We start from the raw sequence: 72,089 nt of genomic DNA on the forward strand, positions 1-72,089 counted from the left end.
TAATCAAGTTATTTGGATCAACTCGAATAAAAAAATAAGTTTTTTGGTTTAACTCGAATGTGAATTACACAATTCGAGTTATCCAAAAATCCGAATAAGAAAAGGTAAAACTACGTCATTTTGATAAATGTTTAACTTTTCTAAAGTTAAAAGTCAAAACCATTAAGTTAAAAGTTAAAACTACATTGTTTTGATAAAGTTTACTAATTAAGTTAAAAGACAAAACCATTATATTATTTATGTTGTTAAATAATTTTATACTTCGTTTACTAGTTAAATAGTCGGTTCATGTAAGTGCAACATTGAGTACAAATAACAGGATTCGTTAACTCGACTCGACTATTCGAAATTTTTTGACTCGATTCGATCCGATTCAAAAAAAATTCAAATTGAGTCCAGTTGCTAAAATAGGATTTGTAAACTCGACTAACTCAAAATATTTTGACTCGATCCGACTTGAATCGATCGAATACTCACCCCTAACCTAAATACTTCAACTTGTTGATTTTATGAAATGTATGTTGAAATAGTGTTTGTTGATGGTTGTTTTGAATACCATATATTGTGTTTTGTTGTAGGAGGTTACCTATTTCTAAATTTTTTTCTTAAAACCCTTACCCAAAACCCTTGCCCACCAAGCGTTTGGTAAAATTCCGCCAAAGAGTTTTCTTTTAAGTTTTAGTGTCTCTAAGTGCCTAATTAGTTAGAGTGGCCCCTAATAAAAAGCCAAGAACCGATTCATCATCTTCTAACCCATCTAGGCTGGTAGAGTCCTCTTTTAGTTAGTGTTTTTAATCTTTAAACTCTCAATCTTATTTTAATGAAAAATTTTCTTCGAAAAAGGTTTAGGAGTCAAGAAAGATAGATGTTGGTATAATTGAATTAATAAATTTTATTTATCTATCTATTTTTCAAGAACTAGGTTGGATAGATTTTTTAAAAATTTCTTCACCGACATTTTATAACCTTGTTCGAGCATTTTATTCCAATGCTAAGCTTGAACATGAGGAGTCCAGTGATCTCATTGTTGCCATCACCTTTTTTTTTAATGAACACTCCCGTTTGCATTACTGTCGAAGAGTTTGGCAATTTGGTACACATGCCTTCTGAGGGTAATTCTAATGAAAAGGCCCCTTTTAATCAAGATCTTTTAATTTTGTCCAATTTAGCCTCTGAACTTTCCTTACACGATCGAGTATCTCATTTTATCCTAACTTGGAACTTACGTCCTATTATGAAACATGCCAAGTGTAACACCCCTAACATGTTTCCATCGCTGGAATGGGTTACGAGATATTACCGAAGCAAATACTTATTCATAAAATTTCCATGCATTTACTTCTATCATCTTCATTGCGTTAAGTTCATCTTTAATAATGCATAATTCATTATACTCCCATATACGATCCTTATTCGTACATAGCCGGAACACATAGTTAATCATTATCAAGTTCAATCAAAACTATTACATAAGTTTACATCATATAACAACCATATCATACGATTGCATGTTATGTTCAGACATAACCAGACGGCCCATTATGCTATCTCAATTTAGATACTAAGATCATATACAATAGCCACGTTGCAATTAATCACTTATATAAATGTGTCATAATCGAACCACCCCAAAAAAACATAGTCAAGATTTCTTAGCATTATCAACCCTCAAGCATATGTATAATTTTTATAGATATATATATATATATATATATATATTTATCATTCATTAATAGCATTAAACATTATAGCCAAGACAAATTATACCATGATTAAATATAACCAAATTCAAACTTAGTATTTAAGTCATATTCGCATGGCTAGAAGTATACATATCAAAGTTCAAACAAATACATATTAGCCTATACATGCCAAAATGTTCACTTAGACCAACTAAGAAGAGGGTACCAAAATGTTGCAAGCTGGTGTGATGACTTCGACGATGGTCCCGAGCACACAAAATGGATCAAAGAAATCTAAATAAAAGACAAGTAAACACACCAAATGAGTATTCAACTCAGTAAGTCATAAGCAATATAATACATTCCATTGATAAAAGATCATAAGAAAAATAATGTAAGATCTATTACTCCATCCATACCGAACTATGCCATAATTACTTAGATTATTGGTTCAATTTTAAGCCAAGTCCTTCTACCCAATCAAATATCAAAATAACCCAATTGATCTAGATCCAGTTCCTCAAAGCATGAAACAATGATGCACTAGATAAATTCATACATATACATTTCATGTCTCAAATTCGATATTTTAGTTAATAGTTCTATCACTTTATTCTTTTCCTGCACATATTATATTATCAACCAAATTCGCACACATAGTGCTAATTAAGCTCGCACACATAGTGCCATACTAAACCGCACACATAGTGCCTGAAATTTTCACTCATGCATCGACATTCAAATCTGTACACATAGTGCCATTTAATTCCGTACACATAGTGCCAATGTTAACTCATTATAATAAGGCAATTTACTTAATTCAAATAGCATATAAAATCTGCACACAAAGTGACATTTAATTCCGTACACATAGTGCCAATGTTAACTCATTATAATAAGGCAATTTACTTAATTCAAATAGCATATAAAATCTGCACACAAAGTGACATTTAATTCCGCACACATAGTGCCAATGTTAACTCATTATAATAAGGCAATTTACTTAATTCAAATAGCATATAAAATCTACACACAAAGTGACATTTAATTCCGCACACATAGTGCCAATGTTAACTCATTATAATAAGGCAATTTACTTAATTGAAATAGCATATAAAATCTGCACACAAAGTGACATGTAATTCTGCATACATAGTGCCAATGTTAACTCATTATAATATGCAACTTACTTAATTCAAATAGCATATACGGTCACATTAATAATATATATATCGCTTCAAAGGAACACCTAACAAAAGGTATTCTTTCATGATTCACTAGTATTATTTATGCACAAACTAATCAACCTTACAAAATGCTTAAGGACTTACCTTGTGTTGGGTAAAACGGTTCCAACTCGGCTACTCGATGTTTTTTGCTTTGCCCTTGCTTGATTCCCCCCCTTTAAGTTCTTGAGCTTAATCAAATAAATTAACTAGTTTAACCGTCTTGCTAGATATTTATATCAAAATATTAGTGATTTTATATCATAAGAAATACATGGTAAAATTTTATCTTTCTACCTTATGCTTTTGAGCTATTCGGCTAATAACCATATAATATCACCTTACTATCAATAATCCAATTACACATACATATATAACACATATATATTTGTATATACGGCAACCACCCTTGCTAATTTCTCACATATATAGTTTAATAATTTTCATTACATTTTACAACCGTAATTGTTCAAGACATTAAAACTTCAACAAATATTTATCTATTACCTCGAGGCCGAATGCATCGTCACTTCTCAACATAACATTATCTCAAATAGGTTTACATTCAAATATATATATAATCATGAATCAAACTCAACTTATAAGCCAACATCACGCATTTAGTCGATTATATATAATCAAAGGTAATATCACAAATGGGCATACCTATATAGCCGAATGTGCAAAAATTAAATTCAACATCACCTATGTACTTAATTAGATGGCCGAATATACAATATCAATTATAATATCATTTTTAATTCATTTACACACATAGTTTCATCTCATGAACACTTGACCGAATTTTTCCTAAATTAGCATAGCTTCACATCTATTTATAACATCATATAAATCCACATATATCTACATATCTACCCTAATTTTCTTTCACCTTTCTACTATTTCCGTTCACAACATCAAAAGCACCATACTCTTAGTATTTACCTCCTCTAACCGTATGCCATTTAGTCACCTATTTAGGTAGAAAATTAACATATGGGATATAATAAGACATTGGCTACTAACTAGATTTTCACAAAATTTAATAAAATTAACATGAGTCCTACCTTAATCAACCCCTTAGGATGGCCGAATGTCTTAGAAAATTTCCTCCTTCTTTCCCTAGCTTACGGCATTTGCAAGAGGAAAAAGATGAATACTTTCTCTCCCTTTCTTATTTTATTCATTTTTTTCCTATTAATTCCTTTATTTAATTTATTTTAACCATTAACTAATATAAAAAAAATTACAATAAAATTCAACTTAGTGGAAGAAGCATCATTGCTTGGCTGGCCACTACTTGAATTTTGGGCAATTTGACATGCAAACCCAAGCTTTCTCACCTTGTTGTTATTTGATCCTTAGAATTTACCTATGATCTTTTCTAAGTTTCTCAACTAAGTCCTTTCAAGAAAATTCACATTCCTAAGACTAAATTAAAACATTAAATTTTCATACACACACTATCACACATTAAATATATGCAATAAAAATTAAAGTAAATTTTTATGACTCGGTTTTGTGGTCCCGAAACCACATTCCGACTAGGGTCAAATTAGGACTGTCACAACTCTCCCCCACTTAAAAATTTTCGTCCCCAAAAATCTTACCAGCGAATAAATTCTGATAACGTTCTTTTATAGATTCTTCAAGCTCCCAAGTAGCTTCTTCAACCCCATGCTTAAGCCACAGTACCTTCACTAATGAGATTTTTTTATTTCGTAATTCTTTTACTTCATGTGCTAAAATGCGAACCGGTTCTTCTTCGTAACTCAAATTAGATTGAATCTCGATCTCAGATGGATTAATTATGTGCGATGGATCGAATCTATAACGTTGAAGCATCGAAACATGAAAAACATTGTGAATCGTTTCAAGCTCAGGGGGTAAAATCAATCGGTACGCGACTAGTCCATCTCGTTCGGATATTTCATACAGCCCGATGAATCTCGAACTCAATTTGCCCTTACGGCCAAATCTGAGCACCTTTTTCTAAGGTGAAACTTTAAGAAACACTTTGTCTCCAACCTGATATTCAATGTCTTTTCTTTTTAAATCCGCATACGACTTCTGACGATCCGAAGCTGCTTTCAGACTTTCACGGATCGCCTTTACTTTCTGTTCAGCATCTTTAATTAAATCAACCCCGAAGATTTTACTTTCACTAAGTTCGGTCCAAAACAACGGTGTACGGCATTTACGACCGTACAAAGCCTCGTAAGGTGCCATCGTAATGCTTGATTGAAAACTATTGTTGTAAGCGAATTCAATCAAAGGCAAATACCTTTCCCATGAACCACAAAACTCTAGGATACAACATCTCAACATATCCTCGAGTATCTGAATTATCTGTTCAGATTGACCATCAGTCTGGGGATGAAAAGCGGTGCTAAAATGCAACTTGGTACCCAATGCTTCTTGCAATTTCTTCCAAAATCGCGATGTAAATCTCGGATCTCTATCCGACACAATAGAAATAGGTACTCCATGCAATCGAACAATTTGGGAGACGTATAATTCTGCCAATTTATCGAGCGAGAAATCCGTACAGACAGGGATAAAATAAGTAGACTTCGTCAATCTATCAACAATAACCCAGATTGAGTCTTTCTTACTCTGTGTCAACGGTAAACCAGATACAAAGTCCATCGTTACTCGATCCCATTTCCATTCGGGTATCATGATCGGTTGAAGTAATCCTGAAGGTACTTGATGTTTTGCTTTCAATTGTTGACATATCAAACACCTTGAAACAAAGTCAAAAATATCTTGTTTCATACCAGGCCACCAAAATTGACGTTTCAGATTGTTGTACATTTTTGTACTCCCCGGGTGGACTGACATTCGACTACTATGAGCCTCGCTCAAAATCATCGAAATAAGTTCTGAATTTCTTGGAACACATAATCGACTCTTGAACGTCAAGCAATCATTGTCATCAATCTGAAACTCTAAGTCCACATTTGAAACACATTCAGCTCATTTAGCAACCAATTCATTGTCGACTTTCTAGGATTCAAGTATTTGATGAATCAATAATGGTTTGGCCTTTAATTCTGCTACTAGCACATTATCGGATGAAATAGACAGGTGAACATTCATCGCTTTCAAAGCAAACAGCGATTTACGACTTAAAGCATCGGCAACCACGTTAGCCTTTCCCGGGTGATAATCAATGACGAGTTCATAATCTTTCAACAACTCAAGCCAACGTCTTTGTCGCAAATTCAAATCTCTTTGAATCATCAAATATTTGAGGCTTTTGTGGTCCGAATAAATATGACACCTCACTCCAAACAAGTAGTGTCGCCATATTTTCAAGGCAAATACAATGGTCGCTAATTCAAGATCATGGGTCAGATAGTTTTTCTCATGCGACTTTATTTGCCTCGACACGTAAGCCACAACTCGACCTTCTTGCATCAACACACAACCTAGCCCAAGTAAGGATGCATCACTGTAAATAACAAACTCTTTACCAGATAAATTTGGACTAGCATCGGAGTTCGCTTAAATGTGTTTTAATCGGTCGAAACTTTTCGACATTTTTCGACCATTCAAACTCAACATCTTTTGAAGTAGTTTTCACACCGTGTAGCTATCATCGAAAAACCCTTTACAAACCGTCGTTAATAACCAGCAAGTCCCAAAAAGCTCCTAACTCAGTAACATTCCTCAGAGGCTTCCAATCGAGTATGGCCGAAATTTTGCTCGGATTAACTCTAATACCCGATGCGGATACTACATGTCCCAATAAGCTAACCTCTCTCAACCAAAACTCGCATTTACTAAATTTCGCGTATAACTGCTTGTCTCGTAAAATCTGTAATACCAATCTCAAATGCTCGGCATGTTCAGTTTCATCTCGTGAATAAATCAAGATGTCATTTATAAACACAACCACAAACCGGTCCAAATATTATCTAAAAATTCGATTAATTAAGTCCATAAATGCCGCAGGGGCATTAGTGAGCCCAAACGGCATCACCAAGAACTCGTAGTGACCGTATCTCTTTCTAAAAGCAATTTTGGGTATGTCTGAGTCTCGAGCTCACAACTGATAATAACCCGATCTCAAATCTATCTTTGAAAATACTGATGCTCCCTTTAACTGATCAAACAAATCATCAATACGTGGTAACGGATATTTATTCTTTATTGTTGCTTGATTCAATTGACGATAGTCGATGCACATTCTCATGGTTCCATCTTTCTTTTTCACGAATAATACTGGTGCACCCCAAGGTGAGAAGCTCGGTCGAGCAAAACCTCTATCCGTCAACTCTTGCAACTGAGTTTTCAATTCTTTCAATTCCGTTGGTGCCATACGATACGGAGCTATCGAAATTGGTGTGGTACCAGGTGCAAGTTCAATGCCAAATTCTACCTCTCGAATGGGTGGTAATCCTGGTAACTCCTCAGGAAAAACATCTGAATACTCACAAACCACTGGTACTGATTCAAGTTTCTTTTCTGATTCTTTGCTATCAAGTACGTACGCAAGATATGCTTCACACCCCTTTCTCACATATTTCTGAGCGATCATCGAGGATATCATTGCTAGCACTCCCTTCAAGTCAGTAGACTCAACTCGGACTATCTCATTATTTGCACACCTCAAATCAATGGTCTTTCTTTTGCAATTCACCACTGCATCATGTACGGTCAACCAATCCATACCAAGAATAACATCAAATTCATCAAACGGTAAAAGCATCAAATCGGCTGGAAAACAAGAATCTCGGATTATCAGAGGGCATTTCTTACACACTTTGTCAACAAGTACATATCGACCCAAGGGATTTGACACTCAAATTACGAACTCAGTAGACTCAACAGGTAGAGTCTTACTGGATGCTAAAGTCTCACATACATATGAATGAGTAGAGCCAGGGTCAATCGATGCAATCACATCAGTATTAAAGAGAGCGAAAGTACAAGTGATAACATCAGGAGAGGATGCCTCCTCTCGTACGCGGATGGCATAAGCTCTGGCAGGAGCACGAGTCTCAGATCGAACAGCCGTATCAGAAGTCCCTCTCTGATTACCACCCCTACATCCTGTAATTCTCGGTGGTCTACCTCTAGTCGTTGTACCACTAGGTCTCGCACCTTGCATCTTATTTTTCTCGTCAAGTTCCGTGCAATCTCAAATGAAATGATCCTTCGAACTGCATCTGTAACAGGCTCTCTTAGTAGACTTACCCCAACATTCACCTACGTGTCGTCTTCCACATTGTGGACATTCAGGTTTTTCTTGGCGATTGTTACCCACACTAGCAACTGAAATAGCTTGAGAGTCCGTTGATGGTCGCTCTCTAATAGAAATTCCTACAGTCGTCTTCGATTTATTAGTATCGTCCCCGAACTTCTTTACAGACAAGAATGAAGTTTTACCCACCGATCTTTTACGAAAGTCTCTACCTTCAAATTCAGCTTTCTTTTTCTCCTTTCCAAGTTCTTCAGCCTTGCAAGCTCGTTCAACTAGTGTTACAAATTCTTTTATCTCTAAAATACCCAACTAGTAGCTTTAAATCTTCATTCAATCCTTCTTCAAATCTTTTACACATGGCAATTTCATCAGCTACACACTCTCGAGCATATCGACTGAGTCTTACAAACTCACGTTCGTATTTGGATACTGTCAAACGGCCTTGTTTAAGCTCCAAAAATTCTTTACGCTTTTGATCAATGAACCGTTGACTAATATACTTTTTTCGAAACTTTGTCTGAAAGAAATCCCAAGTAACTCGTTCCTTCGAGACAATAGTAATCAAGGTTCTCCACCAATAGTAGGCCGAGTCTCGTAACAAAGATATGGCACACTTTAAACACTCATCAGGTGTGCAAGGCAGCTCATCAAAAACCCGGATGGTGTTATCAAGCCAAAACTTAGCCCTTTCAACATCATCAGTAGCTGTGGCTCGGAATTCCTCAGCCCTACGCTTCCTAATCAAATCCACAGGAGGTTTACTCGGCCTCACAGGATCAGTAATTGGTGGTACTATGGGCACCTGAGGCGGATTATTTAAATTCGAGAATGGTTGAGCAGCCGGGTTAGTTCAGGCATATTGTGCGACCCACTCGTTCATCATGGTAAAGAAGGCTTGTTTTGCCCCATCATCTTGATTATTCGTGGATGATTGAGGTTCAACAGGCAGTGTCCCTTGCGCAGGAGCAGTCGCTACACTTTCAACGTTATCCGCTAAGGTTCTCTTTAAATTGGGTTCCATTTACTAATCAAAACAATAATTCCAACCGTCAGAAGTCATCACACTATCAAATACTAACATTAAGGCATGTATAGCTAGACTCATACGCGCTATGGTAGTCCTAGAACCGACTAAACCGTAGCTCTGATACCAATAAAATATAACACCCCTAACCCGTAATCATCGCTGGAATGGGTTACGAGATATTACCGAAGCAAATACTTATTCGTAAAATTTCCATGCATTTACTTCTATCATCTTCATTGCGTTAAGTTCATCTTTAATAATGCATAATTCATTATACTCCCATATACGATCCTTATTCGTACATAGCCGGAACACATAGTTAATCATTATCAAGTTCAATCAAAACTATTACATAAGTTTACATCATATAACAACCATATCATACGATTGCATGTTATGTTCAGACATAACCAGACGACCCATTATGCTATCTCAATTTAGATACTAAGATCATATACAATAGCCACATTGCAATTAATCACTTATATAAATGTGTCATAATCGAACCACCCAAAAAACACATAGTCAAGATTTCTTAGCATTATCAACCCTCAAGCATATGTATAATTTTTATAGATATATATATTTATCATTCATTAATAGCATTAAACATTATAGCCAAGACAAAATATACCTTGATTAAATATAACCAAATTCAAACTTAGTATTTAAGCCATATTCGCATGGCTAGAAGTATACATATCAAAGTTCAAACAAATACATATTAGCCTATACATGCCAAAATGTTCACTTAGACCAACTAAGAAGAGGGTACCAAAATGTTGCAAGCTGGTGTGATGACTTCGACGATGGTTCCGAGCACACAAAATGGATCGAAGAAATCTAAATAAAAGACAAGTAAACACACCAAATGAGTATTCAACTCAGTAAGTCATAAGCAATATAATACATTCCATTGATAAAAGATCATAAGAAAAATAATGTAAGATCTATTACTCCATCCTTACCGAACTATACCATAATTACTTAGATTATTGGTTCAATCTTAAGCCAAGTCCTTCTACCCAATCAAATATCAAAATAACCCAATTGATCTAGATCCATTTCCTTAAAGCATGAAACAATGATGCACTAGATAAATTCATACATATACATTTCATGTCTCAAATTCGATATTTTAGTTAATAGTTCTATCACTTTATTCTTTTCTGCACATATTATATTATCAACCAAATTCGCACACATAGTGCTAATTAAGCTCGCACACATAGTGCCATACTAAACCGCACACATAGTGCCTGAAATTTTCACTCATACATCGACATTCAAATCTGCACACATAGTGCTATTTAATTCCGCACACATAGTGCTAATGTTAACTCATTATAATAAGGCAATTTACTTAATTCAAATAGCATATAAAATCTGCACACAAAGTGACATTTAATTTCGTACACATAGTGCCAATGTTAACTCATTATAATAAGGCAATTTACTTAATTCAAATAGCATATAAAATCTGCACACAAAGTGACATTTAATTCCGCACACATAGTGCCAATGTTAACTCATTATAATAAGGCAATTTACTTAATTCAAATAGCATATAAAATCTGCACACAAAGTGACATTTAATTCCCACAAACGCCGCTAAAAACCATGACCTTTAGCGGCGCTTTTTTTGCAAACGCCGCTAAAAATCATGACCTTTAGCGGCGCTTTTTCCACAAACGCCGCTAAAATCTTAAACTTTAAAAAATTATTTTATTTTAATTAAATAATATTTATTTGTTTAATTTTTAAATTTGAACTTTTAAACTATATACTTTTAAGGATAAATAAAAATATTAATTAAATTAGATTTTCCATTAAAATTTAAACTTCAAAATTAAATATAAAAATTAATGAATTTAAATTTAATACATAAACATTGATTCAATATGTAATTTAATACATAAAAAACACAACCACACACAGACACACAAAGTATTACAATATCCAAAACAAAATTCATCCTGGTGAGAATATAATGCCAAATCATCATCACCTCTCATTAATCATCATCATCTTAGTGAAGTACTTTGATCTTGATCTTGGTTAAGACTTGTTCCAGCAATAAAGAAAATTGTTAAACGGAATCTCGGTCACCTGACTGAGCAAAACAAGGAAATTAGCTAATACCATTCACTGTAATGAAAGTGAAATCAGTAAAAAGTAAACCCATAATAAAAAAACTGATGCTAGGCTAATCGTAAATGCTAATGTCGCTGTAAATAAGTGGCAGGCATAAGTCCAGTGTCATGTTGATGGACTTGTAAAGGCATCAAAAAATAAAATAAGTAGCATATATGAAAAAGACAAAAACGGTCCAAAGTATTGAAAATGCCGATCAAAAGGAAGAAGAGATAAACTTGACGATGAAACTCTAATGGAAAGACGTTAAACTTTTTGGAAAAAAAAAAGCAAAAGATGTTTAAGGGACTCATGTCAAGAACTCATGTCAAAATCAAACTGGTAATGGATAAACTCGGGACTCATCAAGATAAAAAATAAAAAAGAACCTACCCCGTGCTATTGCATCCTCTTTCCTTCTCAACTCCTGCAAAATATAAAGTTAACGTTCAGTTACTACAAGGACAAATTAATCTAAGAGCAAAATGAAGTCTATTGCTTATTCAGTTCAGCCTCTTTTGCTTTAAGTTCCTTCTCTCTTGCTTTTAGATCATATATATTTTAATCATATATAAGATAAAAACATCAAAAGAAGTCTATGATTTTAATCATTTTGTGACCAAAGAATGGATGTTGGGTAGAAAATATATAAGAAAATGCATTGAGAATCGGACAAATGTACTTCAAAGTTAACATCTAAAATTAACATCGAAAAAAAATTAACTTTTATGAATGATATAACAACATAAAAATATCTTTTATCATATAAAAAACCTCAATTATTTATGGTTTTTTTACTTATTAGTTTTAATTAATCACGAGGCTAAAAACAAGATAGTGGATGTACCTTGTGAAAAAAAACAAATTATTTCTCTTGTAATTTATATGAAAATTTAAACCATTTAAACACGAAATGCAAAGTACAAACACGCTTCCGCTCAGAGGCCCCCTGTAAACAATCAATGTGTTTCTAATTTCAACTTAACATTTGCCCTTCCTCTTTGGTTTAAAACTCAAAGTTTTTATGATTTTTTAATATTTTTCTTGTCAAATTTATTGTTAATATTATATTTGAAGTTTGTGTTTGTCTCTTTCAATAATATTACCTTCAAAATTTAAACATACATTCTCTTTTTAAAATGTAATATAGGTTATCACTTCACTCAATATTTTTCATCTATCAATTCAAGTTTTTATGACATAGGCAGAATCAAACTAGAAATCTTCTCATAAAATTAGCTACCTATAATTGTTTCAAAGCTACGACTTAGGTAAGTCGGTTTCCATATGACTAAATAGTAAACAAGAACCAATCTTAGTTAAAAAAGAAAAAAATATATAAGGGAAAAATAATAGATAACCAGATGAGAAGATTTATAACACACTTAAATACAAATAGAACTTTATGGGAAAGGTTAGAAAAAATAGCCATCAATCATTCAAAACTAAGTTATTACAAAAAAAAAGGCATCTACGTAAGCCATCTAGGACGGCTATCAAACCACCGAAACATGAAAAGAAAATGTTCAAGATCAGGAAACAAAAAGAAATAATATTAATTAGAGCATGAATGCTATATTTCTTACTTCCATTCATGCTAGTTTGATCACCAATCAACTTTAGGAGGAACGGCAACAAGTAACCATGTATAGATAAGGAACCAATAAAAAGCATGGCTAAATGTTTCAGCCAAGCCATAACTGTTCAATAAAAGTAGAACTGCAGAAAAACAAAAACATACAAAGGCATATTTAGAACTATGCAAAGAAGCATTGAGGCTTTATACAGTAACCAATGCCAGAAGTATACAACAAGAAAGAATTAAAAGCCAACAAAAGTAGCACAGAAAGAAGCTGTCAAATGCCCTCAAGCGAAAGCTTCCTAATATTTATTAGATGAGAGCTTAGGCTTACCTCTTACCTATTAAAAACAAAAATGAAAGACTACCAAGCAACAAACATAAACCTATATGAAGCTAGGATGCTATAGTAGTGGTATGAATGCTCAATGTTACCGTGTAAACAAAAAACATAATTGCTGCGCCATTACTATTGCTGGATGATTCGAAAAAGTGAATGGGGAGTGGAAAATAAAATTACAAGCTTCATACTTGATGAAAGCTTTTGATACACTAATGGTGCATCATAAATGAAGCAATAACCTTAGTGGCACCATGATTAAACAGATAATGGGTCTTTTACACTGATTTTATCCATATCTAATAACTTGTTGAGTGGTTCACTGCCAGCAAAAGTGAGTCAGCTACACAAACTCGTGTTGCTCACTGCCATTTTAAAACCTGATTGCAAGTTTTCAAGTGAGAACATAAATCAACTCATTTTGGTAGATAAACTCGTCAATAAGATTGCTCCTAACAAACAATTCATTATGAGGTAACAAGCAAAGCAAATTCAGATATGAAATTAACATTCTTCAAGCAATAGTGGTAGGATGTTTATGGGTTCTCTTCTCTGCATACAAGTTATTTCAGATTTGATATAATGCAAAATTGATGTCAAATATTCACGATGGAGAAGAGTTAAGGTTCTTCCATGATCTAATCTAAGTGGTTGGAAACCAGTAATCGAATTTACCATGTTTATAAACAAGGCAAGAAATTACATTACAATTATCATGCAAGTATTAAATTAACTTATAGATTTTGTAACCAAGTTTCATACTGGTTAACTCGTCCTGATGAGGTTTATGTCATTGATACAATCATGTTTCAGCAAGATCAGAGAAGAAAAGGCATTTTATGATTTTCTTAAAACATAAAAACAGTTAAGGCTCAAACCTGTCGTCGAAATTTCCCCCACTAAATGCAGGGAACAACAATTAGTCTTATCAATTCTAAGAAAAAGGAAATATGATCGAGAAATAAATGAAAATAATAGTTTCTGGGGAGTTTTTCCTTACTGATGTCCTTCTTGTTAGGGTTCAAAACTTGGTCATTGTAACTGAAATTTTACATAAACAACAATCAATCCAGATGATTATATAGACCAAAGTAAACAAAAAAGCAAGAAATCTTGAAACTGAACAACAACCCCTCGAAACAATAAGATGTTCCGTCAAAAGAGGCAAATGAGAACAGAGAAGAAGATGGCAAAAAGAGCAGTGCGACGGCGACGCAGAAGATGGTCAAGTCAACGGCGATGCAGCAGATGGTCGGGTCCGGCGATGCAGAGATGGGTTGGGATTTTGATTTAGGGAAAATTTGGCGTTTGGGGGAAAATTTTTAGGGGGAAAAAGTTAAGGTTGTTCAGGTATCTGAGTTAGGGATAAATTTTGGGATAAAATTGCGGCGTTTTTTTTAATGCCGCTAAATAGCACTTATTGCGGCGTTTTACCAAAACGCCACTAAAAAATTAATAAAACTGCTTTGATTAGAACAAGCCTAAAGGCACCTTTTTAAAGTGAATGATTTTTATGCTTTTTTAAAAACGCGCATTATTAGATATTTTTTTGGCGCTTATAATAAAAACGCCGCTAATGTCTTTAAAACTTAAAATTATTTAATATATAAATTAAAAATAATATAAATTAAAAAATCAGCTATATACTCAAAAAACTTTGAAATTATTTTAAATAATAGTATTTTAATTTTTTATTTAAATAAATAACTGCTTAAAATTTAACTAATATTTAAAAGAATTAGATAAAATTTGAAATCTTGAAAATTTGAAATCTTTAAAATTTGAAATTATTTAATATATAAATTAAAAAATCAGTGATATACCCAAAAAAACTTTAAAATTATTTTAAATAATAGTATTTCAAAATTTTAACATATATTTTTCACACTAATTACACTAATTTAATATATAAATTAAAAAACTAATTAATCTAAACCCTAAATCATAAACATAATCTATAAACCCTAAAAGCCTAACACTTAACCCCTAACCCCTAAGCCTTAAACCCCAACCCTTAAACCATAAACCATAATCTATAAACCTTAAAATAGTAACTCATACACTTTAAACCTTAAACCATATACCCTAAACCATAAACCCTAAACTATAATGATAATTAATTCAATATTTTAAAATTAATACTATCTCTTTTATAATTATATAAGAAAATGTTTATCATATAAATTAAAAAACACTAATTAATCTAAATCCTAAACTCCTAATCCTTAAACCATAAACCATAAGTCCTAAAACATAAACCCTGAACCTTGAACCCCTAACCCCTAGCGCCTAAACCTTAAACCCCAACCCTTAAACCACCCTTAAACCATAATCCCTAAACCCATAATCCATAAACCTTAAAATTGTAACTCATAAACATTAAACCCTTAACCATATACCATAAACCCTAAACTATAATGATAATTAATCCAATATTTTAAAATTAATATTATCTCTTTTACAATTATGTAAGAAAATATTTAACATATAAATTAAAAAACAATTAGTCATATACCAAAATCTTTAAAAATATTTTAAATAATAGTAGTTTAATTTTTTTCATTTTTGTATGCTTGTCAAAAAAACGCCGCTAAATGTGTACTTATAGCGGCGTTTCTTAAAAAAGCGCCGCTAATACTCAATCTTTAGCGGCGTTTCTAAAAAGTGACGCTAAAGCCACTAAAAGCTAAATACAAAATGACGGCGTTTTGCAAAAATTTTTTGCGGCATTTTTTGAAAAACGCCGCTAAAGATGAAGCATTAGCGGCGTTTTCTAAAAAGCGCCGCTAAAGGTGTACATATAGCAGCGTTTTTAAAAAAGCGCTGCTAATACTCGATCTTTAGTGGCATTTTTAAAAAGCACCGCTAATGCTCTTTCTTTAGCGGCGTTTTTCATTCAAACACCGCTACAAACCTGTTTTGCTGTAGTGTATGGCTTTACACAGTTAGGAATTAGCTCCCTTGGAGACTCCCCCATCATGTTTGATCAACCCATTAGTTATGGGCACTTCACCATGCCAGCTATCACTATGATGCCAACTCTAGTGAGCGAATCAAAGGAGGTAATCCGGTTGTTGATAATGACGATGATGAAGGCACGTTTGAACACGTTCCTTCACCTGAACATGCTTCTCCACTGGCTTCTTCTTCACATGTTGCTCAACCCTCTTCTGAGGTTAATAATGCTATTCTCGATGTTATTCATTCATTGAGCAATGATATTCGAGGTCTTCAGGAAGATGTTAACACTCGCCCATCAACTTTTGGAGGCACAAATGGCATCTCTCTTAGCTCACTTCCTTTCAACTCCTCCTTTTTCTCCTAGTGACGATCAGAGTAAATTAAAGTCATTAATTTCATACTCATAACATTTGCACCTAGTTTCTTTATTATTACCTATGTCTATATCAAATTTCACTTTATTGCTTTATTGGTATTTTTAGATACATTGATGTTTAGTTCTTCATCCATTCACTTTTCTATATCTATTGTGATGGACTAACCTTTTTTCTCCTTGGGCTTTATTTGTCTTTTGATTTAACATAAAAGGGGTAAAAGAAAAGGTAAATTGATTGATTATTTGTTATGCAATTGTTTATACTAACTAATGCAAATATGCAAATTTTGTGACCAATTTGCTTTAAAGTAAAAATGAATGTCACATTGTATGTCAAATTTTATTTTGGCTTTATATTCAAAATGACTTTTATTAAGGGGAGCAAATTATTTAAAACAAATTTTCCAAATGTTTTGTTTTATTAAAAAAGGAGATTGTTAAACCAAGTTTTATTTGATAAAATGTTTTGATATAACAAATTGAAGTGTTTTTAAATAAAAGTTAAAATTAACAAAATGATTTGTTTAAAATTGAAGTCTAAAGAGATGAAAATTTTGAAAATCTACTTTGAACTCTTAGAAAATTTTTGAAATAATTTTAAAATGAAGTTAAAATAGTTTTGACTAAGTAAGAAAGTGTTTTATCATTTTATCAAGTCAAAATAATTTTCAAACAAGTCAAAATTACTTTAGGCCAAAAAGTATCGATACCTTTTTGGCCCAGTATCGATATTTTATGAATTATTGATACCATTCTTAAAAGTGATACCAAAATGGCATTATATTTTTCACAAACCCAATTAAGTATCGTTAACTTTTGGTAAAGTATCGATTTTTTCTAAAATATCGATACCCCATCTTAAAAACGGTACCAAAATAGCATTTTATTTTTCACAAAACTTACTAAATATCAATACGGTATCGATAACATTTTATAAGTATCGATAAAAATTATTTTGGTATCGATAAAAAATCTCCAACATTCACTGAATTTAGCGTTTATTGCAAAAATTATCGATACCCTTTTATATAGTATCGATACTCGGTGTTACAGATGTATTAAATGCTTTGGTTTTTACATCCTCAATGGCTCTCTATTCATGACACCAACAACCTCAACGGTTGGAAATCAATTAGGATGTATAAATACCAACTTCTAAAGTTCCTATAACAATAAGAAAACACTTTCAAGCTAAAATCATCAATCAAACAACTTTTGAGCTTACTATTTCCATATTTTTCTTGTGAGCTTTACTTCTATTCTTTTGCTCAAGTGTATTTGATTATATTTGAGCTTAATTTGTAAATACTTTGATCTTGTTAGGATTATTTCTTTCTTTGCTTGTTTGTATTTCCTTGAGAGGGTTTGTGTCTTAAGATTTTGCTAGAAATCTTAAGGAAGTTATAAGGTTAAACTTTGTCCTCAAAGGTTATCAAATTAATGAATTTATGAAAATCCTTAGTTGTAAAAAGGTAAGGTAGTAGAGTAAGCAATTGGGGCTGGACTAGTCTAAATTTTCGTGTTCATCTTTCAATTTTCTTTCTAGCTTTTTGAAAAAATTTTATAAGCTAATTCACGCCCTCTCTTGGCAATTTCAGTTTAATTTATCTAGCTAACAAAGATGATAATAGAACTAAGCATAGAAATGAATTTTCTACAAAATTTAACAAAAGAACAACTTGGATAATGGAGAACTCTTGATGAAAAGTGAGAAAATATGAGAAAATGTGAAGAGAAAAACTCTTTCTTCTTTCCATGGAGGGGGACGCACAACAAGGGGAAAATATGAAAGCTTTTCATCTTTTCTGTCTTTTATTCGTTCTTTTATTACCAAAAGTTAGTCAAAGTGAACACAAAATTTAGAGGCTCATATTTTTCCATGCCTTAAAACTTTCAAATCTATGACCATAAATAAATCTCATCTCTACCCATATAAAATAACTTCAAAAATTATCATTATAATATTCATGAGTCCCATAATATTTTTTAATGGAAAATTTGTACTTCTAGTCCCTTTTCTCCTATCGTTCACTCAATTACTACCAACATGGCACTTAATACTCTAACTTCTCACGTAACATCATATTTGTCCATAATAATATTTAATCATGTTAAAAATTGCATAATCCTTTCTTGACCAAAACAAAATATTTACAATTTAATCTCTATTTTTTTCTTTTATTCAATTTTCCCAAAACTCATTTTTGTTGATAATAATATATACCCCATGTCATATCCATATCGACAAATCATTATCAAGCTATTATTTTTAATACTTTTCCAACTTTACAATTTAGTCTTTTATCCACATTTCCATATCCAAATTTTACTTCATTAATTGCCAATAATAAATCATTATAATTCTTGAAAACTTCTCTTTATTAAATTTTCTCAAAAGTTTACTTATCAGTTCTTAGAGTAGTGCCACTTATTGTATCAAAAATTTAAGATGTTATAGTAATAATATTCATCTAATTATAGTTAATTATGAGAAACAACTTAACAACAAATCACCGGTAAATTTGATTTCGATTTTGAGCCAAATAATAGTATATATGAATTAATCGTTTTAAAATGTATCATAACCTCATGTGATTCTATATCTCACACTATAATAGCAATACGTAACATATATTAGTCATTATACATTATTGTTTATGATTATGTTAGTTGAAATGTGTTCCATATCACTATACAATTTGTACTTTTAAAAGTTAAACCTCCTTCTATATTCTATAATATTATATCATAGAATATAATATATAATATATCGATTCATCTATTATAGTTAGATATTAAAATTAACTTAGCCAACCAAATCAAACCTATTATTAATTAAAATTTACAAATTTCAGTTGCTACTTTTATATTATTGTATGTATAAATATAATTATAGCATTTAAAATATTTTATCCTATATTAATGTTTCTAAAATTTTATTTGACTTCATAAATTTATATATTCTCTTTTGCTATTAATTGTATTAATATAAATGTAATACTTATTAATATATTTTCATAAAATAAATAATGATCATTTATTTTTTTATTTTTATTTTAGTTAAAATTATAAAATTATAACTACAATTTATATTTTTTGAGCTCTACATCAAATTTATCTCGAACTTAAATTCTTACGGACTTAAGTTTCCTCATGCTCAAGTTCTATCAAGCTTGGGTTTTCACAACCTTGAATTTTTTTGGGCTGAGATTTGTTGCAAGCTCGAGCTCTCATAGGCCCTAATTGTTACGACTTGAATTGGCTCAAGCTGAGCTTTTGGGCTTGATCCAGTTCTGCCAGCTAATTCTGAGAAAGCATTAACGATATTTCTAAACATTGAATTCATCTAGTGCCGTAATAATGCAAATATAACATCCGCATCCATCATCATGAGATGACATGGAGCAGTTTGACATGCACAAAACTGCAAATATAGCATCCATTAACCAACTAGCATCACATCGCAATTCACGATTCACTATCATATCTAGTGAATCAGAAAAAATGTATTTCTTTTGGTTTTGAGAGAAGGGGGGAAAAAGGAGGGGCAGGGTGGGGGTTAAAGGATTTTGAAACGGAATGATTTGAGGAAATCTGTTGCAGCAACTAAAGAAGATATTCAGATAATTGCATTTTAATGTTCCTCAACTCTCACTAAAAAAAATTAGATTCAAGCTAAAATTTAAGTGGATCAACAAGATGCCACATCTACTAAAGGTGCACATGAAAAGGGAAAAAAAATTGCATAAAGAACAAAGGCCTCAATTATGAAGACAGGAAAAGAAACTATTAAAGCAATTACAAAATTGGAACTCTAGAGTTAATTAGAGTAAAACATAACACTACTCATGGTATCATCAATTCTATTAAAGGAAGAACGGGACACATCTTTCACGAAGTATATTATTTGGGGAAACAAACGCAAGCACACAAAGGAAGCCGAAGTACTATCTTTTGAACACCATTACTACGTTCCTCAAGCACCCTCTTCTTTTGCGCACCACAATGGAGAAGCCAAGTAAGATCTTTTCCTCCTCAGTGGCCCAGTGGGATATGATAATCATGAGGTAGAAAATAATAATTAAGGCAAGAATCAGTTACATCTAATGAAGAGCAATATTAGAACTATCCTTCAAAAAACAAGAATCAAAAGGATTTACCTTCCAACCAGAATCCTATTGCCATCTTCCCAAGATTGTAAAACAGGCAGTCGAGATTGATGTGCTTAGTTTGCTACTTGATCCAAGAATCCTAACAGAAAACTTGTCCACTACCTCTAGAGCACCACCATGAACCCAATTAGCGTTTCCATTTATAGAAGGGCAGCAAGGCCTAATCGCTTTACTAGGGGCTCTCCCCATAGCCGATGCCTCTTCAGTGTTCAGAAACCGAGACCAACTGCATTCACGCCATACGTATGGCCATTACCAGAGATAATCTCAACAGAATGCAAAGCACCAGTTGGAATCTCCTCGGTCAATACCTCAACTTTGCTACCTTTCTGAATCTCGTTACCAATGAATCAGATGTGAATCCAAGAAAAAAAAGGAACATTAGGGAAATTGTCGTTGAAAATGGAAAATTATTGATGGTTCACTTTTCCATAAGCCAATGATGAAATCTTCAAAAAAAAAAAAAAATCAATTTGAAGGGATTTTTTTTTTCCAATATGAACCTGAACCGGAAAATATTTACATAAATATATAAAACATGAAATCCACCCATGTTAAAATACAGAAGAACAAAATGTCCAAAAAAATGCAAAACAATAACCCCAAATTGCAGCACATGTAAAGCAGTAACTGAGACTTACCAATTGATAAGAACCTGCCTAGAATCAAAGGATATAACAATCTTTTCACATCAAACATCAGCCCATACAAGTCTTTCGAAGACTCGCCACGGTACATGATTAGGGAAAACAGACAATGTCGCTGACAGCATGAATTCTCATCCATTGTACATGACATAAACTGAACCACTTGTTTCAGTACATGTCTGCATTCAGAAGTGAATAAGAACCTGATATATGATTATAGAAACAGACACTTATCCTCAACAAGCCTTCCAATGCTCAGACCGTGTACATGATCACAGGAAAAGTCCATGTTATCCATAACATAGATTCACACCACTGCACATTATTAGGGGTTAAGTACTAACGAATAAGTGACCAGAAAATAGGTTGAAGTGGAGGGTTAGTCCAACCGCTTCCGGCCAATGTTAACTGAAAATAGATTTACACATAACATGTACCATATTAATGTTGAATCAATATTAAATGTAGTCTAACTTTTAAAAGTACATTCGGATGGTGTTTAAAATACAATCAATATTAATATTTCTTGATAAGTTCATGGCTAAATGCCAGTTGTTGGACCAAACAAGTCACCAATTACCAGTTCAATCATCCAGTTTGGTTCTTCATTCATTGATGCTAACACAAGGATTTTTTTCATGCAAATAGAACAAAGAGTTGAGTCATTATAATTAAAACCTAAAAGCGATTAAATTATTGAACTAATTTATTCTTTACCAGTTAAATGCCACTTATTGGACCAAACAAGTCACCAATTACCAGTTCAACCATACAGTTTGGTTCTTTATTCATTGATGCTAACACAAGGATTTTTCATGCAAATTTCATTAAGATTGAAAACAAATAATATCATGCAAGGACAAAATAACTCCTACATCACATGGGAAGATTTTTGAACCTGGTGTCCCGAATGGATATACATGCATCCATCTAACAAAATCAAGCAACCACCTATGAAGTTAGAACAGCTTTTGATCAAATGTCATAAATCATCATTTACGAACTTGTTTACATTGAGAAAGTAATAATGAAGACCGAAAAAGGCCAAAGTTGATTTTTTTAGAGTCACGAGATGATCAAATATTCTGGTCAATACTCGAGCATTTAAGGTTACTAGTCTGTGCACAAAAGACGGGAGGGAGAGTGTCATTAATCATCCTACTTAAAACGTTCATTATTATACATACATTCTGGAGACGCAAAAGCTTTCCAACTATTATAGTTGTCCATTTCTTAAGATTATGCATTTTTTTTTCCATATCATGTATTTTTCTTTCCAGACGTGTCACTGCAATATCAATTTACATAGTAGGGCATCTGCAATGAGGAAGACAATGACCTATAACAATACTGCCATATATGAAGTCAAAATTTGAAAAATAATTTTAGAAATGATTCATACCAACAGCAGGGCATAAGAGTTCGTTTAGGAATAAACCATGGCTGTTGCCCCTTGGTCAACTGCAAGAGATGACAAACTCAACCAATCATGGCTCTAGAAGCAAGGTATGGATGCCTCCAACATTGGCCATGAGATATTCTGAGAAAGCATCAAGATATTTCTCAACATTAATTCCATATACTGCCGAAATAATGCATGTATAACATTTGTATCCATCATCATGAGATGAAATAGAACAGTTTCACATGAATAAAACTGCAAATATACAAAATACCAGCTAGATTCCATAAACTGGCGTATAACACATCAGAATTCACAATACCCTATCTAGTGAATCAAGAAAAAGGTCTGTCTTTTGGTTTTTTCTTCTTTTTCTCTTGGGAGGGAGGTGTAAAGCAATGCATTTAAAACAGTATGTACTCAAATTCATTTAGGGAATCCTTTACACCAATAAAAGAATGTAATTAATGTAATTCAAATCTTTGCATATTAATGTTTCTCAACAGTTTCACTAAGGAAAATTATATTTTCCTGTGTTGAAATTTAAGTGCATGAACAATATGTCACATCTACAAAAGGTTATAATGAAAAGAAAGGAAAAAATTTACGTAAAGAAAAAAGCTTCAATCATGGAGGTAGGAGAAAAAACTATTAAAGCAATTACAAAATTGAAAGGTATCTTTACAATTATCTGCACCATTGGAGTAAACATAACACCAAGATTACCATGTATGAAAGGAATTCTTCCAATCTAGTAACAGCTAATAAAAAGCCTATTATTGTTATCTCTCAACTTTCTTAGCTCCATCAAATGTTCATCATTTGAAATATTAAGAGTACGTCGTAAATTTGTCACCTTTTCTTCTTCATCCCAAGTCAAAGGCCCAGAAGCATGCAATGCCCCTAGAGCTTTCTGATAGGCATGCAGTTCAGACCTATGGAAGTCATACCCCAATTCCACACTAGTGGAAACATAACTTCCTTCTTCTTGACAACTCACTTCTGGTTTAGAGTCAGCATCACTTCGAAAATCCTCCTCTAAGTTTTCACAAGCGTTAGTTACAAAATTAGACAAATTAAGACCGTTATTCCCTAAACCACTACAACTACCAACAGAGGAGGCACAACTCATGGTATCATCAATTCTATTAAAGGAAGAAGGCATACATCTTTCACCCAGCATATTATTTGGGGAATCAAATGCATCTACCTTTTCAGAGGCAGGCGAAGGAAGCCGAATTATTATTCTTTGAACACCATTACTACCTTTCTCCAACACCCTCTTCTTTTGAGCACCAATATATGAGAAGCCAAGCGAAGATCTTTTCCTTTTCTGCGGCCCAGTGGAATTTGATGAACCCTGAGGTAGAACATAATAATTAAGGTAAGAATCAATTAACGTATAAAAAAAAATGAAGAGAAATATTAAAATTATCGTTTAGAAAAAGAATCGAAAGGATTTACCTTTCCAACGAGGAACCAATAGCCATCTTCCCAAGACTGCCGAATACGCAATCGAGATTGATGCGCTTTGAGTTCGCTACTCGACCCAAGAATCCTAACGGAAAAGTTGTTTCCACCGAGAACCTTAACAATCACCGCCGGTTTCCAGGACAAGTCATCGAACACCTCTACGATATCACCAGAAACCCAATTATTGTTCCCGTTCATAGGAGGAGGGCAAGGCCTAATCGCTTTCCTAGGGACTCTTTCCACCGCTGCCGCCTCGCCAGTGATCGGAAACCAACCGTACTTCACACTATATGTATGGCCGTTGCCCGAGATAATCTCAGCACAACGCCATGCCCCGGTTGGAACCTCCTCCTTGGTCAATACCTCAACTTTGCTACCTTTCTTGAATCTCATGATGATAATCAGATTTGAATCGATGAGAAAAAAAGACGAAAATGGAATTGATGAAGGGAAAATATTGTGGAAAATGGAAAATTTTAGGAATAGGGCGTTGAATTGGGAATTAAATAAAGGGGCTAGGGATTTCTTTGATGGATTAGAAAAAGTTGTTGATGATCGAAGGGTTGAATGAGCGAGTGGAATGATCTGACGGTGAGGACGAGAGTGGATTGGGCGTTAGGTTAGGCGGTTAAGAGTACTAAAGAAGGAAGAAGTTTCCTTGCCGGTTCGGTTACATCTTAGAATTAATTTAAAACCAAAATATTATTATTGGACTTGGACTACCTTGTCTTTTATTTGGTTTTTGGCCACCTTTAATCAATATTAGTTATTAATTTTACCAAGTCAAAATTGTCTGCATTTGAAAAATAAAAGTTCTCCCCCAAGAAATCTAAGATTAATTATTTAAAAACTAAAATAGTAAAATTAAATAACAAAAAATTTATTATTTAATTATTTAATGTGTTTAATAATGTTTTTCTTGTAAAGAATATTGACTATCCGAAGGTGTCCAGCTCAGTGAATGTTTTAAAAGAGTTTTTATACATTTATTTAGTTTTTTTTTTTTTTGCAAATATAACTGATATTCTATTAAAACGTTGGCCCGAGGTGATAATATCCAAAAACAATAAAGAAAAATTGAAACAACAAAATTTAAAGTAAATAAAAGCACACAAGAAAAAAACAACGACAAAAAACACTTAGGAAAACCGTCCACAAAGTAAAACCACCCCGCACCAAAAACGAAGAGCCAACAAAAATATCAGACGAAATGGCTTCCTGAAACCACACAATTGTTCTCGAAGCTTGGTCAAATAGAAAAAGCTTCTTTGAAAACCACCCATGAAGAACCTTCAGCACAATCTCCCTCTTCAAAGAATACTCAAAAATCCCTTATCCTCTGTGAACCCAATCTTCCCAATCCTTCTCCATAACTTTTCGAACCGATTCTGGAGGATTGTGAAACCAAAAACAAGCAACCTGTCGTCAGCGACCTTCCAAAGCCAGAATGTGTGCTGCACTATTAGCCATCCTCGACACAAACAGGTACGAAACATTCTCAAACTGTTGCCTCATAACTCGGATATTATTAATGATGGGTCTAAGAAGCAATCTATCCTCTTCCACAGAGTTCAGTTTCTTAATAGTAGTCAGAGAGTCACCTTCCAACAGGATCCTCGTCCACCCCAACTCAGCCGCAAAAAGCATTGCTCTCTCGCACGCTCTCGCTTCCGCCACCACCGCGTCCACCACATCACTAGAAGGGTAAGTACACGTATACCTTTATTTAGTTTTGAAATAAAGAAAAACCTCTTAATCCTACTCTCCAAATCTTATTAACTCTACAACACTAATGGATCATTGAGGTAATCATTAGTGATCCAAGCTTATCTCCTTTTAAACATTTATGACCTTAACTCAATTTAACCTTAAAGCAAATTGCTAGTTGTTCCCTTCATAAGTTTCAAGTTTTCTTAACATAAGCACACACATGTCTTAGGAATTTGAATTCCTATTGATCACACTCACCACAGCTCACAACCTTTTACGTATGCATGACACGTTTCACCCCATTTCGAATTTATAATCTATTCCCAAAACTATATCCAAGATGCACATACACAAAATCGAAAATTAACTTCTCTCAAGCATAAGTCACAAAGTCTCAAAAGCTAGGTGCATGTAGTGTCAAATCCCAAACTTGAAAAACCTAATTTGAATGCGTATAGTTGAGAAGTTATCTATTTGGCACAGTGTAACCCGCCAATCAACAGTCTTCGGGCGTGTTAGAGTCCGGTGTTCACCATAGAAATGATTAAGGATTTTGTCACAGGTTATTCTGCTCTTTAAGAAAAGTATATGATAAACAAAGAGTAAGCCTAGTGAGGTTACCGCCAAAAGTAGGGTATACCCAGTTACCTAAGCATTGTGCTGAATGGGTTTGTAAAGTGATTTGGTTGGGAACCAACTAGATTGACTGGTCAAACATCTTTGTGTAGGATTATCATTTATGTTTCTCTCAAATCTTGCAGACCATTTTTTGAGACAAATTCTGGACATCATTGACACTTGTCAAGTTCCATTAAGAGAAAACTAGATATATATTGTAAAAAGGATTAGTAGGGATGGTTTTTCTCTCTTTAAAATCTATTCTTTGGCTCTTCCTCTTAGAACTTATATGTTTTCTTCTCTAGAAGCTAAGGATTTTGGACGTATTAGCAGATGTTCCACCTCTTGGTAAGTCTAAAAGCTCAGCATGTTAAGTTTTTGAAAGAATAAGGCTGTTAAAAAGCTTATGAAGAGTAGGTTATGAATATAAGGCCTTGCATGGTGGTTGTATATGATTGAGATGTTAACAATTTGCATGTAAATGGATTTTAATGGTGGATATATGTTCTTTAAGCAGTTGTTGTTGCTAGTTCGAGAAGTGTGTTCAAGTTTGAAGTTCAAGCTATAGTTAAAGTGTGTCTTAGGTGAGTCTATTCTGCCTCCTACTTGTGAGTTGTCCAGGTAAAGACAAATATATAATGTTAATGTAACACCCCTAGCCCGAGTCTTATCGCCGGTTTAGGCTAAGAGGTATTACCGAGCTAAACATTTAATTTCTCATTCACATTAATTAACATAAACAGAGATCGAGCTGCATACATACTGATCTTTGAGTTATATATATATGCCATTTTCATATGGCCAAAATACTTACAATTACAAAACATATTTTGCCAACAGTCTAACCTATACATGCCATATCAAGACCAAAATATAATTGTACCAACAAAATCGATAGTATGATAAACTGCTGACGATCCCTGAGTCGGTGGCCAAAATCAACAATCTATAAAACAGAAAAATAAGAAACAGAGTAAGCTTGCGAAGCTTAGTAAGTTTTAAGCATTTCATACCATTAATGTAACACGCCGAACCCGAGACCGTCGCCGGAGTCGAACACGAGATGTTAACAGACTTCAAACCACTTATTACAAATTTCCCAGACAAGCTGCCAATCTGCGTACGAGTCGTATTAAAAATCATATCTTGAGTTCTGACAATCGAAATCCAGTTCCGTAAATTTTCCCCAGAACTAGACTCATATATCTATATCGTAGAATTTTTGTAGAATTTTTGGCCGGGCCAATTGGTACAGTTTATTGGTTAAAATCGTCCCTGTTCCTGGGTTCGACTACTCTGACCCTTGTGCATTACGACTTAGATATCTCCCTTTACAGAGCTCCAATACTTATGCCGTTGGTTTCTAATGAAACTAGACTCAAAAGGGAATCTATACATATAAAGCATGACTTCTAATTGTCTCTGATTAATTTAGGGTGAATTTCTAAAGTCGGGACAGGGGATCCAGAAATTGCTCTGGCCCTGTTTCACAAGAGTTTAATTATCTCCTAACATACAGGTCATATGGTCGTTTCGTTTCTTCTATATGAAAATAGACTCATCGAGCTTCGATTACATAATTTATTCATTATTTAATTCCATTCCTACTATTTTTAGTGATTTTTCAATCTCACGTCACTGCTGCTGCCAGCATCTGTTACTAAAGCAACTATGCCTATTTCATGATTTCTCCTTGATCTAACTAGTAATTCATCATACATATCACAAATTATGATCATGACTAGCCATGCCAAAGGCTAATCATTGTCAAACATCTCCCTACTACACTATTGCCATATCATGAATTTTAACACCAAAAATAATCAACCATGACATATGGCATAAAAATCGAATTACCAAGACTTGAAACCTAACATTATAAAACCAAATCCAACCGAACATTTATGCCATTTTCGCACGGCTAAAAGTTTACATACCAAATTTCAACAAAACATATTAGCCTATACATGCCGAAATGTTCTCCTAGACCGACTAAAAAGAAGATACCAAAAGTTGCTAGCCGGTGTGATGACTTCGATGACAGTCCCGAGCACGCAAAAAGACAAGTCCAAGAAACCTAAAGTAGGTGACAAGCAAACACCGAGTGAGTATATAACTCAGTAAGTCATAAGCATTACATTGCCGTTCAGTAATAATATATCATAAGAGAAAATAAATAATGCGGGATTAAAATCCTCCATCCATACCCAAACTGTGCTATAATTCCTTAGGCATTTTGGTTCGATCTCATACCAAGCCCTACTTTGATATTTCATACATTACACCATATGACATTGGATGCATTTATCTTCAAGTATAATCACCACATAGGTTCAAGACTTACCAAGCTCAATCCCAAATATAAATAAAATGTCTATTCCTCATGAGCTCAAGGTGTTTACTCGTACCGCTGTCCATGATTGACTCGATAAGGCCGTACACTTAGAGCATGTATATTTATTAGAGAATGTATAATAAGCCCGCACACTTAGTGCTTAATAGTCGAACTCGCACACTTAGTGCTATATAATCAAACTCGCACACTTAGTGCTATACAATTTGAACCCGCACACTTAGTGCCAATCTCATGATCATGAATGTTTACACCCGCACACTTAGTGCCGAAACCAACAACTCAATACATCTCACCTCTTTTCTTTTTCATTCAATACTTTCATCACCCCATGCATACATGTTTATATATATATTTATCATTCCATTCAGCATCATTACATAGACGTTATGACCATTTAAATTAATACAAAATATATGCTTAATGACTTACCTTGTGTTGGGTAAGACGGTTCCAACTCGGCTACTCGATGATCTTTTCTTTGCCTTTGCTTGATTCTCCTCCTTTAACTCCTTGAGCTTAATCAATAAATCAACTAGTTTAACCACCTTGCTAAATATTTATAATCCAATTACACATGCATATGTATGTTAGTATATTCGGTAACCATCCTCACTAATTACCCATTTAGTCGATTATACACATAATCAAAGGTAACCTCACGAATGGGCATACTTATGTATATATATATATATATATATACACTTCCGAATGGGCATCACAATTAGATTTAACACCACCTTCATACTCAATTAGATGGCGAATGTATGCACAATGTCAACTATAACATCATTTAAACATCTAATTTCATCTCATGAACACTTGATCGAATTTTCCTAATCTAGCATATTTTCACATCTATTTGTAACATCATGTAAATCCGCATATAACTACATTTCTTAAGTTCCACATCTTAATGCCCATTATAGCCATTCTCATAGTCTAAATCTAAAAAAAATCGCACATCCACCTTTCAACCATGTTACCCGAATACTCATTCTCTTCTTAGTCCTAAATTCGCACCTCCAACAAAGTGACTTAACAACTTCAACTTTCATGCTAACATAACAAGCAATTTAACACATACATATAACTAACATGTTAATAGCATCAAGGTATCAACTAAATTTTTAAGCTTCTTAGTCAAAGCCTAACTCTCCGACAACCCCAAATCCAACCATGGGATAGATAGAATTTAGACTCATCACCCAAAGGTTGTGTAAACTTCCAAAATATTATTGAACATACCTTGATCTAAAGGACCACCTTGGCGAATCTTGCTTCCTCTTCTTCCTCTAGTTACGACAATTGCAAAAGAAAGAAAACATGAACACTCCTTCTTCCTCCTTATTAAGCATTCAAACTCCCTCATTTTCATGCCACAACATCAAACACTCCTCCTAGATACAAGCAATGGCCGAACTTCTTCAAAATTTTTCTCCTTTCTTTTCTTGGTTTTTCGGCTAGGAGATGGCAAGTATGAACACCCTTTTTTTTTGTTCACTTTCCTATTATTATTCCCATCATTTGTTAACTAAAAAAAAACATATTAAATTAGAATGAGTGGAGCATCATCACTCCTTGGCCGGCCACCATGTATTTTATGGGTAATTTGACATGCAAAGCCATGCTTCCTCTCCCTATTATTAATTACTCCTTATAATTCATCTATCATCTTTTCTAACTTCGTCAACTAGGTCCTTTTCGAATTAATTCACATTCCTAAAGCTAATATTAAGCATTTAATTTCTCATATATTCACTGTCACACAAAAATTTATGTAATTAAAACACAAAAATAAATTTTTGGCTCGGTAATGTGGTCTCGAAACCACATTCCGACCAGGGTCTAATTAGGGTTGTCACAACTCTCCCCCACATAAGAAATTTTCGTCCCCGAAAATCTTACCGGTGAATAATTTTGGATATCGATCCTTCATAGAGTCCTCAAGTTCCCAAGTGGCTTCTTCAATTCCGTGTTTATGCCACAACACCTTCACTAATGGGATTTTCTTATTTCGCAACTCTTTTACTTCACGCATCAAAAGGCGAACCGGTTCTTCTTCATAACTCAAGTTAGGCTGAATCTCGATCTCAGATGGAGTGATTACGTCATTTGACGGTCGGACCTATATCGTCAAGCATCGAGACATGGAAAACGCTAGAATCATTTCAAGCTCGGGGGCAAAATTAATCGGTATGCAATCGGTCCAACTCGTTCAGATACTTCATACGGACCAATGAACCTCGGACTTAGTTTGCCCTTACGACCAAATCTAAGCACCTTCTTCCGTGGTGAAACTTTGAGAAATACTTTGTCTCCAACCCGATATTCAATGTCTTTTCTTTTCGAATCCGATACGACTTTTGACGATCCGGCGGCTTTCAAACTTTCACGAATTACTCGAACTTTTCGCTCAAAGATCCTTAATCAAATCAACCCCAAAATTTTACTTTCATTAAGTTCACCAAAATAATGGGTACGGCATTTACTAATCGTATAAGGCCTCGTAAGGTGCCATCTTAATGCTTGATTGAAAGCTATTGTTGTGTTTAATTCAATCAAAGGCAAATATCTTTCCCATGAACCACAAAACTCTAAGACGCAACATCTCAACATATCCTCGAGTATCTGAATTATTCGTTCAGATTGGCCATCAGTTTGGGGATGAAATGCGGTGCTAAAATGCATCTTAGTACCCAACGCTTCTTGTAACTTTTTCCAAAATCGCAATGTAAATCTTGGGTCTCTATCCGACACGATAGAAATAGGTACCCCATGCAATCGAACAATTTGGGAGATGTATAATTCTGCCAATTTATCGAGCGAAAAATCTGTACGGATAGGGATAAAATGAGCAGACTTGGTCAATCTATCAACAATAACCCAGATTGCATCTTTCTTGCTTGATGACAATGGCAATCCAGATACAAAATCCATCGTTACCCGATCCCACTTCCATTCGGGTATCATGATCGGCTGAAGTAATCCCGACGGCACTTGATGTTCCGCTTTTACTTGTTGGCATATCAAACACCTTGAAACAAATTCAGAAATGTCTCGTTTCATACCGGCCACCAAAATTGACGTTTGGTCATTGTACATTTTAGTACTACGGGAGGACCGACATTCGACTCATCTGTGAGCCTCGTCCAAAATCATCGAAATAAGTTCAATTTCTTGGAACACATAATCGACTCTCGAACGTCAAGCAATCATTGTCGTCAATCCAAACTCCGATTCCTCATTCAAGCACATTCAGCTCGTTTAGTGACCAATTCGTCGACTTTCGGGATTCAAGTATTTGACGAATCAATAATGGTTTGGCCTCTAATTCAGCTACTAGCACCCCATCGGGTGAGACGGACAAGTGAGCATTCACCGCTCTCAAAGCAAACAGTGCTTTCCGACTTAAAGCATCGGCAACCACGTTAGCCTTTCCTAGGTGATAATCAATAACAAGTTCATAGTCTTTCAACAACTCAAGCCAACGTCTTTGTCGCAGATTTAGATCTCTTTGAGTCATCAAATATTTAAGACTTTTGTGGTCCGAATAAATTTGACACCTTTCCCCAAACAAGTAATGCCGCCATATTTTCAGGGCGAACACTATGGCCGCCAATTCAAGATCATGGGTCGGATAGTTTCTCTCATGCGGCTTTAATTGTCTCGACGCGTAAGCCACAAGTCGACCTTCTTGCATCAACACACAACCTAGCCCAAGTAAGGATGCATCACTATAAATGACAAACTCTTTGCGGACTCCGGTTGTACTAGAACTCGAGCTTCAGTTAAACAGTCTTTAGTCGATCGAAACTCTTCGACAGTTTTCATTCATTCAAACTCAACATCTTTTGGAGTAGTTTCATCAGCAGTGCAGCTATCATCGAGAAACCCCTTACAAACCGTCGGTAGTATCCGGCAAGTCCCAAAAAGCTCCTAACTTCAGTAACATTCCTCGGAGGTTTCCAATCGAGTATGGCCGAAATTTTGTTCGGATCCACTCTAACACCCAATGCGGACACCACGTGCCCCAAAAAGCTAACCTCTTTCAACCAAAATTCACATTTATTGAATTTTGCGTATAACTGCTTGTCTCGCAAAATCTGTAATACTAACCTCAAATGCTCGGTGTGTTCGGCTTCACCTTGTGAATAAACTAAAATATCATCAATAAACACAACCACAAATTGATCCAAGTATGGCCTGAATACTCGATTCATTAAATCCATAAATACCGCAGGGGCATTAGTGAGCCCAAACGGCATCACTAAGAATTCGTAGTGACCGTACCTCATTCTAAAAGCGGTTTTGGGTATGTCCGAGTCTCAAACCCTCAATTGATAATAACCAGATCTCAAATCTATCTTGGAAAATACCGAGGCTCCTTTAATTGATCAAACAAATCATCAATACGTGGCAACAGTATTTATTCTTTATGGTCACTTTATTCAACCGACGATAGTCGATGCACAATCTCATGGTTCCATCCTTCTTTTCACAAACAATACGGTGCGCCCATGGAGAAAAACTCGGTCGAGCGAAACCTCTATCCATCAATTCTTGCAATTGAACTTTCAATTCCTTTAATTAGTTAATGCCATACGACACGGGCTATTGAGATTGGCGTGGTACCAGGTACAATCTCGATGCCGAATTCCACCTCTCGAACCGGTGGCAACCCCGGTAACTCCTCGGGAAAAACATCTGAATACTCACAAACCATGCATCGATTCAAGTTTCCTTTCCATCTCTTTGCTACCAAATACATACGCAAGGTATGTTTCACACCCCTTTTCACATATCTCGAGCGGTCATTGAAGATATTATCGCGGCACCCCTTCAAATCGGTAGACTCAACTCGACTACCTCATCATGTGCACTCCTCAAATCGATGGTTTTTCTTTTGCGTTCACCATCGCATCATGTACGGTCAACCAATCCATACCAAGAATGACATCAAATTCGTCAAACGGTAAAAGCATCAAATCGGTAGGAAAACAGATTCTTGGATTATTAGAGGCATCTCTTACACACTTTATCAACAAGTACGTATTGACCCAAAGGGTTTGACACTCAATTACAAACTCAGAGACTCAACAGTAGAGTATTATGGATGCTAAGGTTTCACATACATATGAATAAGTAGAGCCAGGGTCAATCAATGCAATCACATTAGTATCAAAGAGAGTGAAAGTACCAGTGATGACGTCAGGGGAGGATGCCTCCTCTCGTGCGCGAATGGCATATGCTCTAGCAGGAGTACGGGTCTCGGCTCGAATAGCCGTATCAGAGGCCCCTCTCTGACTACCACCCCTACCTCCTAAAATTCTCGATGGTCTACCTCTAGCTGTCACTCCACTAGGTCTTGCACCTTGCATCTTATTCTTCTCATCAAGCTTCGTGCAATCTCTAATGAAGTGGTCCTTCGAACTGCATCCGTAACAGGCCCTGTTAGTAGACTTACCCCAACTTCACCTAGGTGTCGTCTTCCACATTGGGGGCATTCAGGTTTTTCTTGACGATTATTGCCCACACTAGCTACTGAAGTAGCTCGGGAGTCCGTCGATGGTCGTGCTCTGATGGAAATTCTCGCAGTCGTCCTCGACTTACTAGTGTCCTCCCTGAACTTCTTTACAGCTGAGAACGGAGCTTTACCCGTCGATCTTTTACGATAGTCTCTAGCTTCAAATTTAGCCTTCTTCTTCTCCTTTCCAAGTTCTTCCACCTTGCAGGCTCGTTCAACTAGTGTTACGAACTCCTTTATCTCCAAAATACCCACTAGTAGCTTTAAATCTTCATTCAATCCTTCTTCAAATCTTTTGCACATAGCAACCTCATCGGCCACACACTCCCGGGCATACCGACTGAGTCTTACGAACTCATGTTCGTATTCAGATACTGTCATACGGCCTTACTTGAGTTCCAAGAATTCCTTACGTTTTTGATCGATGAACCGTTGACTAATATACTTCTTTCGAAATTCCGTTTGAAAGAAATCCCAAGTAACTCGTTTTTTTGGGACTATGGAAATCAAGGTCCTCCACCAATAGTAGGCTGAGTCCCGCAACAAGGATATAGCATACTTTAGACATTCATCGGGTGTGCATGACAGTTCATCAAACACCCGAATGGTGTTATCAAGCCAGAACTCGGCCCTTTCGGCATCATCAGTAACTATGGCCCTGAACTCCTCAGCCCCGCACTTCCTAATCAAGTCTATAGGTGGCTTACTCAGCCTCACAGGATCAGTAACTGATGGCATTACGGGCTCTTGGGGTGGATTATTCAAATTCGGGAATTGTTGGACAGCCGGATTGGTTCGGGCATATTGCGCGACCCACTCATTCATCATGGTAAAGAAGGGTTGTTTAGCCCCCTCACCTTGATTATTCACAGATGACTGAGGTTCAACAGGCGGTGTCCCTTGTGCAGGAGCAGCCGCTACACTTTCAACATCATCCGCCAAGGTTCTCTCTACACCGGATCCATTTACTAATCAAAACAAAAATTTTAACCGTCAAGTCATCACACATTTAAACATTAACATTAAGGCATGTATAGCTAGACTCATACGTGCTATGGTAGTCCTAGAACCGACTAAACCATAGCTCTGATACCAATTAAATTGTAACACCTCGAACCCGAGACCGTCACGAGTCGAACACTAGGTGTTAATGGACTTCAAACCACTTATTAGAAATTTCCTGCATAAGCTGCCAATTTGCATACGAGTCGCATTAAAAATCATATCTTGAGTTCTGAAACTCGAAATCCAGTTCCGTAAATTTTTCCCGGAACTAGACTCATATATCTATATGGTAGAATTTTTGTAGAATTTTTGGCCGGGCCAATTGGTACAGTTTATTGGTTAAAGTCGTCCCTGTTCCTGGGTTCGACTACTCTGACCCTTGTGCATTACGACTTAGATATCTCCCTTTACAGAGCTCCAATACTTATGCCGTTGGTTTCTAATGAAACTAGACTCAAAAGGGAATCTATACATATAAAGCATGACTTCTAATTGTCTCTTATTAATTTAGGGTGAATTTCTAAAGTCGGGATAGGGGATCCAGAAATCGCTCTGGCCCTGTTTCACAAGAGTTTAATTATCTCCTAACATACAGGTCATATGGTCGTTTCGTTTCTTCTATATGAAAATAGACTCATCGAGCTTCGATTACATAATTTATTCATTATTTAATTCTATTCCTACTATTTTTAGTGATTTTTCAATCTCACATCACTGCTGCTGCCAGCATCTGTTACTAAAGCAACTATGCCTATTTCGTGATTTCTCCTTGATCTAACTAGTAATTCATCATACATATCACAAATTATGATCATGACTAGCCATGCCAAAGGCTAATCATTGTCAAACATCTCCTACTACACTATTGCCATATCATGAATTTTAACACCAAAATAATCAACCATGACATATGGCATAAAAATCAATTACCAAGACTTGTGACCTAACATTATAGAACCAAATCCAACCGAACATTTATGCCATTTTCACATGGCTAAAAGTTTACATACCAAATTTCAACAAAACATATTAGCCTATACATGCCGAAATGTTCTCCTAGACTGACTAAAAAGAAGATACCAAAAGTTGCTAGCCGGTGTGATGACTTCGATGACATTCCGAGCACGCAAAAAGACAAGTCCAAGAAACCTAAAGTAGGTGACAAGCAAACACCGAGTGAGTATATAACTCAAGAAGTCATAAGCATTACATTGCCGCTCAGTAATAATATATCATAAGAGAAAATAAATAATGCGGATTAAAATCCTCCATCCATACCCAAATCGTGCTATAATTCCTTAGGCATTTCGGTTCGATCTCATACCAAGCCCTACTTTGATATTTCATACATTACACCATATGACATTGGATGCATTTATCTTCAAGTATAATCACCACATAGGTTCAAGACTTACCAAGCTCAATCCCAAATATAAATAAAATGTCTATTCCTCATGAGCTCAAGGTGTTTACTCGCATCTGCTATCCATGATTGACTCGATAAGGCCGCAAACTTAGAGCATGTATATTTATTAGAGAATGTATAATAAGCCCGCACACTTAGTGCTTAATAGTCTAACTCGCACACTTAGTGCTATATAATCAAACTCGCACACTTAGTGCTATACAATTTGAACCCGCACACTTAGTGCCAATCTCATGATCATGAATGTTTACACCCGCACACTTAGTGCCGAAACCAACAACTCAATACATCTCACCTCTTTTCTTTTTCATTCAATACTTTCATCACCCCATGCATACATGTATATATATATTTATCATTCCATTCAGCATCATTACATAGACGTTATGACCATTTAAATTAATACAAAATATATGCTTAATGACTTACCTTGTGTTGGGTAAGACGGTTCTAACTCGGCTACTCGATGATCTTTTCTTTGCCTTTGCTTGATTCTCCTCCTTTAACTCCTTGAGCTTAATCAATAAATCAACTAGTTTAACCACCTTGCTAAATATTTATAATCCAATTACACATGCATATGTATGTTAGTATATTCGGCAACCATCCTCACTAATTACCCATTTAGTCGATTATACACATAATCAAAGGTAACCTCACGAATGGGCATACTTATGTATATATATATACACTTCCGAATGGGCATCACAATTAGATTTAACACCACCTTCATACTCAATTAGATGGCCGAATGTATGTACAATGTCAACTATAACATCATTTAAACATCTAATTTCATCTCATGAACACTTGATCGAATTTTCCTAATCTAGCATATTTTCACATCTATTTGTAACATCATGTAAATCCACATATAACTACATTTCTTAAGTTCCACATCTTAATGCCCATTATAGCCATTCTCATAGTCTAAATCTAAAAAAAAAATCGGCACATCCACCTTTCAACCATGTTACCCGAATACTCATTCTCTTCTTAGTCCTAAATTCGGCACCTCCAACAAAGTGACTTAACAACTTCAACTTTCATGCTAACATAACAAGCAATTTAACACATACATATAACTAACATGTTAATAGCATCAAGGTATCAACTAAAATTTTTAAGCTTCTTAGTCAAAGCCTAACTCTCCGACAACCCCAAATCCAACCATGGGATAGATATAATTTAGACTCATCACCCAAAGGTTGTGTAAACTTCCAAAAATATCATTGAACATACCTTGATCTAAAGGACCACCTTGGCCAAATCTTGCTTCCTCTTCTTCCTCTAGTTACGACAATTGCAAAAGAAAGAAAACATGAACACTCCTTCTTCCCTCCTTATTAAGCATTCAAACTCCCTCATTTTCATGCCATAACATCAAACACTCCTCCTAGATACAAGCAATGGCCGAACTTCTTCAAAATTTTTCTCCCTTTCTTTTTCTTGGTTTTTCGGCTAGGAGATGGCAAGTATGAACACCCCCTTTTTTTGTTCACTTTCCTATTATTATTCCCATCATTTGTTAACTAAAAAAACATATTAAATTAGAATGAGTGGAGCATCATCACTCCTTGGCCGGCCACCATGTATTTTATGGGTAATTTGACATGCAAAGCCAGGCTTCCTCTCCCTATTATTAATTACTCCTTATAATTCATCTATCATCTTTTCTAACTTCATCAACTAGGTCCTTTTCGAATTAATTCACATTCCTAAAGCTAATATTAAGCATTTAATTTCTCATATATTCACTGTCACACAAAAATTTATGTAATTAAAACACAAAAGTAAATTTTTGGCTCGATTTTGTGGTCCAGAAACTACTTTTCGACTAGGGTCAAATTAGGGCTGTCACAGTTAAAAGCCTAGATAGTTGGTAAGTGTGAAAAACATATTTTTTATATATGTACGATTATGATTTGTTAAGAGTACTGTCTGAATAGCAAAATTAGTGGTAAGTATGTAGGTAAAATTTGATATAGGAAAGTGCGAATCATTCTGGTGTGTCAACAAATTTAGGTAAGAGGATATTAAGTAATGTCCTCTTTGCAATGCCTTTAGTAAGGCAGTTATATTGCTAACTAGACTAGAGGATCACGATACAAAAATAAGGGCATGACCATGTGGTTGAGACCCATGGCATTGTGTGATTTGAAAACACTTATGGTGAAGCCTTCAATAAGATGAAGACTGGACTGACAGATTACGACATGAAGATATGTAAGCCCATGTGACTGATACCCATGGTATAATATGATAAAAAGAATATTCATGGTGATGCCTTCGACAATATGTGAACCGGACTGGCAGATCACAACATGAAGTTATATGTAAGTCCATAAGGGAGAAACCCATGGCACCTTCTGTAAAAGTCTGCTAAGACAGTAAACTGCTAAGCCCTTGTGGCAAATCTTTGTATCATTTCATTGGCATATTCAGTGTTGTTTGTGTGGTAAAATATGGTTATTCACATTTATGGTAAGTTTTGGATAGTACTGAGAGTTTGTTGATAGATAATTTTATGGTAAGGATATGATACGACTGAAGTTAAATTGGTTTGATTAGTTCTATAATGTAATCGAAAGAGTTTTAAGGGAAATTTCTTGAAAGAAAGTATGTATTCATATGCTAAAGGGGTTATCTGCCATGGTACTCTACCAGTTTAGATTATGGGCATATTTGTAATTATGAAAAGATATAAATGTTTGTTGGTCTGAGTTTATCTAAGCTACGTAAAGTTGAAATCTAAGTTATCCAATATTCGTCATATCTGAACAATATCATATCTTGTCCTGGGTTTTTATGAAATTGAATATGTATGACATCTTTGGTGTTATTGTGTTTTGTAATGAAGATGTGTGAGAATTCTTTTGAATGGTCTAGGTAGTGCCTTGTCATTATGAGCATGTGATGGGTTTTATAACTGGGATATGAATTGATTGGTTAACGATTAGTATCAAAATTTAGTATGGGACTTTAATAAATGTGAGTTTAGATGGTTAAGTATTCGCCAGTAAATAAAATCTGGGACGACTATTCTGGAAAAATGTTAAGTGTTGTGAAGAAGAAATCAATAGATAGTAGACTCTGTAGGAATATTCTTTTGAAAAGTATTTTGTTATTCTAAGAGGAAAAAGATGATAGCATGTTGTTTGGTAAGACATGAAGCCAACCAAGTATTGATGTGAAAATTATAGTTAAGTATGGGAGTTGGTGCATAAGCGCAAATCTGATTTTATGAAAGTATCCTCCTAAAACAAAAATGATATGTTAAGGATGGAAACTACAGTATATCCAATATTATAAAAGTGCCCGCCAAGTTCTGTATTGAAGTTCGTTAAGTTCGCATAACTTATAAGCGTTATGTTTATGTTTCAGGTATTGTTGTATGAATGAGTACATCAGGAGGAAAGACGCCAAGAATGTGCCAAGGAAGTGGTGAACCGAGTTATTATGCATATAATGGACAACTTGTGAAAGTGGCATATAGTAGGACTACGCCTTAGATAGTCTATCTTTAGTAAAAAAAATTTATTGTAAAGGTTATGACAAGTCTAATGTATTTTTAAGTACTTTTCTTTGTTTCTTTAATTGAGACATTAAATAGAATAAAATAAAAAGAAATATGTTTTTATTAAGGGGTTATTCAACTGTTTTTAAAATTTTATCTAAGTTTATTGTTGGTAATACCCGAGATCTAGACCCAATAATTCAAGTTGGATTGAGGGCGTGACATGAAATGAACAAGAATATCCATATCCTTTCCATTCATGAGTCTCAAAAGCATCAAAGGTTACTCCATTTATATCAAATAGATTCTATACATGTGTGGATTTTCAATAATCTATTTCCAATACCAAGGTCTTAGAATTAAACCATCATTATTCACAAATCTTAAACTTCCCATATGTTCTAATTCATATCGTCATTTAGAGGAAAAGTATAGAAGCAATTCTAGTGAAGCCTCTTCTTATCATAGATTGCGTTCACACATTCAAATTTGTCACATGTAACACATCATATGGGTTCCTTTCAGATACTCTACACAATTTAAGCTTTGGTTGTTGGCTCAAATGATGACTATTTAAGGCATCTCTTAGCCACCAAAGACGTTTTTATCAACACTCATATTTAGTGGTGTTTTCGATTTTCCACCTTGTTGTGGCTATAGAAAGATGAAACCTTATCAAAAACTTTAATTCGGTAGGTCTCGTAATCATCCTTAATTCTAAAGCACACTTGTTAAATCATATCAACTTATTACGAAACTGCTAACAATTTGGTCACAATTTATTAAAAAATTACTTAGGGATCACATCACCTTTGTCTCATAATTAGCATGTACATTTAGACTCAACTCACATGCTTCGTTTAGTCCTAGAATCAACTAAACCTAAGCTTTGATATCACTAAATGTAATACACCATATCCGTCCTAATATCCGATACAAGTAAGAGATGCTATCAAAACACTTTTTTAGCTCATATGAATATTTTATTTTAATAAAACATCATTTAGTAATGTTATAAAAGCATTTAAAATAATTCTCAACATTTAAGAAGCTTCAATGTATTTTTAAAAGAATTTTGAAACATAAAACAAACTTTGGAACACTTAAATGGATCAAAATACAACTTTTAAAATAGACTAGAGTAAGAAAATGTTAAATCCAAATTCAAAATCCACCCTTAATTTTCACACTACATTCAAACAATTTTTATGCCTTAAAGGTCATTTTAGACCATTTCCAAAGTCTCATTATGATATGAGAACATTTGGGCATCATTTAGGATCATTTCAGAGCTTAAAAACTTAAATTTGTAGGACCAAGGGTAATTATTCTAATCCAACTATTCCATGTTGCACAACAACTACCTAAAACAATAGCAATTTGTATTCTGTTTGACTTGTTGTGATACTATAGAGACCAACCACTGATACTAAAGCCCCTGAAGTTGAAATTTGTCCAAAAACACTCTAAAACATGCCCAAACATCCCCATATCATTTCAACAATAATCAAAACATTCTTAAGCAGCTCAAATACATGAAATAAACACATCTAAATTGAAATGATACCTATCATGTTTAAGAAAAATGCAAAAGAGTTTCAAGATTGTCATTTAACTTTACAATTACTCAATTAATCTAAGTCATTTGTATATGCCAATAATCTAATACGAATGGTATCTAAACACTTGAATTAAAACCTTCAAACTCAAATGATGATGCGATGCTTCTTAGCCAACTGTGATATTAGCAAGCCGAAAACCTATGTAACACCCCTCGCTTGACCCGGTCATCGGGTCCAAGCTACAGGATGCCACAACTGTTATCGGAGCAACTATAGACATTTAACGATCAGGAAAAAAACCTTTAACGAGTAAAAAACAAGCATTCCATACTCTAAATATAATACATAAACAATCTTGGGTCTTAAAAGAGCCCTATAATTAACCCAAGACCAAACAAGGACAAAAAAGCAAAAGTTTCAAAACACAGAATTGACGTCGTGATGTGAGGGCTTCCTTGTTGTGATGTGACATATTGACTTGGCCTCATTATGGCTACGAGGTTCCTCGTTGCGCTGTGGCCTAGAACCAAAAGCTCATCATGACGACGTGCGTTCAATTTCACGACATCACTTATTGTTTTTGCAATTTCTACAGATTTTTCACAAAAAGGGTTCATCGAAATTATCATAACTTTCAAATTTGAGCTTCGATTTTGAAACCGATCTCAATTCCATCCTTCTACAGCCCTCTATCATCTATAATTACAGAAATTTAACATCAATTTTGAATTTTACACATTTTAGTCCATATGTTCAAAAACTAACAATTAAACTTCACAAATTAGTCCTTTTCTAAGATTAAAATCTAACAAATTAACACCAATTTCATCAAGCATTCATCAATGGAAAGTTTTGAAAAATTTAACAGTTTTCAAATTTAACATATGAGTTAGCTAAATTGAGCTACCACGATCTTAGAAACATAAAATTAACGGAAAACATGCTAAAATTTGCTTACCATACAAGGATGTAAAGCTTGGTTGAATATTTGAAGCTTTAAAAATGGCTTTCTTTCTTCTAGTTTCAGTGAAGAAAGAAAATATAAAACATGACATCTTTTGTTTCTTTCATGTAACACCCTATACCCGACCTGATCGTCGGGTTTAGGTACCAAGTGTCACAATTAACCTGAGTTTTACTTAACAACCTTTCTAACTTGGTTTATTTACAAACTTAATAAACGCCTAACTTAATCCATATTTACCATATAATGTTACTCTAATATTTTAAATATCAACATATTCGAATTCTAATTTCAAATAAACTTTCTACAATCACTAAGATTCTTACAATCATTTTGCCTTACTAAGCATGAACAATTATTTACATTGACTTGAAACTTAACACATCATTATAAATACACTTAATCAATCCCCCGAGGCATAGCCTCTAAGGGTGCCCCCTATATACATGAAACAACTACTATGCCCTACGCATGAACTTGGCAGTGTCTGGCTTGGTTCCTTCCCATAATAACCTTGTAAGTCTTTGATCCTGCACCAAAGGAAACCACTCATAAGTTCAAATGAACTTAGTGAGATTTATTACATTAATTATTAATGAATAACTCAAGTTATCTCAAGTATAAAGGTTTGATGTGTATAATTAAACTCCTAAAATTTCTTGTAAGCTTCTGCAGTTCACTGGCTTAGATGACAGCCATGTGTTTTTCTTAAACAAATTGTTGGCAGACATAACAGGCTGGTTTAGTTGTAATTGTACTCTTCCTGACAACCATTTTCTGAGACTTGACATTGTCTAGCTTCATCTCAAAATTCCATTTTACCTTCTTGGTTTGACTCATCAAAAGATAACCGTGTTTGCAAATATACGGATTGGCAACTATTATTTGCGAACTTGCAGATATCTCGCCACGATAACAAATTCTTACCTTGATCCCTTCATTCCACACTAAACTCAAAATAGACTTACCGTATTACCCCGACAATTACCTTCTTATGACTTAGCCTGTGTATATACCTTTCTTTAAAGGAAGACCCATTTACTAATATCCTCAATTGCAGCCTTGAATATGAGATTTTGCTGATACATAAGCACCATTTTGCCTTGCAGACTCATACTTGTGTATCGTCGCCTGATTACGTGCAAGTGTACACGGTCGTACAAGTAATAAGTTGTAAGTAAAAGAGTTATCGTCTCCATAGGGATTGTGTGGTAATTATTTGTAAAGTTAATTTTTAATCAATTTGGTTAAATGTAAACTCTAAATTATGTAGAATTTTTATAGTGTTTATTTCACCTTTTACTTAAAAGTTATGTTAATCCCGAATATTTGATAGTTAATTGGGTGAATTTTGTTCATATTGAGATAATGGGCACGATTTAGTAAAGTATGCAATTTTATGCTTTTATGTATTAAATTTTTGCATAATTTAGTTATTTCATGTGACATAATAATTTACTTTATTTAATTGTTGCAGTGGGACCATGGAATTAATAAAGTTGAGAAGCTTATTTATTACATGGACATGAGCTCTATTTCACTTCAGTTGGACAACAAAGGCAAGCAAATTGGGTCAAGAGAAAGTCACTTTGATCCAGTTAAAGTTGATTTAATTGAAGAGCAAGTATGATAAGTAGTTGGGTCACAAACCCCTCCAAGTAAGAGGGAAAGAAGCCTAATTCGGTAAGGGCATATGGATAACCCAAAATAAGCTTTTGAAAGATTTATTCAAAGGTCCTTATACTTGTAAAATAATTAAAAATTAGTTCCCAACAAACACCCAAGAAACTGTCCAACCTTTGCTTGATTCATACATGAAATCAAGCATGAATCAAGCAACCAACAACCTCCCTTCTCCATAATTCATGGCTGGCCAAGCAAAAGAGAAACCAAAGGGATATTCAAGCTATTATTAGTAAACTTCTTAGCCATCCCTTTACTATAAATACCACCCATTACTTCCCATTCATTCATCCTTCATCATTCAATAAACCTTTAATCATCCCTCACTTCACATTCTATCATCTTTCTTTCCTTTCCCTCTCATGCATAAACTATCCATTTTCCCTTAGCTAGCAATTCCTTGAGAAAATTCTCTCTTGGCTAGCCACCTTGAGGAGCATCTTGCGAAGGAGTAATTATGAGGATCGAAAGAATCCAGCATGATCAATTTTCAGAAGATTGACAAAATTACTTCAGAGTTTCTTCTTCCTTAATATTTACTATTGTTCAACATGTTTTCAATTTGCTTTATTGTTTTTACATTAACAATGATAGATTAATTTTGTTTAGCTAGAATGATTATATTAATTTGATGAAGTTTATTTAATTTATGTTCATGATGTTCTGTGCCTCAATTGTTCATGCTTTCAACTAAAATCATGCATGTATTTCATTCATTAAAATGTGATTGAATGCATTAGAATTAGTTGATCAATCCTAGCCAGGTGATGATTAATGCACGCAATAATTGAAAGGTGCATGCTTAATTTAGATCCTAGCTTGATTAAATTAAAGGCTCGTAATAACTCGAGAGAACTCTATTACCTTGCTTAACTTTTAGATTTGTGTGATTATATTGCTTCAAACCTTATCCGTCCCTGTTACTTCACATAAACTATAAGAAACACTTAGTTAAATATGATCATGGTAGTATGCATGTTTTTCTAAGTAAAAGATTCTGAAAGGACTTAATGCTAGTTTCAAAGTTAATGAAAGATTGAGTTGCCATGGAATATTTTCCAAAACATTGTGAACATGATGAAAATGAACCAAGTTAAAGGTTGTAATTATTCTAGCCTATTCATGTTATTGTTATTAAAGCTTGCGAATTTGCTGCTAAATCCACCTCATACATTTTAATTATTAATCACATTTAGGTTAATTGCATTTAGGATAATTTAGCATTTAATTACTTATTTTTACCGAACACTCAAAATTATTTTGTTTTTCTTACCAACTAGTAAAACTTTAATTTTACAAATTATTTGATTAACATATACAGTCCCTGTGGAGACGATAACTCTTATACTTATTACTTGATAACAACTGTATACACTAGCATAAACCCCAGTGTTACATTAAACAAGATAAAAAGAATATTGTTGATGAAAATCATAGTTTAAATTAAATGATGAAATTAGTATTCAAATACCCAAAGAAAAAAAAACAACATACATTGCGAAAATGATCACAACATGAAATAAACACAAGGAATAATATAACACAACATGAATAGACTAAAATAAAATAGTTCACTTTAACAAGAATTTAGTACTAGTCATAAAAAGAATATTTTGAAAAATTCGTGGCAATATGAAAATTCATTAAACTCATTTTATTTAAAACATAGACTTCTCCTGATGACCTATTATGTTCCTAAGTTAATTAGCACATCCCTATTTCAAAAAAAGAAAAATTAGAAATCACCCTTCCAGGAATTTATACAGTTAATGCATACAACAATTGTAATTCAATATCGACATGATATGCACCATTTAGGTTTTATGTCTATTAACTATTGTCTCTTCCCAAATTAATAGTTAATTCAATTACCTACAAATGTTGGCCATACATTCACAAGTATAAACATGATTTAAACCTAAATGAATGAAATAATCATTAGCATAGAATATTCAAGAGACAATCACCAATAAAAACCAAATCAAGACTCATATCTATTTTGATTAAACAAAATTAAGTCATGTCATATTAAACTGAAAATATAAAGATGAGATGCAATCTTGTCTCCCGACATAGAAAACAACAATTTAACATAAAGAGAAGGGTAAGAAAGAGTAATCAAGGGGGCTATCCACAACCATTTCACAATCCGAAGAGTAAACAATTGAATGCAGGGGGCTATCTGCAGCTACTCCTTAGGACTTCCCATGGTGGCTTTCCTTCTCATCTTTAGGTCAAAAATAACCTAAACATCTTCAAGTCGACCTCCTAACTATTCTCATTTCGGCAAGTGATTGCTTTATCTTGTGAATCTAAGTGTTTTAACAAGCCATGAGTAGGGCAAGAGCATTTAAGAAAGAATATGAAAAATGTTCCTCTCTCTAGTATTTGATGTGTGAAAAAGGTATATTGAAATGACGAATGAAGGCCTCCTTTTATAGTTGAAGATCCCCAACTTCCCATGCCAAAAATAGTAAATAAAATCTCCCTATTATCCCTTGATCTTTCCATCACATGTATAGTGGAAGAATGAGTCTTCCTTGCTAAATTTAGCAAGGAAGTTAGCTTGTTTTCCTCTCTCTTTAGTTTTTGTCCCTTGGTGTGAGGAAGAAAGAGTCTTCCTTGCCATTCTTTAGCAAGGAAGTTTTTTTTTGTGTCTCCATACATGGTCGGCCACATGTGGTCCAAGTGTGGTGGATTTTTTACTGCTATTTAACAGTTAGTTGATGGTTGAAGGCTTAATTCAAGAGATGTTGGTGTTGACTTTTATTTGGAAAAATATAAAGTCGAATCTGCTATATATGGGAGTTTTTTTTATGACAAAATGCTATATGTGGGAGTTGAATGGTTGATTTAGAGGATGTTAATTTAAGCAATGGATAATGCTAGTTTATTTTTTTGGTAAAATTAGGTAAATGAAATTGGTTTTGGGCTTCATGTTTAGGCAATACTAGGCCTCCTTAAAATCATACTATATCATTACCACTTTAAAATCCATGTGACTGAAAAATTAATGTTTCAACCTGTACCTATCTAAGACTCAAATACAACAAAAAATTCTACCATCCTTTCTGTTAGCCCAATTAATAAAAAAAATAACAAAATAACATGCATTTAACATAAATTCACTAAATTAACACATTCCCATGAAAATAAAAAAGAAATCATGAAATTGAATATAAATCCACAGAAAGTGTTATATTTTTACTCGGAATTAGCATAATTTATAAATAAAAGAGTGCTAAAATATATATATAGTTTGGAGTTTACATACCTCAAACTTAAATCATTGCTCGTCCCGAGTAATGATAAAAGCATGTCATCATGTAGAATTTTTATTCATCCAAGTAGTCATAGAAAAGTAGAAATTTTATTCTCCAATCAATCTTGTAAATATTTAGTTCATAGACAACATATCATCCAATATTTATTCAAGTAACTAAAATGCTAATAAATCATGATTTGTACAATTAATTTTAAGAGTAGAGTAAGTTCAACAATACAAGATTAGTTTCCTAAATTAATTAAGCATCATTCCTCAAATTTAACACATGTCTTCATATGTTGACTTGATATTTCCCTCTCCAATAATGTAGTTAACTTAGCAATTTTAAATCAAAAAGTCTTAGAAAAGGTTGTAACAGGGCTAAGGTTAAGGTACGGAGAAGAATAGGTACTTTAGGTTCAATAACCTTAAACCTAGCTTACCTTGGCCTTCAATACTTTATAATCACCTACCACATCTTTTCTTTTCGGCACTTGTGCCCAATGCTACTCTCCTTTTTTTTTTTTAACTCAACAAAAAGTACCTTTTGGAGCATATTTCAGTATATGTAACTCATCTTTGAGTGTTTTACACCCAATGATCTTCTTGGACTCCCTCAACCTTTCGGAACAAGGTTAAGATTTATAGGTTCAAGAGGTCACAGAAACAATTATTTAAGATAAGCTAATAGTTCATGGGTTGTTTCCAAAAAATATAGGCCATACAACTCAAAATTGATTTTCAAAGGATTTAATTAATAAGGTAGGGTTGAAAGCTCAATCAATCAAAAAAAAAAAATGCCTAAGTCATTTTTAAACTCGGTTTGTTATCTAGGATTTCGCCTCAAGGAAAATATCAAACCAATTCTAGAGACTAAATCCTCATAAATGCTTAATTTCCAAGGAATATAAAATTATTGTGAATCTACACTTTCATAAAATCAACATTCATCTCAAAATTTATTTAATATAAAAATACTTGAAATAAATAAAATATCATACCTGAATTAGACTAATCATACCATGCTCGATTGATGTTGAGTGTCTTTTCCATTTTTTTGCCTCCCTGCATGAATTCATCTTTTACAAAAACTGAGGTAAAAATAAAAATAAAATAAAATTGAGGCATGGTGCCCCCAAACTTAAGTGGAACAATTTCCTTATTGTTCAAAACATCCATCAAATAAAAATAAGAGGAAACACTTGAAAAATAATTACAGCTAGAAATTTATTTCGCAAGAATTAAAAAAAATAAAAGTAATGTTCTAAAAAAATAAAATCAACTAAAAATAAATGTCTTAAAATAAAAAAAAAACCTCCTCATTTGTAATAGCTTGTTTTCAGTGAAATCGAAACAGTGGTTTCAGGACCACAAATTTGATGAGTAAATTATCATGTTATTATTATTATTTTAATGTTTATGGGATGTCAGAAGGCTCTTCTTAAAATTTCGTTAAGAAATGTTGTTGTTTACATGCTTAATTAAGTGAAAAGGACTAAATCGTAAGAAGTGTAAAAGTGAAGTTCTATTAGTTTAAAGGGATAAAATGTTATGGCAATGAAGTCAAATGGACTTAAATGGTAATTAAACCATTTAGTTAATTGGTGACATATATGGACATGGCTTAAGTGATTTTTAATGTTAAAATCAAAGGTTAAAATAGTAATTAGTAAATTAAACTAAAAATAAATAAAAGAAAGTTTAATGCTTATCTTCTCCAAAGGTTAATTCCACCAAATTTGAAGAGAAGAAATAAGCCATTTTAGGGTTTTTAATTTTGGCATGTTCAAAGGAGTGCATGTAAGTGATTTTAACCCTTTTTTTTTATTTTTTATGTTTTTGAAGTCATTTTAGCTTAATTTAGTTAGCTCGGGGATCAATTTGTAAAACTGTTAAAGATTTAAGGTTGTGCCATGAATGCTCGTGTGTGATTCTTTATGTTTAATGGTAGATTATGAGTCCTTGTTGATAAATAAAAAAGTTTTGTAAAGTGATTTTTTGATGAAAATTGTATTTAGGATTTATTTGTAAAAGTGAAAGAGTTCATTGTAAATTTATGAAATGATGGTTTGTATGAATTGATTTAAGTCCCTAGAGAATTTGGCTAGCATGAAAAGAGGATTCAAATGTTTAAATTTTAATTTATGAGCTTAAGGACTAAATTGTGAAAAGTAAAAATGTTAGAGGCAAAATAGTAATTTTGCAAAAATTTGAAATGTGGACTAAATTGAATGCTAGGAATATTAAATAAATTAAATTTGTCTATTTAGATCAAGATAGACCATGTACGGATCTATATTGAAGAAAAGCTAAAGCCTCGGATTAGTTGATCTCATTTCTACGCCTTAATTGTCGAAGTAAGTTCGTAGTGTTTTAATATGTAAATGAATTTCTATTGGTATACTTATATTGTGATGCTTTAATTATTATGTTTCTAGAAGAGTAGTGTTGAATTGCACATAGGTGCCTCTATTTGTACTTCAGTACCCTTGAATTGCACATACGTGCCCTTGTTTTTAGTTCGGTACCCCAAATTGCACATACGTTCCCCTATGTGTACTTCGATACCCCTAAATGCACTTTTGTAACCTTTTTAGACTACGGTAATTTTGAATCGTATTCAATTTATTGTTAGTTAAATGATAAACTATGTTCTTACTAAGCGCTATAAGTTTATTCATTCTTGTGGATTGTTTTGTAGATCGTCATTGCTGACATTTTGGACGGATCAAACCTTCGGCTCACACTATCCATTAGTAGTTTTTGTATCTCCAAAGGTAGTGGCATGTATAAACTTATATAGTTGAATTTTTGGTTGAAATGTATTTAGGATGTTTTAAAGTGGTGTTTGATGGATATGTAAATAATAACTAAATGTGTTTGTGTTTTCGTGTCATGTATGCATAATAGGTTATAATGTTTGCTTTAGAAAGTACTTCTGGTCACTTTTGATAAGGGTTGAGAATGGTCTACTAGTATCATATGATGCTTTGTATCATTGAGTTTCCTTATGTTGTATGTTTAGTAAGTTCTTGGAACTAGTAGTTGATGAATGGAAAGTGGTAAAATACGCATGTTTAGGTAGGTTTTGTTGATGCAATTGAGGTGCCTTAAATGACATATTGGTTAGTTAATTTAGGACTCTTGAATTGGTATTTATATGTATGTTTTGATGGGGTCTTGATGCCTTGAATATGTGCACAATTGGTCTAAAGGATCATGCATGAATTGGTTTTGGAAATAGCTTGATTTTGGGAAAATTCATGTCCACATGGGCGTGTGACTTAGCCGTATGTGACACACGGCTTGATGACACGGCCGTGTGTGACACATGGCCTGATGACATGACTGTGTGTCCCCTATAGGTTTTATTGCATGTAAGTCAGGTAGTTACACGGCCTAACACATGGCTTGGCACACGAGCGTGTGACCCTACTCAGAGAGTTACATGGGTGAGGACACAGGTTGGGACACGGCCATGTAACCACTGCAATCAAATTTTTCTAACTTTTTCTTAAACTTTCCAAATGTTTCCAATTTAGTCCCGAATTGTTTCTAATGTATTTCTATGGCCTAGAAGGCTCGATTTAGGGACGACATGTATATGAACGGTCGTTTTATATTATGTTTATAATGATGTATAAAATGAATTTTTAAATGTTCCATTTGTACGGTAATGCTTCATAACCTTAATCCAATGACCAATATAGGTTAGGGGTGTTACATCATTTATTTATTGACCCATCACTATCTATGTCTATCTCCCCCTCTATGCTAGTATCTTGCCTCGGTCTAGTGGAACCCTTATGACTGATTCCACAAGTTGGGTTCTATGGCTTGATTATTGAATCTAAAATCTCAGGAATGTAATCGAAGGATTTAAATAAGCTTTAAAAAGCAAGTTGATTTGATTCATCTCGAATCTTGGCATACTTCCAGTACTTTTGTTGTTGCTTGTTCATATGCTGTAATAAATCCATAATTTACTCCTGTTTTAGCAAATTTGCAAAAGGTTGAGTAGACATAAAAGTTGGTGCAGGATCATCTAGTGGTTTGGCAATACTGGAATCGACTTCTGGTTCTACCATCTCATCCTTATCAATCTAAACTATCTATTTTTCCTTGTGATGTTTCCTACTACCTTTGAAATATCATAGGCAGTGATCATACCTTTGTTGTAAGGTTTTTATATGTCTCGCATTAGTATTGTAACATCTTGAATGAGGGCCTAGTTGAAATAGTGGTTTCGAGACCACAAATTCGGTGTTAAAATAATTATTTCATGATCAATATGAGGTCTAGGATATGAAAATGAGCATGTGTTAAAGTTTCATGAAGAAATTTCTATGTATAAAGTGTCCTATTAGAAATTAGGGGCCAAATTTAATAAATCGCAAAACTTGGATTCTAGAAGCAATTTGTATGAAATTGATTTGGAATGTTAATTAGGGGTCCTTAAAGATTAATTTTCCCAATTTCTAAGTTTTTGGACAAAAATGGGCATGCATGGAAAATTTTGGAAGTTTAGTAATGAAGGGCATTTTGGTCATTTGGTTAATTAAAGAATAAAAAGGGAAAAATCAAGCTAAAATCAGCTCATTTGCTTCTCCATGCTGCCGAAATTCCAAGGGTCTCCATAGATAGGGTTGTAACAACCCGATTTCGACCCTAGTCAGAACGGTGGTTTCGAGATCATGAAACTGATTCTGGAAAGTATTTTAATATTATTTTCTGTGTCTATGATATGTGAATTTATATCTGCGAAATTTCTGTGATTTAGTTTGTCTGTTTCTGTGCTTAATTATGAAAAAGGATTCAATCGTGTAAAGTGTAAAAGTTGTGAGCTAAAGCTTAAATCACCTATTTGGCTTGGCTTTTATAATAAAGGTCCTTGCATGTCAAATGGACCATTGTACTAATGCATGGACAAGTATGGACACTAGTGATGGAATTTTTATTTGTTATAAAAAGGGGCAAAATTGGAAAATGGCTTATAATGTAAATTAAATAATAATAAAACATGAAATGTGTTCATAATGGGTAGTGTTTGCCGAAAAACAAAGGAAAAAATAAAAGAAAAAGAGCTTTAGGGTTTCGACACTTGCAAGCATAAATTGAGGTATGAAATTTGTTCAGTTTTTGATAATTTCTATGTTTCGGTGATCGTTGCTTTGTGTTCTTCAAAACCCATGTCTGAATTTCTATTTCTGTTAAAGATTTCATGAAATTCCATTGTTGATATCATGAGTTTTGAAATGTTTATGGATGAATTATGAAGGCTTGGTAGATGATTTATAAGTTTTGTCTTTGAATTTTGATGAAATAGAATTATTTGAGCTAATTTGTGAAAATGAGGTTTTGAAGGACTAAATTGTGAATTAAATATGTTATTTGGGCTTGTATGGAAGCCATGTATATTCGGCCAAGCTATAGTCTTGGTGAATTTTGCATATTTGTGATTTTGTGAAAAATGGACTAAATTGTCAAAGTGTGAAAATGTAAGGGCTAAATGAAAAGTGCCCTAAATATGTGTTCATGGATTATTTTGAGTGAAAAGAATGATTGAATGGTTGAATTTGAATTGTATTAGATCAAGAACAAAGAAAATCAGACTTAGATCGAGGGAAGTCCAAAATAGTTGAATAGTCGACTCATTCCGTCCGAAATCCGTAGATGTAAGTCAAATTACAATTATGTGTTAAATTTACTAATTTCCACATATATAAATTGTAATTTGTATTGGATGGCCTTGAGAGCCTGATGAATATCTTTTGAGTAAAATCTGATAATATGTTAGTATCCGAAAAGCTCTGTATACTTTTAAAGGAACATTGACATCTATCTGTGATATCGTGTAAGACTATGTCTGGGACACAGGACTCGATTGAGATTTACGTATAAGACCATGTCTAGGACATCGGCATCGTATCTGATTTCGTGTAAGACCTTGTCTGGGACAGAGGCATCGATATTGAATTATATGTAAGACCACGTCCGGGACGTCGGCGTTGTACTTGTTTACGAGTATCTGTATCGTTTTTGAACCGTCTGATGATAGAGTACGAAATATGAGAATGAGTATATGAAATGTATAACCTATACAGGTACGTATGAATCGTACTAAAATTCCAAATATGAAGACTTTGTCTCTGTGAAATAGGTATGGAATTTGGAAATGAAGCATGATATAAATGCAAACAAAGGAGCACGGTTAAGCTTATGAATTATTCTATGAAATGGCTATGAATCTTTACAGTTACATTGTACTTATATGCTTTAGTAGTTAGACCAATTGTATTTGGCTTACTAAGCTCTTTGTAGCTTACTCTGCGTGTTTTCTGCCTGTTTTACAGTTATCATAGCTACTAAAGGCTCGGGGATAGTCGAGGATCGTCACCACACTATTGAACTCATTTTGGTACTTTTGAAAGTGTAAATATTTTAAAGTATGGCATATATAGGCTAGAAGGTCTAAGTATTAAGTTTTGATTTGTAAATATATATTATGCCATGAGAGTTGGCTAGCAAATGGTATGAATGTGTTAAGTTTTGATATGGTTTTGAATGGGTTATTGAATGATGATGATTTAGTTGTAATGAAGCATGTTTTGAGCATGGAATTGGCTGAAAATTGTTGTATGAATGTTGTTTAACATTGCTAGTAGGAAAGACTCTTATAGGGGTGGCAAATTGGCTTAAACCAAGCCTGCATTGTGCCACACGGGCAGGGGGACATGGGCGTGCCTTGTGGCCGTGTAAGAAAGTCAGTAGCTAACTAAGTATCACACGGCCATAGCACACGGGCGTGCTTAATGGCCATGGGTGAAAGTCAGTGTGGGTGAATTATTTTGGCACAGCTGGTTCACATGGGTGTGTCTGATTCCCGTGTGAGGCACACGGCCCGGTCACACGGGCGTGTGACCTCATCAGAAGTGAAATTTTCTCTGGATTTTGAAAATTTTTGTATATGTTCAGTTTAGTTCTGACTATTCTTAAAAGTATGTTTTAGGTCTCGTAGACCATCTTAAAAGATGATTGCTTATGCAATGATGTTTTATGATAAATGTGATTCTGAAATGTTCTGTCTGTCTGGTAATGCCCCTTACCTATTCCGGCGACGGTTACGGGATAGGGGTGTTACAAGGGTTTTCAAAAATTTCAAGCTCAATAGCAAGTGTTCCCTAGCCTCGTTTTTAATGTTCTTTGTATTTTTGAGATCCTCGTAACATGCTCTCTCTATTTCTACCCATATTTCAAGCTAGGGTTCATGTTTAAAAATTTACCCATGCATGAGATTTTTGTGTTTTGATGATTTATGGAGGGATATGAGAGTTTAAAGGGTGGTAAACAACTTTTACTACGTGATTTTTCATGGAAATGGCTTAAAGGACTAAATTGTAAAAGTTGTAGAAATAGGTAGGAAAATATAGAATGAAGGGAAAACATGGGCTGCTTTGAGTGTGTATAATATTTGGCTAGGCTTGGGTAGCTAAGGAATTACATGCATTTCATTATACAAGCCCTAGGACTAAATTGAAAATATTGTGAAAGGTTAGGGGCAAAATAGTCATTTTGCCCGAGGTGAGTTTTAGGTCTAAAATGAATAATGTTTAATAAATAAATTTTATTGATATAGACCCTGAGGAACCAATTCCGGAGGTCGACCATGGAAAATAGAAGGTTTCGGAATAACCGAAATACGAAACCGAAGTAATTACTAGGTAAGTTCGTATAACCTAAAGTAAACTCTTAATATACTTAAACATGCATGTTCTTGAATGTATGAAAATTTAGATATTCGTTGCATGATAATTCATGAAATGGGCTTGTGTAAATGAAAGATAATAAATGTCCCGGTTGAAATAGAAAAGGAAATCTGATGGATAAATTATGGCTTTCATGACATGAGGTCCTGCATGTGTTGTAGAAAAGGATTTAGCTCAGACAGGTAATCCGACGATCTCAAAATAGAAAGGATCTAGCCCAGATGGGTGTTCCTTGAGTGATCGAGCCTCTCGAAGAATATGGTGCATTAAGGATTTAGCCCAGACGAGTAATCCAAATGATGACTGAATTTAGCTTGGACTGGCAATTTAGATCCAAGCTTATGAGAGCAATTGTCATTAAGAGGGATTTAGCCTAGACTGGTAATCCTGATATTTCTCTATGAGTTACTATTACGGGGGATTTAGCCTGGACTAGTAATCCCGCCGTAAGAAATAAGGTTCACGAGAGTGCACATTTAAGATGATCACTTGTATGACTTGACGGTAATTGGGCTATCCATCAAGATTTCTGAGAAAATTCAACGGGATTAACATGAAAAATAAAAAGGGAAATATTGAATCGATGAGTCATCTAAGACTAATGACATGATGTATTGTTATGAGACTAACTTGATGATTGAATGCATGTGATAGGGAAACTATACCATGCTTGTTGGAATTAATGCTTAATATGGTTGTATGATAATTAACTGGTAAGTTTACCTTCCAGTTATCCGGACTTACTAAGCATATAAATGCTTACCCCCTTCTCTTTTCCCTGTCTTACAGAGCTCGTGGACTCGTGAAGATTGGAAGACGGTTGGAGAATCAACACACTATCGACTTGTCCTGCTTTGGTATATAGATACTTTCACTTTGTTTAATGGCATGTATAGGATTTTTGGTTATTTTGTTATATGTGTCATTTGGCAAGCCAATGTAATGGCCTAAATGGTATACTTATTCTTTTGTATATGGCCATGAGATATGGCTCAAATTGATGTAGGCAGTAAACCTACCAATGATGCATGTCTATGTTTAAATGTTTCATGAGATATGATGATTAGGTTTATCATGACTAGTCGATTGAAATGGAACCTAATAATTTATGAGTGGACATAGTATATAATGGTATATGATTATAATATGGCCTAAGTGTTAAAAAGTAAAATGTGCTATGTTAATCCCTAATACGAAAAGGATAATTTAGCATGTACTAAACCAATAAAATGAGGTTAACATGCAACGAGACATGTCAAGGTTGTTTAAGAGTTTAATTAGACCATGTTAAATACCATTGAATTCTCTAAGTGTGTATGGATGATAGAGGGTGACTAAAGGCTTGGGAAATAGCCTTAAAAAGGTCCACACGGGTAGACACACGGGCAAGTGTCCAGGCCATGTGTGACACACGGTCATCCCCATGAGTGTGTTGCTCGGCCGTGTGTCCTCTGCACTTAAAATTTTAGGTCAGTTTGTGTGACAGCCCAAAATTGACCCTAGTCGGGAAGTGGTTTCGGGACCACTAAACCGAGTCACCGAAATGTTTGAACGTAATATTTATTGTCTAGAATATGTATTTACGAATGTGTGAAAATTTCAAGCTTCGGTTTAGTCGATTGCATGTGAATTCAGTTAGTAGGACTTGTATGTCACTTTTGAAAAATGATAGGCTAATCTATAAGGACCTAATAGTACATGTAGTCAAAAGGGAGGACTTGCATGTCAAAATCCCCCCCCCAAGTGCTAGTGGCCAGCCATGACAAGGAAGCATGGGCAAGACACGTCATGAAACATGTTGGGTGAGTGTTTTATGTTCAAATAAATAAAATAAGGTGCATGAGTAATAAAAAAAAGTGTGTGTGTGAAGGCTTTCCTCCCTCCCCATTGCCGCAAGTGAGAAAGAAAAACAAAAAAAAGCTTTGTTCATCTTTTTTCTTTTCATCCTTTGGCCGAAAATCTCAAGGGAGAAGAAAGGGTCCTTGCTCATGGTTGGTTTGGAATAGGTTGGCCATCCTTGTAGCTAGATTAAGGTATGTTTAATATGGTGCCATGAGATTCATGCATGTTCTTAGTTGCTAGTTTTAGTTCTAATTAGTCCATGATTCAAAACCTTGCTATGTCATGGGGATGATAGTATGGAATGAAAATTTGAGATAAGTAAGGTTAAATTTGATTTGGTAAAATCGGCCATATGGGTGTATATGTTTGTAAAATATATTTTCTTTGTTAACTCCTTACAATCGGTTGTAGGAGTAATATTGGCTTATAAGGTTGAGTTGATTCATGATGTTGTATGTTAGGATTAAAATACTTGAGACTAGATTAGCTTAATGGTGACCATGCATTCGGCCTTGAAGCATTAAACAAATGTTGGTTAAGATTTTGATATTTTGAACAAAGATAGTTGTGAAATGGGGTGAAAACCATTAAGTTATACACATAAAAATCCAGCAAGAAGATTAAACTACTAAATGTATTCATTTTAGATCAAGACATCAAAGAGGAGAACCAAGCAAAGGCAAAGCAAAGATAATCGAGTAGTAGATTGGGAATCATTTCATCCGATATAAGGTAAGTCATTAAGCACTTATTTTGTACTAATTTAAAGGGTCGTAATGTCCAAGTAATGATGCTGAATGGAATGGTAGAATATATATATATATATAAACATGTATGTATGTGGTGATAAAAATATTGAATTGAAAGAAAAGAGGTGAGATGTATTGAATGATCGGTTTCGGCACTAAGTGTGCGGGTGTAAACATTTATAATCACAAATTGGCACTAAGTGTGCGGGTTCAAATTATACAGCACTAAGTGTGCAAGTTTGATTATATAGCACTAAGTGTGCGAGTTCGACTATTAAGCACTAAGTGTGCGGGCTTATTGCACATCCTCTAATAAACGTACATGTTCTATGTGCGGCCTTACCGAGTCAATCATGGACAGCGATGCACGAGTAAACACCTTGAGCTCATGAGGAATGGACATTTTATTTATATTTGGAATTTTGGTTTGGTAAGTCTTGATCTATGTGGTGATTATGCTCGAAAATAAATGCATGCAATGTCATATGGCGTAATGTATGAAATATCAAGTAGGGCTTGGTATGTGACCAAACCGAAATGCCTAAAGAATTATAGTACCGTTTGGGGTGTGGATGGAGGATTTTAATCCCGTATTAATTATTTTCTTTTATGGTATATTATTACTGAACGGCAATATAATGCTTATGGCTTACTGAGTTATATACTCACCGGTGTTTGCTTGTCGCTATTTTAGGTTTCTCGGACTCGTCCTTTTTGCGTGCTCGTGATCGTCATTGAGTCATCACACCGCTAGCAACTTTTGGTATTTTTTGTGTAGTCGGTTTAGGAGAACATTTTGGCATGTATAGGCTAATATGCTTTGTTGAACTTTGGTATGTAAACTTTTAGCCATGCGAAAATGGCATAAATGCTCGGTTGGATTTAGTTCTCCAATGTTAAGTCACAAGTCTTGGTAATTCGATTTCCATGCCTTATGCCATGGTTGATTATTTTGGTGTTAAAATGCATGTTATGGCAATAGTGTAGTAGGGAGATGTTGGATAATGATTAGCCTCTGGTATGGCTAGTCATGATCATGATTTGTGACATGTATGATGAATCACTAGTTAGATCAAAGGAAATCATGAAATAGGCATAGTTGCTTTAGTGACAGGTGCTGGCAGCAGCAGTAACGTGAGATTGAAAAATCACTAAAAATAGTAGGAATGGTATTAAATAGTAAATAAATTATGTAAATGTACCTTGATGAATCTACTTTTATATAGAAGAAACAAAATGGTCATATGAGTTATAAGTTAACAGATATTAAAGTTCTTGTGAAACAGGGCCAGAACGGTTTCTGGATCCCTGTCCTGACTTTGGAAAATCATTGTAAATTAACCAGAGATAATTAGGAGTCATGCCATATATGTGTAGATTCCTCTCTGAGTCTAGTTTCTATAGAAACAAACGGCATCAGTATTGAAGCCCTGTACAGGGAGATATCCAATTCGTAATGCACAAAGGTCAGTGTAGTCGATCCCTGCAACAGGGGAGACTTTAACTAATAAACTGTACCAATTGGCTTGACCAAAAATTCTAGAAAAAAATATGTAGATGGAAATATAAGTCTAGTTTCAGCGAAAAATTGCGAAACTGATTTTCGAGTTGTAAAACTCAAGTTATGAATTTTGGAGCGACTAGTACACAGATTGGCAGCTTGTCTGGAAACTCTCAATAAGTGGGTTGAAGTCTGTTAACACCTCGTGTTCGACTCCGGCGACGGTCTCGGGTTCGGGGTGTTACAGTTTGCATGGTAGTAAACACGCGGATAGAGACATGGCCGTGTGTCTCAACCATGTGGAAGACATGGCCTAGCACACGAGCGTGTGCCTTGGCCGTGTGCCTCAAAATGAATGATGACATCATAAACAGAATGTCTGGGTTTTTGGACGCGGGCGTGCCTAGGTCATGTGAGGGACATGAGCCAAGAACACGGGCGTGTGCTTGGCCGTTTTAAAACCCTTGTAGGTTCGAATTGAAAAATAAATCCAAATAATTCAACATGGGTGAGGGACATGGGTGTGTCCCTAAGCACACGGGCGTGTGTTTTGCCTCCACACGGGCGTGTGAGGCATAACCCTAGTAATTTTACTAAAATTTTCTATACTTCTCGGTTTAGTCCCAGATCACCTTTAATATATGTTTTAGACCTTGTAGGTCCATAATCGGAACACTATGATGTCATTTAGTCAGTTTTAAATTAGAATGAAATTTTATAACTTGTATTTTCCGAAAGTGTCCGAGTATATGTCTGGTAATGCCTCGTACTTGTCCCGGTCTCAGGTACGGGTAAGGGGCGTTATAGGTATGTTATTTTGGCGACACATCATAGTAACGAGTGATGGGAAATGACAATAACCTATTTTTCTTTCTGCACGCTCTTGAATTTCGTTAAGTATTATTCTCCCCGTATTATTGACTTTCCAGTCAATATACAATATGGGAGAATGATTTGAATCATCAAAGCAATGCAACTTGAAAAGGCAAGAATAATACTCATTCGAATAAATCAGAACCATACCGTTGCCTCTCTGGTTAGATATTCCCTACAGTAGTAACGAGTACCTTGTCTAGATGTCATTCATTTGGCTCCTTGAATTGTGATGAATTTTAGTATGTCCAGAATCATCTCTTCACTAACATTGGCCACCATGGCAGAATAGTAATCATTATCAACATCTAGGAAACTGCATATAACATTAATTGTTGTTGATGATAAAGATAACTCTTTCCTTTATGCTTGTAGCATTGTCAATGTTGGCAAATTCAAGTAGGCATAGAACTCTCTAGCAATATTGTCTTTAGGAGGAGACCTAATATCATATAGAAATTTCCACCCTCGTTTCTCAATTATTTCCCTGATGAGTGTTAGTACATCATACTCACTATCCAGTTGGAAACCCTTTTTTGGAAGTAGGGTTTTTTTTTCTTAAATATTTTGATGTATCTGACCCTTATCCCCTGGGTTCGGAACCAATGTTGAAACTCTTCCTCTTGAATCTCCAAAGTCTTCCTTTTTCGATTCATCTTCTAAAAATAATCAAGACAAAAAGCACTTAGAAGAAAAAATTATGTCCCATAATTACCTCAAGACGGGTTAGGGGTGACAATTAGGTTTTTCTGAGTGTTGAGGGGTTAGCCACAATCACCAATGGGATTGCCAAAAAAATCTGCTACTGCCGTTGACTGCTGGTGCACATGGCTTGATAGGGCCCGATTTTTGTCAATGGTGATTGATAGGGCTTGATGGGTTTCGCTTGATAGAAGCCGATGACTGCTGCAAGTGTTTGATGGTGGACGATTGCACTCAAGAGAGGCCGATGGTGGCCTAATCGACAGAGGCCAAGGGTGCGTGAGGACTACCGCAAATGGCCGATGGTGGCTAATGATGTGCAACAGAGCAGTGCGCAAGGGCCTGCTACTAGAGGGTGCGTATGTGCACGGGTCTACAGGGCTAGAGGGTCGGTTGATGCTGTTCGGACCGTACTAGGTTGGTGCTAGTGACGACATGGAGGAAGATGGTGGCGGTGAGGTGGGTGGTGGCTAAAAAAACAAAAGAAGAAAAGAAAAATAGGGAAGGAAAAATAATAATAAAATAACCCCCATTTCACTTAAGTTAAAAGATTAACTTAATTTTAATTAGGAGTTCTATTTACATTATTATTTCTATTTCCCATTTATTTATTTACAAAACTTATCTAAAAAATGTAATTAAAAATAAAAATAAAAATAAAATTATATAATAAAATAAAAATAAAAATAAAATAAAATAAAATAAAAATAAACATAAAGATAAAATTTCTTTATTTACAAAAGTAATAGTTTTCTGATAGGAAAAATTTCATGGATCAATTAAAATGATTGAAGTGTTTTCTTGCTCTCGGTCTAGTAATGTTTTATTCATTCACCATTAGCTTTAAATGTACCTCTTTTATTGTTTTGGAGTTCAACAACTCCGTATGGAAAAATATGATTAATCGTAAAGGGTCCTGACCATCAGGATTTAAGTTTACCTTGGAAACACTTCAATCTCGAATTGAAGATAAGGACTTGTTGTCCAGCTTTGAACATACAGGGGTGGATGTGCTTATCATGCCATCTTTTTTATTTTTCTTTAAAAATTTTGGCATTCTCGTAAGAGAATAATCTCATCTCATCCAACTTAATGAGTTGTAACATCCGTTTATCTCTAGTGGATTTTAGGTCTAAACTGAGCTATTTACGAGCCCAATAGGCTTTGAGCTCAAGTTCCAATGGAAAATGACATGGCTTAGCATAGACTAATCTGTAAGGAGACATCTCTAAAGGAGTCTTAAATGTCGTTCAGTAGGCCCGTAATGCTTCATCAAGTCTCCGGGATAAATCTCTTCTAGTTGGGCGCACTACTTTCTCAAGTATGCCTTTTATTTCTTTATTTGCAAACTCAGCTTGACCATTTGTCTAAGGATGGTAAGCTATAGCAACTTTATGCTTTACATTTTATTTTTCCAACAACCACTTTAGCCATTTATTCACGAAATGGGAACCTTCATCGCTGATAGGTTTGGGAAATATGTGTTTTTGAAAGAATCACATCACTACCTTGGCATAATTAGTTGGGTATGCCTCGATTTCCACCCATTTGGACACATAGTTAATGGCTACCAAGATGTACCTGTTACCATAAGAAGAGGAAAAGGGACCAAGAAGGTCAATACCCCAACTCAAATAACTCTACCACAAGTATGTTGGTTAGTAGCATCTCATTCCTCCTGGTCACATTTTTGACTCTTTGGCATTAATCACATCCTTTTACGTAGGCATATGCATCTTTAAATAAGGTTAGCCAAAAGAAACCGGCTTGTAATACTTTGACTGTAGTTCGTAATCCTCCAAAATGTCTCCCACTTGGGGATGAATGGCAACGGTATAAAATATTTGCTACTTCGCTCTTGGCTACACACCTTCTAATCATCTGATCTGCATATTGCTTAAACAAAAATGGTTCCTCCTAAAAATAATATCTAACATTATGAAGGAATTTCCTTTTTTGTTGATATGTCAAATCGAGCGGCATTAAACCACTAGTAGATAAAGAGTAAGCATAATCTGCAAACCAAGGAGCTTTATGGAAATGACTTACCTTGAAGATGTGTTCGTTTGGTAAATACTCATCAATAGTAATTGAGGAGTGGGTTTCATCTTGTACCACCCCAAAAATCTCGAAACCCAAAAATCCTGAAATCCTGAACTTTTTTTGTTTTCGGTTTTGATAAAAATTGTGTTTTTGTTCCTAGCCATGTGATAATTATAGTAGGTCTAAATTAAGGTTTGAGTTCGAACCTAGGAGTAAATTAAATTATAGTTTAATTATTAAAAGGACCTTGTTGGCAAGTAGTTGGGCTTTTAAATAAAGATAGGGAAAAATGGCATTAAAAAGCCTTGTGGAAGAGTGGCTAAGTGATGCCACTTAGAGTGTAGGGAGGTGGCGTCAGTGGCTAGCAAGGAGATCCAAGGTTTGAATCCTAGTTTAGTATTTTTAGAAGTTTAATTTTGGCCTTCTAGAAAGATGGAAGTGGTGTGAAGATGGACTCCAAGGGGAGTGATCAGAAGAGAAATTTGAGGAAAGGATTAAGGGGTTATCAGGGAGAAAAACGAGGAGATGAGAAGTGAGGAGCAAGTGGAGCCGAAATGGGAACTTGGGCTTGAGGAATTCGGCCATAAAGGTTATAAATAGGTGCCGAATGCAAGGGTATCAGGCTAATGCCGAAATCTTTTTCACCTTGCTACCGGAAACCCTTGTTGCTTCAAGATCCAAAAAGCCGAAAACCCTTTTGTTTTTCTTTCTTTCTGTCGATTTCTTCTTTTACTCTTCTTCTTTAATCCGTGCCAAATATACTTTATTCACCATACTAAGTTTGGAAGCCAAATCTTTTAAGGGCCGAATACTCTTTGACCGAATCTAGTGTAAGTGTTGCTCTTCTAGTCGATTTTTACTAAGGTATCGATATTGTTCCTCACTTCTTCTAATCAGTTTTTGGGTAGGAACAGGTATCGAAATTCAGTTTTTGGATCCCTGTCGATTTGCTCTTCAGGTGAGAGACGTTGGTAAGTACTCTTAATCTTAGTTGGCCGAATGGTCATAGTTAAGGTAAGGAGACTTGTTTTGGATATGAGTCACCTATTATTCTGGTTTTAATAGTTAAGATTGATGCAGATCTAGGAGTTGATCGTGGTTAGTGATTAAAGAAGGGGTTCTTATACTTGTCGCGCAAGATAAGGTGAAAGGTGAGGTTTCAGTTTTACTAAAAATATGTATTAAGCATGTGATTAATTGTAAAATGATATCGTTTGTAGGTTGGTGACTAAGGGAGTCGCAGCATGCTTGCTTACCAGGTGTGTACATACACTGCATACACAAGGAGATCGGTAAAAGCCAAAAAGCTGAAATGCCGAAAAGCCGAAAGTTTGGCTGCGGTAGTCTTGCGAGTGCACAAACACTCATGAAGAGGAAACCGATAGGTTTTTTGAGGCCCATGGGTGATTCCATGGGCTTAGGCTGTGATTTGGCCAACCGAGCCAGAATAGGCTTAATGGGCTCGATGGGTTGTTAGGCCTATAATAGGAAAAATTTGATAATTGATGCTATGTGATAGAAAATTTGTGTGTGAGCATGAATATAAGGTGATTTGGGCCTAACGGGCCATATAAAGGTGATTTGGGCCTAATGGGCCATATGAATATGAATTGGGCCTGATGGGCTATATGAATGTGAATTGGGCCTGATGGGCCATATGAATGAGATTGGGCCAAATGGCTATATGCACATATGTAAGGGTTTTGGGCCTAGTATATGATAACTACATAAAACTTAATTAATACATTGCGACCGTGGACAAGTCATAGGGTTAAGGTGTGGCAACGGGTATATGCATGTCTAAGATTGGATCTAAGGAGAGCTTCGTACTTAAGCGGTCTTAGTGACTCACCTCCTCTTCTCTGGAATCCTACTTGGTGCATAGTATTCGTTCATCTTAGCTCACGATATTTTTTAACGGGGCCAAGGTAAGTGAAAACCATAATAGAGGGAAAATTACCGAAATGCCCCTAAGGGCAGAAATGACCAAAATACCCCTAGGTGTTAAATATAAGTTTTATGGATGTGACATGCATACATATGATATTCTGCTTAGGTTGCATATGGGTTGGGAATTATGGAGTGGAGGAAGTATATGAGGATCTCATGGTTGCTTGATAATCGTGGATCCACCGACGGCTTTTAAAGCCCAATATGTAAATGAAGGTAGTTGATCTACCACTTGGTTCTCTATTCCCTTCTTATCTTGTATCACCAAATCAAACTCTTGGAGTAGCAAAATCTATCGAATTAATCATGGTTTTACATCTCTCTTTGACATTAAATATTTAATGGTCGCGTGATCAGTATAAACTGTCACTTTTTACTTACAAGATATGAACGAAATTTGTCAAAAGCAAAAATAACAGCAAGTAGCTCTTTTTCTGTTATCGTATAATTTAATTGTGCTCTTTTCAAGGTTCAACTAATATAGTAGATGGGATGGAAAATCTTATTCCTCTTTTGTCCCAAAACAACTCCTATTGCATTAGTCACTTGCGTCGCACATCAGTTTAAACGGTGAACTCCAATCTGGGGTAATGATGATTGGTGCTGAAATTAATCTTTTCTTTAATTCTTCAAAAGCTGTTGAACAATCATCATCAAAATTGAATACTGAATCTGTCTCTAATAGTTTACAAAGTGGTTTGGAGATTTTGGAGAAATCTTTGATGAATCTCCTATAAAACCCAACATGTCCCAAAAAACTCCAAATGCCCTTCATAAACATTGGAGATGGGAGTTTCTCTATAACATCTATCTTTGCCTTGTCCACTCGTATTCCTTGTTTGGTAATCCCGTGTCCCAAAAAAATGCCTTCTCTCACCATGAAATGACATTTCTCCTAGTTAAAAATAAGGCGTCTCTTCACATCTTTTGAACACTTTGGCCAAATTATCTAAACAGTTGTCATAAGAGTCTCTAAACACCAAAAAGTCATCCCTAAAAACTTCCAAATTTTTTTCAAACATGTCAATGAATATAACCATCATACATCGTTAAAAAGTTACAGGTGCATTACATAAACCAAAAGCCATACGCATGAAAGGAAGCATACCATATGGACATGTAACAATTCTGGTTGGAATCAGCTCATTATTTTCATTTTTTATAACTGTGATGCCACCCTTCTTCAGCACACATTGGACTAGACTTACTCAAGAGCTATCTGAGATGGGTTAAATGATTCCTGCATCTAACCACATGATGATCTCCTTATTGACTACTGTTTTCATTATGGGGTTTAACCTTCTTTGGCCATTAATAGTTCCTTTTTCACCATCTTCCAAGATGATTTTGTGCATGCAAAAAGATGGTCTAATACTGTAACAGTCCGTTTTTAGTGAAATTGGAATAGTAGTTTCGGGACCACAAATCTGATGTGAGAATATTTATTTTATTATTATTTTAATGTTTACAACATGTTAGTATTATTGTATCAAAATTTCATTAAGAAATTTTATCATTTGCATGCTTCATTTGGTAAAAATGACTAAATTGCAAAAGGTGCAAAACTTGAGTTCTACAAGCTAAAGGGATCTAATAGCTATGATATTAAATGCTTAGAGGGTTTATGTTGGAATTAAACCATCCATAATGTGAGTGGACATATATGGACACTTTATTAAGTGATTTAAAGGTTATATATTAAGGTTAAAAATGTAATTTAATAAATGAACTAAGTAAAATAATGAAAAAAAAGTGTTGTCTTCCTAAATGCATCCATCCATCAAAATTTTAAACTTAAAGACCTCTATGGAAGCTTGTTAGATTCGACTAAGCTAAACTTGGTGCATGGTGAGTATTTTTCATCCCATTTTTAATTATTTCTATGTTTTTAAGGTTGTTGTAGCTTAATCTAGCTAGTCTGGGGACTAATTTGCAAAACTATTAAAAGATGAGGGTTTTTCATGATGTATTCATGTTGTTTGTGAAGTTTGATAGAAGAAAATGAATCCTTATTGCTTAATAAACAACTTTTGTAAAGTGATTTTTGCTGACAATGTTAATTAGGGATTTATTTGTAATTTTGTAAAATGCAAGGTGAAATTGTGAAAATGAATAAATGCATGAGTTGCTATGGCTGCATATGAAATTTGGCTAGCTTGGGTAGGGATGAAATTGCATGAATTTTAATTTACAAGCTTAAGGACTAAATTGTAAAGAAATCAAAATAATAAGGGAAAAAGCATAATTTTGTGAAAATGTGATTTTTGGATTGAATTGAATAGAATTATTTTTGAATAAATTAAATTTGATTATATAGATCAAGTTAAGCATCGTACGGATTTAGATCGAGGGAAAAAAAAGTGTCGGACCAGTTTATCATATTTCTTCGTTTGTGTTCGAGGTAAGTTTGTACATTTAAACAATGTTTTAATGCGTTTGATTTAAATGTTATTATGTTATATTATCTTATCATGTCTTGACGGAAAATCCAACGATGTTTCGACGACTATCGAGCCCCGTTTGAACCTTAGGAATATATAGGATACAAATGACATGTCATTAGGGTTACCATGTTTCGGCTGTTGGTCCTGAATATCCTACCCGTGGCTGAGTTCCAGCATGTGTTGTGGATACTTGACAACTTGTGTGAGCAGCACGTGTAGCTATGTTCTGGCCGGTAGCTTATGTGAGCAGACCCACTTATAGCTCGAGAGACAGCATTTATGTAAAGGAAAAGGAAAGAAATGGTTGTGACCATATGTTAGCACAAATTGTGTGAGATTCCTATGTATCTGATGTAACAACCCTTACCCGTATTCAATGCCAGAATAGGGTTACAGAGCATTACCGGACTTACAAAACAATTAAACATTCACTTAGCATTCATTTTCACATTTCATACAATTATTAATCAATCTCAATCAATATGTCCCTAATACGAGCCTACAATGCCCTAAACATGTATTGGGAGTGGTTCAGGACTAAACTGATAATTTTGGAAACTTTTTGAACATTTAGAAAATTTTCTCAAAAACAGGGGACACATGCCTGTGTGGCCCAGCCGTGTCCCATACGCGGCCAAAGACACGCCCGTGTCACAGGCCGTGTGGACATTTGAAATGGGAGGACATGGCCGTGTCCCATCCCGTGTCTGACCCCGTGTAACTCTCTGACTTGGATCACACAGCCAACACACACGCTCGTGTTGCTAGCTCGTGTGCCCTAAAAATGGTTATACATGCCCGTGTGACAGGCCATGCAAATCCTGTAGGGTATACTGACTTATGCCACACGGCTATGTCACACACCCGTATGTGAGACCGTGTGGAGCATACTAACTTGGTTTCAAAATCAATACCAGGGGACACATGGCCGTGTAACCTGACCGTGTGTCATACACGGCTGAGACACACGCTCGTGTCTCTACCCGTGTGGACAAAAAATAGGCTATTTACCAAGCCCTCATGCCATCCCAATTTGCACACACCTATACAATTCAAATGGTACTCATACAAAGCATAAGTGTGCATCCAATTCAACCATAATCAAAGCTAAAATATACCATTTCAATACCAACAACTAACATGTTTATAATCTCATGTTTTAGTCATTCAAATCATACCAACTTCGCATATTCAAATCATCTAATTAAACCTTTCCAAACATGCATCATTATGCACTAATTTACAAGCACATAGCTTCTCAATTATCAACTATTTGACATTCAAATTACCTATTATCAATAAACATCATGATTCCAACCTTAATCACATAACATAAACCATATGCACACATTTATAAATACATAACCACATCAACCAAAATAAGCCAACTCACATGACCAAATATATACAAACCAAAACTTAGACATTTACAAGCCAATTCAAATGGCTAATTTCATAAACACCATATTTATCAAAATGACCAAAGTCCCTATACATGCCATATGACCCAAAACTTAATCTCAAAGGTACCAAGTAATAGTTGGATAGTGTGAAGTGATCTCCAACAATCCCCGAATCCGAGCTAGATTTGAAATCACTATAAAACATATAGAAATGCACAAAGTAAGCTTTACAGCTTAGTAAGTTTGTATAGCATTTAAATTCAGTTTACTAAATATGCACAATTTAAACAAATAAAACATAATATACAATTCACATAAGGAATCATCATCCTATCACAATTTTATTCATAAGATTTGTTATCACTTTCAATATCTCTTTATTTCAATACTTGTACTGTTCACGTACATACCTGTACCATTCCGTATCAAACTCTTACTCTTCTACACCTATGAATAGCTAAAGCTGAATATACGTACATGCCTTTACCATTATTGAATATTTGGGAACTCGCACAATAATGCCAAATAAACAGCTGAAGTTGCATCAATCTCGCACACTGAGTACACACACACACGCGCGCATATATATAGCCAAAGCTATCTCAATCTCGCACACTAAGTGCAAATATATATATTCGAAGGTATCTCGATGTCGTACACTAAGTGCCCATAATTAGCCGAATTGTCATCTAACACGACTGTAGTCTCGTATACACAATTTATACAGTTTCAAGCATTAAAAGCATAATTATAACAATGCTTATTACATACGAACTTACCTCTGATGTTAAAACGGCAAAACGAGTCAACCATTCCGTAACTTTACTCTTTCCCTGATCTAAGTCCGTATTTCACCTTTCTTGATCTAAATATAATCAAAATTAACTTATTCAATCATCTCTCTATTCAATTTAGTCCAAAATTCACTTTAAGGAATCTCTACACAATTGCCCCTAATGTTTCACATCTTTTACAATTTAATCCCTATTTTGCATTTTCACTAGAAATCACTTAACAAAACTTGTATATATATCAACAAGCATTCATAATCTATTAAGAAGCTTCAAAATACATGCTTATTCATCAATGAAAACATTCAAAATCTTTAGCAGTTTTGCAAATTAGTCCCTGGGCTAGCTAGACCTAGTTGCAACGATCACAAAAACATAGAAATCATTAAAAACGAAGTAAAAATTACTCACCAATTGAGCAATACAATTGCAGAATGTTTAAATCCCTAGCTATGGCTTGTTTTCTTCAAATTTTCGATTAAGATTAAAGGTTGAAGATGATACAACCATTTTACATATTTTAATTTATGTATTATATATTTAATTACATATTTAACCTTATAAATAAACATCAAATTCACTTAAACAATGCCCATAATTGTCCACTTACCAATATAATGAGATAATTGCAACATAAATCCATCAACTATTTAATTTCATAGCTAATAAACCCTTTTAGCTTATAGAACTCCAATTTTTCACATTACGCGATTTAGTCCTTTTTACCAAATTGACTAATTAAACGATAAAATTTCCTAATTAAATTTTCACACAAGCATATTTTCATGCTGTAGACATTAAAATAATAATAAAATAATTTTTTTGACTTTAGATTTGTGGTCCCAAAACCATTGTTTCGATTTGACTAAAAACGGGCTGTTACATCCGATATTATTCTAAGTGGTTCAACGGGCATATAAAGGGAAAGAATGATACGTGTTCCAACTAGCAATGTCATGAAGGTATGGAAAGGTATGAGGTGTTGATGATAAAAGTGTGTATAGCTATGCTCATGAAAAGTATGAATGCTTATATGCTATATTCATGGAAGCTAATTTACCATATGGTGATTTTTGCTAAGTTATGTGTTTAATCACTAACTAGTGTTGTTAATGATGCTTAGGCTTGTTCGAAGCTATGTTGGAATGTTTTATGTTTATTTTAAGCTTATGCATTGAAATAGTAAACATTATTTATGATTTACGAACTTACTAAGCATTATATGCTTACTTTGTGTTCTTTTCTATGTTTTTTAGTTAATCGGAAGCTTGTCAGAGACCTATCGCATTATGCATTAGCTATATCGGTAGATTTCTGATATTTTTGAGTCATGGTTATAATGGCATGTATAGGTGTTTTGTGCTTAATGAAGTGGCCATTATGTTTGGCTTGTAAATATGGTATTTTGGTTGATGAACTAGTTAACATGTGGACATGTATATATATGGTTTTATGATAGATGATATTTTAGCATTTTGGTGCTTTTATGGTTAATGTTTGAATGGTCAAATTGATGTATGTTTTAGTGATCATTTAGTATGTTTGAGTATGATTTTGCCATGTGGTCATAGTGGTAAGTTTGGTAAGGAAATTAGATGAGAAATGTATGGTTGGTTAATGGCTAGACTATGCAAATGTTTAAACATGTTTGGTTGTTGTGATTGAGGTGCCTTTTGGGCATATTGGTTGTTTAGACAAATACCATATTGATCTAGCTTTATTATGCATGTTTTAGGCATATTTTGAAGCTTGAAATTATGTGCAAATGAGTTGTAAGTGTAAGCATGGTTTGGGTGAAAGAAATGGCTTGAAGATGACCTATTTCTTATTTATATAGCCTAATACACGGGTGTGTGTCTTAGCCGTGTGTCCCCTATAGGTTTCAAAGGGTTACAACTGAGGCAGTTACGCGGCCTGGCACACGGGCGTGTGTATTGGCCGTATGACCCAAGTCAGATAGTTACATGGGAACGAACACGGGCTCGAGCAAGGACGTGTGTCCCTACTTCAAATGTCCACACGGCCGTGTGACCACTGCAGTGCGAAAATTTCTAACTTTTTCCATAAAATTTTATATGTTTCTGATTTAGTCCGGAATCGTTTCTAAAGTGTTTCTAGGGCCTCGAGGGCTCAAATAAGGGACATTATGTATGAGTTTGATTGAT

At 34.6% G+C, this 72,089-nt stretch overlaps 1 protein-coding gene across 4 annotated transcripts; it reads right to left on the bottom strand.

Moving 5' to 3' along the window:
- Positions 1-20,277: 20,277 nt before the first annotated feature.
- LOC108476073 (uncharacterized) lies at positions 20,278-24,913 on the bottom strand. 4 transcript variants are annotated; one of them, XR_008284240.1, is made up of 5 exons: positions 24,222-24,913; positions 23,614-24,117; positions 22,758-22,895; positions 21,350-22,672; positions 20,278-21,037 (listed from the first exon to the last, which is right to left on the bottom strand). XR_008284240.1 is itself a non-coding variant. In XM_017778142.2 (2 exons), the coding sequence occupies exons 1-2, from the start codon at positions 24,621-24,623 to the stop codon at positions 23,509-23,511; spliced, it is 1,011 nt and encodes a 336-aa protein (XP_017633631.1). In that variant the 5' UTR covers positions 24,624-24,912; the 3' UTR covers positions 23,199-23,508. The 4 variants fall into 4 exon arrangements, 1 of the variants encoding a protein (XP_017633631.1); XR_008284241.1 differs by having other exon boundaries at positions 20,278-20,934; positions 21,020-22,672; XR_001870072.2 differs by having other exon boundaries at positions 20,278-22,672.
- Positions 24,914-72,089: the final 47,176 nt, after the last annotated feature.

This window comes from Gossypium arboreum, chromosome 6 (assembly GCF_025698485.1).
Source record: "Gossypium arboreum isolate Shixiya-1 chromosome 6, ASM2569848v2, whole genome shotgun sequence".
Taxonomy (NCBI): domain Eukaryota; kingdom Viridiplantae; phylum Streptophyta; class Magnoliopsida; order Malvales; family Malvaceae; genus Gossypium; species Gossypium arboreum.

Bases quoted from the DNA above. Each gene is read 5' to 3' on its own strand.
- LOC108476073 (XM_017778142.2), bottom strand. From the start codon at position 24,623: ATGAGATTCAAGAAAGGTAGCAAAGTTGAGGTATTGACCAAGGAGGAG. The intron at 24,118-24,221 runs GTAAATCCTTTC...GTTCTACCTCAG, and splicing joins ATTGGTTCCTCGTTGGAAAG to GGTTCATCAAATTCCACTGG.